General features: G+C 55.7%; 5 protein-coding genes and 1 long non-coding RNA gene across 13 annotated transcripts; 4 read left to right on the forward strand and 2 right to left on the reverse strand.

Annotated features, from left to right (window-relative positions):
• The first annotated feature begins 1,301 nt into the window (after window positions 1-1,301).
• On the forward strand, window positions 1,302-6,269 carry SP6 (Sp6 transcription factor). The gene is made up of 2 exons (XM_036119806.2): window positions 1,302-1,623; window positions 3,717-6,269. The coding sequence occupies exon 2, from the start codon at window positions 3,775-3,777 to the stop codon at window positions 4,903-4,905; it is 1,131 nt and encodes a 376-aa protein (XP_035975699.1). The 5' UTR covers window positions 1,302-1,623; window positions 3,717-3,774; the 3' UTR covers window positions 4,906-6,269.
• A 4,677-nt stretch (window positions 6,270-10,946) lies between these two features.
• On the forward strand, window positions 10,947-14,535 carry SCRN2 (secernin 2). Of its 3 annotated transcripts, XM_036119763.1 has the most exons (8): window positions 10,947-11,054; window positions 11,420-11,593; window positions 11,822-12,003; window positions 12,588-12,787; window positions 13,169-13,384; window positions 13,523-13,688; window positions 13,788-13,968; window positions 14,231-14,535. In XM_036119763.1, exons 2-8 carry the CDS (start codon window positions 11,420-11,422, stop codon window positions 14,387-14,389), a joined length of 1,278 nt encoding a protein of 425 aa, XP_035975656.1. In that variant the 5' UTR covers window positions 10,947-11,054; the 3' UTR covers window positions 14,390-14,535. The 3 variants fall into 3 exon arrangements, with proteins under 3 accessions (XP_035975656.1, XP_035975676.1, XP_035975684.1); XM_036119783.1 differs by lacking the exon at window positions 13,169-13,384; XM_036119791.2 differs by lacking the exon at window positions 10,947-11,054 and having other exon boundaries at window positions 11,551-11,692.
• Window positions 14,536-15,272: 737 nt separating this feature from the next.
• LRRC46 (leucine rich repeat containing 46) lies at window positions 15,273-20,286 on the reverse strand. 2 transcript variants are annotated; one of them, XM_036119728.1, is made up of 8 exons: window positions 19,913-20,286; window positions 19,709-19,814; window positions 18,320-18,428; window positions 17,228-17,274; window positions 16,843-16,952; window positions 16,586-16,649; window positions 16,097-16,248; window positions 15,273-15,772 (listed from the first exon to the last, which is right to left on the reverse strand). In XM_036119728.1, exons 1-8 carry the CDS (start codon window positions 19,920-19,922, stop codon window positions 15,414-15,416), a joined length of 957 nt encoding a protein of 318 aa, XP_035975621.1. In that variant the 5' UTR covers window positions 19,923-20,286; the 3' UTR covers window positions 15,273-15,413. The 2 variants fall into 2 exon arrangements, with proteins under 2 accessions (XP_035975621.1, XP_035975611.1); XM_036119718.1 differs by having other exon boundaries at window positions 16,580-16,649; window positions 19,913-20,285.
• Window positions 20,287-20,317: 31 nt separating this feature from the next.
• On the forward strand, window positions 20,318-26,809 carry MRPL10 (mitochondrial ribosomal protein L10). Of its 2 annotated transcripts, none has more exons than XM_036119741.2 (5): window positions 20,318-20,456; window positions 22,968-23,137; window positions 23,554-23,718; window positions 23,970-24,114; window positions 25,838-26,809. In XM_036119741.2, the coding sequence occupies exons 1-5, from the start codon at window positions 20,405-20,407 to the stop codon at window positions 26,092-26,094; spliced, it is 789 nt and encodes a 262-aa protein (XP_035975634.1). In that variant the 5' UTR covers window positions 20,318-20,404; the 3' UTR covers window positions 26,095-26,809. The 2 variants fall into 2 exon arrangements, with proteins under 2 accessions (XP_035975634.1, XP_035975643.1); XM_036119750.2 differs by having other exon boundaries at window positions 25,791-26,139.
• Window positions 26,810-28,626: 1,817 nt separating this feature from the next.
• On the forward strand, window positions 28,627-43,198 carry OSBPL7 (oxysterol binding protein like 7). Of its 4 annotated transcripts, none has more exons than XM_036119688.2 (23): window positions 28,627-28,781; window positions 30,139-30,292; window positions 30,403-30,528; window positions 30,713-30,766; window positions 31,371-31,484; window positions 31,830-31,940; window positions 32,059-32,176; window positions 32,517-32,620; window positions 32,976-33,068; window positions 33,153-33,285; window positions 33,370-33,458; window positions 33,653-33,748; window positions 34,387-34,524; window positions 35,084-35,177; window positions 35,857-36,104; window positions 36,249-36,386; window positions 39,879-39,942; window positions 40,046-40,124; window positions 41,089-41,233; window positions 41,335-41,479; window positions 41,567-41,693; window positions 41,892-42,014; window positions 42,161-43,198. In XM_036119688.2, exons 2-23 carry the CDS (start codon window positions 30,218-30,220, stop codon window positions 42,267-42,269), a joined length of 2,523 nt encoding a protein of 840 aa, XP_035975581.1. In that variant the 5' UTR covers window positions 28,627-28,781; window positions 30,139-30,217; the 3' UTR covers window positions 42,270-43,198. The 4 variants fall into 4 exon arrangements, with proteins under 4 accessions (XP_035975581.1, XP_077921760.1, XP_077921762.1 ...); XM_078065634.1 differs by having other exon boundaries at window positions 28,642-28,781; window positions 30,197-30,292; XM_078065635.1 differs by lacking the exon at window positions 28,627-28,781 and adding an exon at window positions 29,854-29,872.
• A 16,617-nt stretch (window positions 43,199-59,815) lies between these two features.
• On the reverse strand, window positions 59,816-61,613 carry LOC144381018 (uncharacterized). Its single transcript, XR_013445419.1, has 3 exons — window positions 61,478-61,613; window positions 61,155-61,260; window positions 59,816-60,220 (listed from the first exon to the last, which is right to left on the reverse strand). It is a non-coding gene; the product is annotated as an uncharacterized LOC144381018 (long non-coding RNA).
• Between the last annotated feature and the right edge of the window lie 4,828 nt (window positions 61,614-66,441).

Here is a 66,441-nt window from a genome sequence, read left to right on the forward strand (position 1 = left end):
TCCTGCTGTGCGTGATAGACTGTCAAGACAAAAAACGAAATTTCAAAAGCCGATGGCAGAGCGCGTAGGGAAAGCCAAACAGCGCAAAGAAAAAAAAAAATACGGAAATCGATCAGAATTCCCCTGCAAGAAAGGAGTCACTTCGGGAGGTCAGCGCGGTGGGGAGGAGGCACCGATCGGGAAGGGAGCATCGGACTCCCCAGGTGCACAGGCCAGGCGGGCGAGGAGGAGGAGGAGCTCCTCTCGCCACCCGCGCTTGCTATCTCCACCAACTGGGACCTGGAGAGAGGTTTTTCGGTGGGCGCCGCGAGCGCCCTGAAATTTTGCCAGAATGGTGCATTGTGTATGTGCATTTGTTTTCCTTAAAGGAATCCCAGATTCTTCCCCAAGCTTAAGAACCTTGGGTTTAGACATTCAGGTGAAAATCGTGGCCAATGGGTCAATCAATTCTTTCCAGAAGTGTCCCTTCCCAGGGCCATTCTGGCGCCTGCCCCAACTTTCAGAGCCGGGTGCGCAGGAGGGGGCAAAGGTGGAGGGCGTACGGAGGCTGAGCAGCTCCCGGACCGAGGGGGTCGCGTATTTGAGAGATGGACTTAGGACGCGCTGGGGTTGCTGCCCAAGGGGAGATGGGGAGTGAGACCTGAAGGGGGCCTGGGAGACGAACAGGGGCAGGCAGGGGGAAACAGGGCAAGTGGAGGAGCAGGGGAGTGGGCAGAGGAGAAGAGGAGGCCACCCGAAAAAGGCGAGTGACCGGAGAGGAAGAGGCAGAAAGCCGGGGCGAAAAGGCCGGGGGAGGATGGTGGTGGCGGAGAGAAGCGGCGCGGGGGGAATGGTGAAAGAGGGCCGCAGCCCAAAGTTCTCACGGCCTAGGCCTGGGGTAGACCGGACACATCCTTGGCGCTCAGTCCTGTTTCCCTTTCCTCTCGGTACCCGGGGCAGCGCCGCGCGGCCGGGCGGGTGGGTCGAGCGCGGAGGAAGCAATCGGCGCCTAAAGGACACTCCTAATCGCCCCGAGGACCCGCCCCCTTCTCCAGGCCCCCAGGGTCTGAGTCCCGCGTCCCCCGGCAGACTCAGCCCGCTCCGGGGCAGTTTTGCACCCGAGGGGCGGGTCTCGGAGCCTGGGAAACGCTCCGCCCAGGACCCCCGCCCGAGGAGCGGAGGAGCCGGGGAGGAGCGAGGGAGGGGCGGGAGGCGACCTAGTTAGCGAGCCCGCCCCCTCTCCGCCGGCCGGGCCGCGCGGGCCTCCCGTCCGGCCGAGCCCGCAAGGGTTAAAGGCGGCGGCAGGTGAGGTGGGCGGGGCCGCGGACTCGGGGAAAAAGGAGCGCAGGGCAGAGGATGAAGGCAGAGAGCGCGGGTGAGTCACGGGCGGAGCTGGCCTCGCTCGCTCGCTCCCTCGCTCGCTCCCTGGCTCCCGCCCGCCCTCCGCCCTCCCGCCGGCCCTCCGCCCCTCCTCCGCCGCCCGCTGCCCGCCGCCCGCCGCCCGCAGCCGGGTCTGGTCGCGGCCCGCGCTCGTCTTCGGCTCCTGCCCCTCGCCGCTGGAGAGCCCGCCGGCGCGCAGGGCCCATGAGCGCCCGTCGGTAGCGCGCCAGCCTGCGGTGCCCGGAGCCCGAGCGCAGCCTCGAGGTAGGAGCCAGGGTCGGGGCGGCGAGGGGTGCGCGCTCCGGGGATCCTCTCGGAAAGATCCTCTCGGCGCCCCGAACTCGCCGCAGCCTCCGGTGGCCTTGGGGGAGGTGGTCCTAAAGAATCCGAGGGGCTTAGAGTCCCGGCCCAGCGACAACTGGGCGGAAGGGCGAGACGAGGGACCGAGGAGGCTGAAAACCGGGGGAACTGGAGCGACTGGGACAACCGGAGGACTGGAACCTTGAGGACTGGGAGTACGGAAGTCCTGACCACCTGAGCGCCGGTGATCGGGAGAGGGAGACGGCGGAAGGGGGTTAGAAGGGTGTCTCTACCCGGCTTCCTGCGTTGGGGAGCGGGAAGCCGAGAGTGTGCGTCCGGCTGTCCCGAAACCTTGCAGGCAGGCCATTGCATCCCAGGGCTGGACTCCCTGGCTCTTCGTCGGGAGAGGCCACTCTGGAGCCTGGGTCGTTAGCGTCCCCACCCCCTAGTCCCTGGGGCAGTTCCCAGACACTAAAAGCTATTAGGGTCCCAGGCCTCACTGCTCCCGCCCAGCCCCTTCTGGGCCGCCCCGCCTGGGCCTGAGGCTCCATTCCTGCTGCTTCACCCTGTTCCTTTCTTGTGGTAAGGCAGCCGGAGCCTGAGTAGGCGCCCCAGTTCCCCTCCCCCCCCCCCAAACTACCAGGGCCAAAGGTGGTAGGGTCAGCCCTGCTGTGGGAAGAAGCCCCTGACCTAACCCACTGCACCTCCTCCCCCACCATCAGAGAAGGCCAGACACACAAACTCTGCACTTGAAGCACCGGGGCAGGGAAAGATAATGTGGTTAAGAACGGGGTGGATGTCTTTAGGTTGCTGACAGTTTAGGGAAAGGGTAACAGACGGGGAGTCCAGAGACCTGGTTCACAGAGGTACATACAGTCCATATCGGTTGATTGAACAAGTAAATGAATGTCTGTTCAAGTCACTTCTCCGAATACTGCCTCTGTTTCCTCTTTTTTAAAATAAGAGGGTTGGCCTGAAGCAGTGGTTCTCAACACTTGGCTGCATATGGGAACCATCTGCAGAACTCCTAAAAATGATCCATGCCTAGAATGCACCCCTTTCTATAATCTCTTGGGGTAATTCATAGTTTCTGTGATTCTGGTTTTTCTTGTTGCCCTTCGCTGTCCCCACTTTGACTCTGTATCCTTTAACGGGGTGACAATTTTACCTTCCTGAGCTGGTTAGTAAGCTCTTCTCTGGCTGGCCCCCTTCTCGGGGGAAGCTGACCCCCTCTCAGCTTCACATCTGAGTCTCCCCTAGATTGGAGGAGGGCATGGGTAGCCTCCAGACAGCCAGCTGGCGCCTGTGTGGGTCAGGACAGGAGAGGAGGCTTAACTTGCTCTGGGAACTGGCACTGTGGCTGCCCCCCAGGGAGGTGAAGTCCCTGCCTGTGGGGAAGGGGTGGGGGCCAGGCATGGGTTTGGTGGGGCCCTGGCAAGCCGGGCAGGCAGAGAGCTGAGGCGAATGGTACAGAACAGTGAAATGCTCTTCCTCACTGAACATGCCTCAGGGACGGAATGAGGTCTCTTTCTCCAATATCTCAGAACTTGCTTTGGGCTTTGGAAAGTCAAGTCACCTCAAGCTTTGAGTTCCAGAAACAGACTACCACCCTCTCCTCATCTGTGTCCTCAGTTAAACTAGGGAAGCAGAGATGGGTCTAGGCCCTCCATTGGGGGTGGCGGCCGGTCTGCGGGGGGTAAATGCCACCGCTCTTTGTGCTGGCCTGGGCACCCGGGGTGGGGATGGTTCTAGCAGTGTACTGTAGGTGCATCTGACCCACCAGCCTGGGACCAGCCCAACTCTCAGGATGAGCTGGGTCCCGTAGGAGGGATCAGCTAGCAGAAGGTCGACTTCCCCCCCTTGGCTGAGACCCTCACACTCTCAACCCTTCCTAGCACTTCCAAATTCTGTTTACTGGTCTTTAGTCTCCACTCAGAGGTGTGTTCCTCTTTTTCACCTGCTGTCCAGCCGCAGAGGAGCACTTCGAGGGGATCTGGGTCAGGATTAAAAGTGAGTTGGTTACTTTACTCACTTCACCTCTTCTTTGCCTCCTTTAGGTCCCACCTGAGGTGCCCCTGACCATCCCTGTTCCCCACCCCACCCCGGATCCCGGCAATGCTAACCGCTGTCTGCGGCTCTCTGGGCAGCCAGCACACGGACGCGCCCCACGCCTCCCCGCCGCGCCTCGACCTGCAGCCTCTGCAAACATACCAGGGCCACACGAGCCCGGAGGCCGGGGACTACCCCTCCCCGCTGCAGCCTGGAGAGCTGCAGAGCCTCCCGCTGGGCCCTGAGGTGGACTTCTCACAGGGCTATGAGCTGCCGGGGGCCTCCTCTCGGGTAACCTGCGAGGACCTGGAAAGCGACAGTCCCTTGGCCCCGGGACCCTTTTCCAAGCTCCTGCAGCCGGACATGTCACACCATTACGAATCGTGGTTCCGGCCAACTCACCCAGGCACTGAGGATGGCTCGTGGTGGGACCTTCATCCGGGCGCCAGCTGGATGGACCTCCCCCACACTCAGGGCGCGCTGACCTCACCCGGCCACCCCGGGGCGCTTCAGGCTGGCTTGGGGGGCTACGTCGGAGACCACCAGCTTTGTGCCCCGCCGCCCCACCCACACCCGCACCACCTCCTCCCGGCCGCGGGAGGGCAGCACCTCCTGGGGCCTCCCGACGGGGCTAAGGCCTTGGAAGCGGCCGCCCCGGAGTCCCAGGGGCTGGATTCCAGTCTGGACGGGGCAGCCCGGCCCAAAGGCTCCCGGCGCTCAGTGCCCCGCAGCTCCGGCCAGACCGTCTGCCGCTGCCCCAATTGCCTGGAGGCGGAGCGACTGGGGGCTCCGTGCGGGCCCGACGGGGGCAAGAAGAAGCATTTGCACAACTGCCACATCCCGGGCTGCGGGAAAGCCTACGCCAAGACGTCGCACCTGAAGGCGCACCTGCGCTGGCACAGCGGCGACCGCCCCTTCGTGTGCAACTGGCTCTTCTGCGGCAAGCGCTTCACGCGCTCCGACGAGCTGCAGCGCCACCTCCAGACCCACACGGGCACCAAGAAGTTCCCCTGTGCGGTCTGCAGCCGCGTCTTCATGCGCAGCGACCACCTGGCCAAACACATGAAAACCCACGAGGGCGCCAAAGAGGAGGCTGCAGGGGCGGCCCCGGGCGAGGGCAAGGCCGGCGGAGCGGTGGAGCCCCCCGGGGGCAAAGGCAAGCGGGAGGCCGAGGGCGGCGCGGCTCCCTCCAACTGAGCTGCTCCCGTCCTGCCCCCCACGCTGGTCTCCCCTGGGGGCATCAGAAGCGATTTCCCCGCCCCCCCACCCCCCCGCCGGCATGACGCCCTTGGGGGGCGACTTGAGTCAGAGGAGAAGGTGGTTATTTATTGAGGGGGAGGAAAAGTGGTGCGGGGTCAGGGGGACCGGGCGCTAGGGTTTTCTTTAGTCTCTGGGGCCGGACGAGACGTGTTTGGCTGGGCTGGGAGGAGCTGCGCATGCCCCTCCGTCCTCCCCTTCCTCACTACTTCGCTCCTGTGTCCGGGCTGGGGGGTTGGGGTGGGGTACCCCTACCGCGGCTGGAGGGCGGAGGGGACCTGCTGGAAGAGACGGCGCGTCCCCGGAGCAGAGAGGAGTGGGGCCGCCGCGGGCGCTGGGGGTAGCTGTCCGGACACGTCCTTAGCGCCTGGGAACCGGGACATAAAAGTGCCTCCGGACCCGCCCTGCGGCCCAGGTCCCTTTCATCCCCCTTATAGTGCTTCTATCCTTATGGTTTCCCGAGGGAGAGCTGAGGTGGGGTAGGGGAGACAGGGGTCCCCCTTAGGGAGGGGTCTCTATCTGGTTGGGAGGGTTGTTGCTGTAGAAATAACTCCTTTGATGTGCCTCCTGATTAACCCTTCCAAACCCACTCTGATGGAGCCATGAAGGAAGAGGGGAAGAGGCCAGAATCGAGAGCAGTGGGGTGGAGGAGGGAGCTAGACTGGGACGGGGAGGGCAGAAAGTCCCCTTCTAAAATGAGAGAAAGGGATTTGGTGGGGCAATGGAAGGAATTAACCCCTTACCTCTCTAACTCGGATTCAGTCCTTAACTCATGGTTTTTATGGAAAAAAAAAGTTCAGTATAGTTCACATTCCCCCTCTGTTACCTGATCTAGGTTTTCAAGGCAACATGAAGCCCCAGCCCTCACCCTAGAATTGATGTAGCTCCTCATCCTGGGTCCCCGCCCCCATCATTTGCCTTCCCCTTAGGGATGGAAGGAAAAGGGTTACCTGGGTTGCCTGGGGAGTAGGTGGGGTGTCCCAACAGAGGGACCTCCAGTGGTCCCCACTCAGAAGAGGACTCTGCCCCTGCCCAGCCATCTTCTATTCACTGAGAAGCTCAGGCCCACTCTTTCTTTTCTCTCCCCTCCCCTTTCTCTGCTGCCTGCAAGCCTTGGCCCTCCTGTAGAGTATGTGTTAGGAGGATCCTTTCTCCTCATCTCAATTCTGGGCAGGGGAACTCCCCTTCCATATGAAGGAGGTGTTCTCCCACTGGAAGGGGTCTGCCTTCTGAGGTGATGTCCAGGAAGCTGTCCTTGTCCCCTTCTTTAGATGCTAGAGATACATTCCTGATTTTGATCTTGGGGTGGGGACTGGGGAGGGGAGAGCCTCACAGGGGTGGAGCCAGGCAAAGGGAAGGAAGCTGATAGGGGTAAGGATCTGGAACTAGTACCCTTTCCAAAGCTAGAGGTAGAGGCCCTAAGATTCCCTCTGACCTCCCTTGACCTTGCCCCTCTTTCTCCACCCAGAGCCCTATGCAAGGATTAGTTGTGTATTGATTTTTAAGTTATAAGCAAAAGGTATTTTATTTAATATTAGGGCATGTGTGTGTGCATGTTGTTTGTACCTGTGTGTGCATGTGTGTGTGTTTCTCTACTGAGCCTGGGGCCTCCAGCTGGAGAGACCCCACCTTATTCACCCCGTCCAAAGTCCTAGGGCTTAGGCCCACAGCATCTCTCCCTCCCTTGGGGATGCTGGAGCCCAGTCCCAGGACTGGGAGCTAAATGGGAAGTGGGTCTGGGGTCTGGTTAGGAATATGCGTTTGCAAAGAAGGGAGCCCTTCTTAGAAGGGACAGGGTGACTCTCCCTGAGAGACTCATGGGCCTGGGGTAGTTTAAGAAGTAATGTTCTTTCTTTTTGCTCCCTCTTTTCCCTACCTCTTGCTACGCCAACCAGAGGTCCCTTTCCTTGTCGAGAGGGTTGGGAGCAGGAGAGAGTCGGCAGTACCGCAGGTTGCCTGGCCAGGTGGAGACAGGGGGAGAGAGGGAGGGCCCTGTGGGTGTGGGATGCCTTTCTCCTCCACCCATCGAAACCAGCCACCCCCTCCCTGTGCCACCAGGACAGCCTTCCCCAGTGACCATTGTAAGGGGAACTCCCGAATGGGTGTTGGGGCGGCAGGGGGGACACTGATGTTCCCCCTATGGAGGCCTTGAGCTCTAAGGGTGCGGGTGAGGGCTTTGGATGGGTTTTCTTCTGCTCCCCTCCTTTATAGATCTAGGTTGCTTGGCTGTCTACCGCCTTGTAGGCAGCCCCCTAGAGGAGAAATGTAGGATTTTTTTTCCCTTTAACTGCTGTGAACCCCCTTTGGGGGGGGAGGAGGAGGAAGAAACAGCCTGTGTTTTTTATGCCATAATAAAGTCATCAACCACATCATTGCTTCATTTGTCTTCCAGCTCTTGTTTCATTTTTGACTCAGTGTCCCTCAGCAGTGAGGACCAGGCCGGCTGCAGGGTGGGGTGAACACTTCCTGTGATCCCGCAGCCCTGCTGCAGCCTCTCCTCCCTTTGTTTGGGGCAGAGCCAAGCTGATGGAAGGGTCAGACCCTTCCCCAGGAGGTGGCTGGTGCCGGAGGAGGGAGGAGCTCCCTCAGGGTTGATAGCTGGGCTAACTGTCCCTCCCTGGGGATGAGAAGGTTCTAGATATTTCCTGCCTCCCGCACATATAAGCCCCCTCTTTGCCCTCCCCTTCCAAGAACTCCGGTTCCCTGCCTTGCCCCAGAGAACCAGCCTCCCGGCTCGGTCACCCCGCCCCCGTGGGGGTGTGATCGATCCCTCTGGCTGTGAGCGAGGCGGGGGTGACTGACAGCGATTTCTTCACCCAGGATGATCCTATCAGGGACAAGGCGATGAAAGGCAGCCAAGATATCTGATGGGCTCCCGCCCAGCTGGAAAGTATGAGGGAAGGATCCTACTGCAACTCCCAGCTAGAGGGCCCGCCACAGTTACACAAACCCAGTGCGCACCAACGCACCCTCACCGGACCCACCGGGCGGCCTGGGATGTGCAGAAACGCCCATCTGTGCATACTCTCCCGGGCTGCCCAATGCCTGCCACGCAGGTGCCTGATGCAGGTGAAATGAGTAGAAAAATCTCATGAGTCCAGAGGCCAAAGCTAGGCAGGTTGACAGCAGAGCAGTTTCGGGCTCCAAAGGGGTGTTCTTGCACCTTCCCAGCCTACATTTTGGCCACAATTATCTTCCCTAGTGGGATTCCTGTTTCCCCCACTCCACCCCTAACCCAGTTGCCTGGAGCCAAATCTGGTACCACATTGGCTCATCGCATCACCTGTTTGGGAGAATCTGGGGTCACAAAGTTTAAGGCCACTTTGGGATGGGAGGGTATCAGCCTGATTTAGGGGTTACAGATGGAAGCAGACTGGTTTTGGGGGAGTAGCTCTTTGCTTTCTCTTGCTCCTGGATTTAGAAGCCCGAGAGGAGGAGGGGCAGGCCTATGTTCCCGTGACCTCTTGCCGGCCCCACTCCATGGGGCGCTTCTTTTGTCTTCTTGGTTCTGCGGAACTTAGACCCCAGGAACCTGGGGAGCCCTTTCCTCCTGTAGCCCATCGCTGCCCCCGGGGACAGGAGGGCAGCTGTGGGGCTGGCTGGGCCTGTCTGGGCAGGGCTGGGGCCACCCCTCCTCCCCTTGCAGCTCCTCCTGCTGACCTGCATTCTTAGCGGGGGCCTTTGGTGGGGCTCTGATGTTTGCTCACTGGCCCGCATTGGCAGCAATGCTGCTCGGCTGGCCTGACACTCCCCCCCCCGCCCCCAGGGAGCCCAAGGCCACCACTGACCCCTCAGATTTGGCGCCCCCAGGCTGGGACGACCCTGGAGGGGCCAGGGAGGAATTAGGGAAATCAGGCCACGTGGGCTCACCCTTTGGACAACCTCTCTGAGCGGCCACCTCCTCTCCCGGGTTGGTGAGTGAAATCAGGAACGGGAAAGTGACGGAGGAGCAGGCCGCCCGGGAACTGCAGCCTGGGGCGGCGCTGTGGCCCGCAGACACACGCTGCTCCTCCGGCCGGTCCCGGCCCTACCTCGGGCGGCGGGGTAAGCGCAGGAGGGGGGCCGGCTGGGCTGCCCGCCGCTCTGGGTGCTCACATTCATCAGCACACAGCCTTGACGTTTGCTTCTGGAATGACCTCCGACGGCAACCTCACGACACCTCCCTGTCGACAGCACATCTGAAGCAGCCTTCACTTTCCATTAACTCTGGAGAGCTCGACAGCTCCGCGTCCTAGCAGCGCGGGTTTGAAAAGCATCTCAGGAATCGAACAGTCTGGCTGTCTTCGCCCGGTAGAGGGCGTATTCGAGTCACCCATGAAGTTTCTCAAGACACCCGATTAACTCTCCAGCACCCCACCAAGTGATGTCCTTGAGGGCGTATTAGAACAGCGCTTCTCAAACTTTACACGGGGGGGGGGGTGTTGTTAACATGCAGCTTCTGATTCAGTAGGTCTGAGGTGGGGCCCAAGATTCTGCATCTTTTTTAAAAAGATTTATTTATTTATTTGCGGGGGGCAGAGGGAGAGAGAGAGAGAGAAGCAGACTCCCCACTGAGCTCGGAGCTCAACGCGGGGCTCAATCTTAGGACCTGCGCGGAAATCCAGAGTCGACCTCTTAACCAACTGAGCCACCCAGGTGCCCCAGATTCTGCATTTTTAACAAGCTTCCAGGTGATGCTGACGCTGGCAGTCCACGGACAGAGTATGAAAGTATTCTGTTGTGCGTGGGAGTTGTGTGGTTGAAAACGAATCCCTCCCCTCCACTCCCCACCTGTGCTTGAGAATCACAGAACTAGTTCAGTGTGGTCATTTTGCCACTGGGGAAACTGAGGCCCTCAAAGGAAAAGTGACCTGCCCAAAGAGACACTCCAGATCCATTGCAGAAGATGAGATGCCAGTGTTCTGAGTTTCAGGTGATGCTCTTCCCTGCCTCCAGCCCAACTTCTAGATAATTCTTCTCCGCAAGTGGCAGTGCCCCTTCTGAAAGTAAAGACCATCTTCTTGGGGGAGAGCTTCCTCTTCAGAATCAGCCTTGGATACCTATAGGCAATTAGGAAATATATCAGATTTCAGATCCCCCAACAGCCTTATCTGGTGCACCTGCCCATAGCCTGCCTCCTGGGGAAACCTTGGCCTCAGTCCCATCCCAGGAGTGACCCCAGGCTGGGATGCTGTGGCCAGAGCTCTGAGAAGCAGCCCTGACTGATTGGCAGGATGGATGTGGGAGAAGTAGATAATCTACAATATCTCTCCTGTCCCCACTCCTGGAGGGCTCCACAGAGCAAAAGGAGTGAGATGCATTTGCTTAAATGCTGGTTACGGAGAGGGTTAATAGAGGAAAATGACCCGGAAAGCAGAACATTTGGGATCAGAGTCCACCCACACATCAATATGTGCCCCCTTGGCCAAGACTTCTTTGCTGTTTCAGTTTCACTATATGTAAAGGCACCAAATCTTTGGACTAGAAACTTTCAAATTTCCTTTCAAAGCTATCTTGGTAGGAGTTTGAGCACTGTGGGGCGGAATCCATCTTTTGGGGGTCAAGTGGCTTTTGAGCATATGTGCGTTTAAAAAAAATGCATTAACTTAAGTTATCCCTACACCTCCTGCCCTGTGACAATCTGACAGATCTTACGCCCCGGTGGGGGCTGGGGGTAGGTCGCACCTTTGTAATTCAAACCAGGACACAAGTGGCTGAGTTTTTTCCTCCAGATGCCCCAGCAATCCGCGCTCTCTAACAGATCTGCCCGGTTTTCCTTTCCTCTCTTTTCACGTGGGCTTCTTTCCACCCGCAGCTCCCTCTCCCCACAATGACCTCATTCGAAGTGCCCCTGGCTTCGTCTCAGCCTTTATCCGGACTGAAAGCGGCGCCGGCCAGAACAGGCAGCCTAGCACGGTTTCCGAGGCCGCTCCGCTCCAATAAGCAGTCCTGGCGCGCGCCCTGGTGGAAAACGGAAGAACTGCAAGCGCTTGGTTCCGGCTCCGCCCCCCGGCCAAAGCCTTCCAGGTCACCTGGGAGCCTCCGCCCAATGACCCGAAGCGGAGGCGGTGGCGCTCGGGACCAAGCCGGGGATCTCGGAGGGAGAGAGGGTGAGGGGCACACCGTATCGAGGGGAGGGGGGAAGAGAGGAAGGGGGGTGTGAGACTCTTGGAGGGGCTGGGTGGCGAGGGAGGGGGTCCCGCCACTGCACCCGAGGGCCGGGCTCCCGGTAGGGCCCTGGGAGCGTGCGCTCTGCGCCCGCCTGCTGAGCCCCGAGCCTGGAGCCGGGGGCCGAGAGCCGGTGCCTCTGCCGCGCATGGAGTGTGTGTGCGGTGCTGAGCACCCGGATCCAACGGCAGTGTCCTCCGAGTGTCTGTTGACACGTGTTGGGAGAGGGGCTCCCAGGGGCTGAGCCCTGGCCAGGATGGTGGAGAGGTGGCCCGAGGGGGACGCACTCATCTCCACCTCTCCCCAGATGGCTTCGTGGAACCCCGATGCCCCGTGTTCCTGCGATTGCTTTGTCTCGGTACCCCCGGCCTCGGCCATCCCCGCGGTGATCTTTGCCAAGAACTCTGACCGGCCCCGGGACGAAGTGCAGGAGGTGGTGTTTGTACCGGCAAGCACTCACGCCCCTGGGAGCCGGCTCCAGGTGGGTTAGGCCTTATGGAAGTGTCAGGAGCTCTGGCAGATTTAGGCATCCGTCTAAGACCGTCCTCCTCTGCTCCTCACGCCCGGAAAGCCGCCACAGGTGCTGGAAAGAGCATGACCTTCTTGTCTACCAACATGGCCCTAGCCTCTTTTTAGCTCCTCGTCTGCAAAATGGGAATACCAAAACCCTTTCTGAGTGGACTCTCCCTTTCTCCCCCCTTACCTGCAGTGCACCTACATTGAGGTGGAACAGGTGTCAAAGACTCACGCTGTGATCCTGAGCCGCCCTTCTTGGCTGTGGGGGGCTGAGATGGGCGCCAATGAGCATGGCGTCTGTATTGGCAATGAGGCAGTGTGGACCAAGGAGCCAGTTGGCGAGGGGGAAGCCCTGCTGGGCATGGATCTGCTCAGGTGGGGACCCTGGCCTCCCTCATCGCTATGCACTGGAAGTCTGGCTGCTGAGTACTGACCCAGGCCATCCCCCTCCCCCCCCAAGCGGGGTCACAGGGGCCTCCATCTTTGTGTCCCCCTCGCCATCCCCAGAGAGGCTGCCCCTGCTCCTCTTCTCTCCCGGGGCCCCATCTCTCCAGTCTGGTAAGGAGCTCCCAAGTGTGACCACTTCTGGGCCTCTCCTGGCTCAGAAATAGGGCAGTGGTTTCACATTTCTTTTTTCAATAGAAGTGCTTTTTGTTCTTTCCCAAATGGAATCTCATACGGAGCCCCAATGTGTAAAGCCAGTAAAATCAGAGCAGCTCTGGTTGAAGGGAGCCTGGGGGACTCGGTGCGCTTCTCTCTCTGAGACCATGTTTCGGGCCTCTTCATGGGAGCCTCAGAGCTGAACTTGAAAACCGCTGGCCTAACTGCGCTCCATACAACCGCTGTCGGCAGATTGTGTGACGGGGGCTTCTCTGGGCTGTGTCTCTCCGCCGCGGCTTCCGTCACCCGCCGCCGGTACGTCACTGCCCTTCTGGTCCCTGCCCCTCTCTTCGTGCCAGGCTGGCTTTAGAACGGAGCCGCTCTGCCCTGGAGGCCTTGCACGTGATCACGGGCTTGCTGGAGCGCTACGGGCAAGGGGGCAGCTGCCGGGAGGACCCCGCACCATTCTGCTACCACAACACTTTCCTGCTGGCTGACCGGACTGAGGCATGGGTACTGGAGACGGCGGGGAGGCTGTGGGCCGCACAGAGGATCCAGGGTGAGGGCCTGGCATCGGGGCTTGCCTCCCGGGGGTGTCCCCTTTTGCCAGCCTTGGGAGGGGGTGGGATGGGGGCAGGGCAGGGCAGGACCCTTGCTTCCCCCTTCACTTGCTTAGGTCCTCTTGTGCTCTAGCCTGCCACTTCCTCTGGGGAGCCTTCCTGGACTCCCTGGCAGTCAGGTTCCCCCCTTATATGCAAGCAGGTGCTTCTTCATTGCACTCACCACAGCTGCAAGTTCACATTTATTTCTGTGATCCTTTTGCTGTCTCCCTCCCCACGAGGGCAGGACTGTGCTCTTCACCATCATGTTCTTGGCACCTGGTACAGAGCAGGTGCTTCATGAGAAATGAGCCATCCCGTCCCCCCCGCCTCCTCCACAGAGGGGGCCCGCAACATCTCCAACCAGTTGAGCATTGGCACGGACATCTCGGCCGAACACTCGGAGCTGCGGACCCACGCCCTGGCCCAGGGCTGGTGGGGTGGGCAGGGCGCTTTTGACTTCGCTCAGGTCTTCTCCCTGACCCAGCAGCCTGTGCGCATGGAGGCTGCCAAAGCCCGCTTCCAGGCTGGGCGGGAGCTGCTGCACCAGCAAAGAGGTCAGTGAGCGGATGGTGGCGGGCTGGGGGCCGGAGGGCCTCTGCAGTGCCAGCCCCTCTCCTCTCCCACGGCTTTGACCCAAGGCCAGAGGTCCCCCTTCTGCCCTGGGGGCCCCCTCAGCCTGTCCTCCTTCGCAGGGGGCATCACGGCAGAGGTGATGATGGGCATCCTCAGGAACAAGGAGAGTAGCATCTGCATGGACTCAGGAGGCTTTCGCACCACGGCCAGCATGGTGTCCATCCTGCCCCGGGACCCCACACAGCCCTGTGTCCACTTCCTCACTGCCACACCAGACCCATCCAGGTGAGGGGAATGAGGGTGGGGAAGGCAGGGGAGAGCGAGCCAGGTGGGGGGGGATGGGGGATGTAATAACCTTTGCTCCTTTCATCTCTGTCCCATTAGGTCAGTGTTCAAACCTTTCATCTTCGGGGCAGGGGCAGCCCAGGCCCCCCAGGTGCTGTCCCCCACTTTTGGAGCACAGGACCCTGTTCGGACCCAGCCCCGATTCCAGACTCAGGTGGATCGCCGGCACACCCTCTACTGCGGACACCAGGTGGCTCTGGGGCTGATGGAGAGTGAGCAGGTACCCCCAGGGACGAGGGGCTACTCTGGGGGCATGACTCACTTCACCCACCCCCAGTCGGGATCCTGGAAATATGAGGGGGCCTGGGAGTGGAGGAGAGACTCTATAGAGTTGGGGAGAGGAGTCTCTGCCTTCAAAGCTAGCTGCCCAGGAAAATGTCGGGGACCCTGTCCTTTCTCCTGCTTGTGGGAGATGGCAGGGATCTCCCCCAGATCCAGAGGGAAGCCTGTCCTGGGGACTCATCTCCACCTTTCCTGGGCAGGATCGGGGGCAGCAGCTCCGGCAGAAGCAGCGGGATCTGGAGCAGGAAGGCCTGGAGGCTGCACGGGGACTGCTGGCCGGGGAGTGGGCCCCCCCGCCCCAGGAGCTGGGCACCCTCTTCCAGGCCTTTGTGGAGAGGGAGAGCCAGGTGTACGCCTGAGCGCCACGGCGCCTCCTGGCCTGGGGTGGCCACAGGACCCCTGGCGCGGCAGGATCAGCACAAGCCCTTCACTCCCCTCAGCCTTGTTCTGGGCGGCCAGCTCGGCCTTTGCCTTAATAAAGTATGTTATTTCGCTGTTCAGTGAACATGATCCCAGGTCTAGTGGGGATGGGAGAGCCAAGTGAGGGCGAAGGGCAGCCCTGAGCTGACTACAGGGCCTCTGGTCGTCTTGCTGGGCAGCAGTCTTCTCACTTGGGTGATGGGAACTAGATGGAGAACTTTGTGGCAGGGGCGTGTGAGGAGAGATGGTCTCCCCAGGTGTGTGAGCGGGTGTGAACAAGAGAACACGCCTGGCACAATATGGGGCTACTGTTGAGGGAGAATTAGAACCACGGGTTTTTGGTCCTTGGCTCGAACCTTGGGAGGGCACTCCCTAAGGGTGGCAGTGAGATGTGCCCCGGAGGACGGCATCTTCCCCAAGGCGAGGCCCGCTCAGGGCCCAGGCAGCCAGGTGGGGACCTGAGGTGGGCCAGTCCTTTGGGTAGTTCCCGAGAGGTCCAGAAACATGTTCTTTAGAGTCGGGATCTGTATTTCTGTGACTCCTTCCCACTGCCTTGACTGCTTGCTTCCCCTCAGATGCCCCCCAACGACATGAAAGACATATTCAGGGGTGCCTGGGTGGCTCAGTCGTTAAGCGTCTGCCTTCGGCTCAGGTCATGGTCCCAGGGTCCTGGGATCGAGTCCCACATCGGGCTCCCTGCTCCGCGGGAAGCCGGCTTCTCCCTCTCCCACTCCCCCTGCTTGTGTTCCCTCTCTCGCTGTGTCTCTTTCTGTCAAATAAATAAATTAAAAAATCTTAAAAAAAAAAAAATGAAAGACATAGTCAGGGCTGGGAGACATTTTACTGGGGTAGGCTCCTGCCACAGGGGCGGGGTCTGAGGAGAAGGAGGGGAGGCCCCACCCCATGCCCTGTTCGTCCCCAGTCCTTGTGCCTGGGGTCCTGCTGGTAGGGACGGGCTGCACTTCACTTCTGGATTCTTTTGGTCCCAGTTTTGGTTGTGCTGGAGGCCCCAGCCACAGAGGCCGCGGGGGCTGGGGTCCCCTTCTTTGCCGGGACAGCGCTTTGCTGGCCGGAAGCCAGAGGGCAGGGTTTCTTGTTGGCAGAGGTGGCCTGTGGCAAGGAGGCAGGCTTGGGGGATGTCTCCGTCCCTTGCTCGGGAGTGACAGAGGGACTCCTGTCCCTAGCCCTGGGCCCCCCAGGCAGCAGGGGGAGGCCGGTGAGGGCGGGCTTTGTCTCCATCCTCAGAACATGCTCAGCCAGGGCTGCCTGCTGTCTGCGCTCCTTGTGTCTGCCCATCTCCTGCTCCAGCTCCTGGAGGAAGCCTGGCAGGGACAAGACGGGAGGTGGTAGATGGAGGCCCAGGCCTGGCAGGAAGGCCCTTGGCGGGAGGTCTCTGGCTGACCCCCTGAGCAAACTAACCCGCTGCCATCCCTAGTGGGGAGGGGCCCGGGGCTGGGGTCGGGAGGACGCGTCACCTGCGTGCCGGGCTGACACCTGGCCCCAGCGGCACTGTCCGTCTCTGACCCAGATGCTGCTCTGGGCTTGGGGCTGCCTCCCTAGCCACCACTGCCATCTGAGCTTCCCCCGTGCCCCACGGGGCAGAGGGGAGTTCTAGGAAGGGTGCGAGCCTTGGAAAGCAGGGCCACCTCGCTCTGTGCAGAACGGGCCACTCAGCTCCGGGAACTCCTCCTCCTCCTCATCGCCCGAGGCTTTCTCCTCCTCATCCGAGGTCCAGCGCTCTAACACGGGCTGCTTGTCCAGGTCCAGGAGCAGCGGCAGGGCTTCTGTCACCAGCTCCCTGCAGGGCGGGAAGAGCAGAGGCCCCCCAGGAGAGCACCCATGGGTGGGGAGCCTGGGGGAGCCGGACACAAGCTGCAGCAACCACACCGAGAGGGGTGGGTGTTCGCAGGCAGGGAGATGGGCCTGCGGTCAGCCCCAAAGAGCTAAGGGCTGGCTCCGTGTGGACCTCGGGGTGGGAGAGAAAAGGCGTCCCACTTGAGCTGGGGTGACAGAGGAGAAGGTGCCATGGATGGTGACCCCGGGTCTGCAGGCTGAGAGGGAGCCCACATGGAGGGAGGAGGAGGAGCTCGGCCATCCCCCATTTCTTCCCGCCCTCAGGTCCTTCTCACCTGTACCTGTCCTGGTTGGTGCAGCTATTTCCAGTCAGGTTGAGGATGAGGATGCTCTGGGGGAACTCATCTGCATGCCCCAGGGAGAGGGGAAGGAGAGTGTCAGAGCCTTCTTCTGGCCCAAAGCCTCTGCCTCTTTGTACAGCCTCCCCAGACCCCCAGAGGCTGTGCTGCTAATGCAAGCATAGGCAGATGGTGGCAGAGAGGAGGGGGGCCCCCCAACACGAGGCTTATCCCATGAGCTGGGGCCAGGCCCTTCCTACCCAGCTTCAGGGTTTCTATCAGGTTCTCAGAAAGGTCCAGAAACTGGAGATGTGGGAGGTCACGGAGGTTTTCCACCTGCTTGATTTGGTTTCCTGCCAGAGACAGGAAGCTGCGGGGGGAAGGGAGGGGTGCAGAGACAGAGCTGAATCACAGAACCACTGGAGGAAGGGAGGAGGGCACCAGGTGCCCGGCGCCCCTGGCTAAGCAGCCTGATGATGAGTGGGGACCCATGGCCCCCTGGGATGGGGGAAGCAGAGCAGGGCTTGCTGGGTCCTCAGCGGACAAGACATTAGGCTTGGAGAGGTCTGCACCAGTTCTCTGGGGCGTGACCGGGTCTCCCTCTCTCTCCCCCCTCCCGCGGGCCTGAACCCTGACACCACGTACCGCAAGGAGGGGACGCAGGCCAGGTTCTCAATCCGCTGGATCTTATTCTGCAGAAAGCAAATGAGTTGGGGAAACTGGGTAGACCACGTCTCCTGGCCCAGCCAGAGAGCTGGCACTTCGGGAATGACAGCCCCCCCCCCCCCCCCCCCGCTCCCTGAACTGATTCTCAGTACCTGGGGATGATTTGCTTTCTCTGGGTGGATGGTGAAGGGTGTCAACTTGGGGGCTGACTATGCTTCATTAAAGTATACCCTGCTTACCCCACAACCAAAGAGGGGCCTGGAAATAAGAAGGAAACCAAGGGGCCATGGGGAAATAGCAAAAGCCTTGGTGGTGGCTTAGGTACACACAGGGAGTAATGAATATACATTACTTTGATTTGTAAAGTTTCTATGGGGAAAGATTAAAGGAGCTGGGTATATTCAAACTGGAGGAGACTGAATATCAAGCCAGTCAACCACCACCACCACCAACAACAACAACAAACAGCCTTCAAGATTCTGAAGGATGCAGAGGAATCTTCTGGTTCCCTCTTCTACTTCTTCAAAACAGGAAATGGGCTTGAGGTATATATAACATGAGAGATTTAAGGTAGACACCAAGAAGAACTTCGAGGCCAAGAGAAGTGTCTGACAAAAAACAGTGATTCAAGAGCATGCTCAGGATCTCTTTTGGGAGGATTGGTCTTTCAAGTGAACAGAATTTCTGATTCATCTAGTGAACAGAATTCCTGATTCATCTAGGAACAGTTCCTTCCTCCCTCCCTCCCTCCCTCCCTTTCCTTCCTTCCTTCCTCCCTCCCTTCCTTCCTTCCTCCCTCCCTTCTTTTTCTCTCTCTTTCCTTCCTTTCTGATTTTACTTTTAAATAATCTCTACACCTAATGTGGGGATTGAACTTAGAACCCTGAGATCTAGAGTTGCACGCTCCACAGATAAGCCAGCCAGGAACCCCATCTGGGAACAATTTCAATGAAGGTCTGCCTACCTGAACGCCAGGGAATGGGCAAGATGACCTGATTGGTTGCTTTTGGATTAAACAGACTCTGTCCACAGAGGGTGAAGGGGGAGGAAGGGCAGGAGGCAAGAAGTTACCGCTTGCAGATAAAGGCTGTGAAGGTTCTGGAGGCCCTCAAGGTTCCCGATAGTGGTAATCCCCTCCCGGTCCAGGCGGACAGTCTGCAGTTCAGCCAGAGTGTGAAACCTGGAAGAACGGTCAGCAGGTGTTATAAGGGAGCGCCACTTCTGCGGTGTCTCAGCAGGGAAGATGGGAGGGGGGAGGAAAGGTGTTTCAAGCAAAGTGCCTTTGATGAGATGTCAAACAACTTCTTGACTCATGAGGCGGTGTCCAGATCATGAAACCTGGTTGGTTGGGAGCCCTGGATCTTGGTCAGTAGACTGGGAAATGGGTGATAGCAGCTTATGGTTCCTAGAGAGACTCTGAGGCAAGGGAAGACTTCCTTGGGCCAGCGTGGATGGTGGAAGCAGGGGCCGGGGCAGAGATGAGACAATCTCTGCAGGAGGATCCTTCCTCACTTCCCTTTTGGGTGGTCCATGGAAGGAAAAGCACTTGTTCCGTTCACTCATTCATACCACAGCATTTACTGCCCACTAGAGACAAATGAGAGTCCCTGCTCATCACTATTAGGGAAGCAGGCCAAACATCTATGACAAGTGGATGACAGACACGAGTACAAGGGACTAAAGGAGTGCGTGAACTGTGCACTCAGTCGTGAATCGGGGGACAGGGAATGCTTCTTGAAGGAGGTGACATATAAGTAGAAGTTGGCTGGGAAGGTGAGAAGGGGATGAGGAGAAGGCATGTCAAAAAGAAGGAACAGTATGTGCTAATCCAGGCTTTCTCCAACTTTAATATGCCCAGGAGTCCCTTGGGGGGTTCTTGTTAAAATGCAGATTCCCGTTAAGTAGGTCTGGGGTGGGCCTGAGTGTCTTCATTACTAACAACCTCCCAGGTGATGCTGCTCGGCACCAATCTGAGAGGCAAGGTGCTAAGGTGTGAAAACGTGGGGTCTTAGAGGAATTGTGAACAGCAAGAAATAAGGCTGAAAAGGTATCAGAGGTCAACTCACACTAAGGCATTTGGATTTTATTCTGGAAGTACGAGAGAGCCAAGGAAGGTTCTATCAGGGTGTGCCTGATCAGATTTATCATTTAAAAGGATCACTTTGGCAACGGTACGGGGATCCAGGACTGGGGGCATGGAGACTAATTAGGAGTTTGTTGAGAGGTGATGGCCTAAGAGCCTTATTTAAGGCAGTTGAGTGGGCGTGGTAAAAAAGAAATAGAATAATGTTTAAGGAGGCAAAATCAACTGGACATGACCACTGATCGAATGCATGGAGTAAGTAAAAAGAGGGACAAAGATGAGTTGACAAACCAGTACAGCTCAGGGGACCGGTCATCCTGTGTGTTTCAATCGTCCAGCACCCCTTTTCTCCCCCCCCACCCCTCCCCCGCACTCACATCTTCTCTGACAGATCCTCATCCTCAGGGAAGGCCAAGTTCCGCTTAGTGATAAGGGCTTCAGTAATGCACACTCCCCCTTCCTCTGGACTCTGGGCAAGCTTAGCTGTGAAAAGATGAGTCCGGTTGTTACATTTCTTATTCTTGGAAGCCTGACCCTACTGTTATCCAACTGTTCTACTCACCACCCCATCCCCTACTCACCTCCGGGCATGATTTAAACGTTACTGGCCTGGCATGGGATTAGAACGAAGGGAAGCAGACCAACTTGGACAGTCCCGGGTATGGCGGAACCCAGGATGGTATGAGGAGAGAGACGCTCGGAGACTCGAAGGACAAGGGAAAGTGGTTGATTCAGAGCCAATTAATGAGGTGGGGTAGAAGACAAAAGTAAATCGAGGCGAGGGCTCTGGAGTTTGAGGGGTGCAAAAGGGCTAGTAAAACTGGGGGATTGTGGGTAGAGAGTGGCGGGTACGGATCGAAAGAAAAGAGCTGTGCCCAAGAGTCTAAGCGTCGTTGCTAGGAGACTGGACGCCAGGTTGGGCGTCGGGGAGGGCGGGCTCACAGGCCCCGGGCTCAGCGCATGCGGATTAGTGCTCCAGCCGGCGGACCTGCCGGCTGCTTCCGGCCCCAGGACTTCCCACAATCCTTAGCTCCTTCTGTCTCTCCCGGCTCCCGTCTGTTCTTCCGGTGGCGATGGCTGCGGCCGTGGCTGGGATGCTGCGAGGGGGTCTCCTGCCCCAGGCGGGTAAGGAGCGGCCCAGGTCCTCACGGCGCGTTCCGGCCGGTGCTCTCTAGTTCTGTCTCCCCTCCTCCACTACTGATCCTCTCCCGCAATCTCTTACTCCAGACAGCTCCCGATGACCCCTGGCCCCAGCTAGATCGCTGGCCGCCTTCCTCCGTCTAAAATTCCCTGTGACTGCAGACACTAGTAGTAGGCGCAGTGCAGCAACAGCGTCGGCGACAACCACAGTCTTTCTTCCCTCCGCCCGAGTCCCCCTCCTTCTCTGGGTTTCTGTAATGCACCACCCAGCTCTTGGTCGCCTCCAGTTTCCTTTGCTTGAACCACTGCCCGCCCCGACCTTGGCGCTGTGCCACCTTTCCACGGTCTCAGGCTAAATGTCACCTGCTCAGGTCTGCCCTGGCCACCTTCTGCAAAGCAGGTTTCCCCTGTTAAATCTGTATTTTGCAGGTTGTTTATGGACCCCTTTCACTCTTACAGTCTGTAATTTTGCATTGGTTTATGTGGTGTCTCCTGTATTAGACTTCAAACTCCATAAGGGCAGAGCCGTGTTCATTCAGTATAGCCAGCAGGTGGCGTGGTGCCTGGCATTAGTAGGCATGCAATAGACATTTGTTTAATGAATGATTTTGCGCACATAATATAGGCCAGGCACAGTGGTAAATGATTGACATGTATTAGCTCATTTAAATCTTAGAGCAGGGCGCCTGGGTGGCTCAGTCATTAAGCGTCTGCCTTCGGCTCACGTCATGATCCCAGGGTCCTGGCATCGAGTCCCACATCGGGCTCCCTGTTCGGCGGGAAGCCTGCTTCTCCCTCTCCCACTCCCCCTGCTTGTGTTCCTGCTCTCGCTATCTCTCTCTCTGTCAAATAAATAAATAAAATCTTTAAAAAAAAAAAAATCTTAGAGCAGTCATGAAGAAGTCATTATCATCTCCTCTTTATAGGTGAAGAAATTCAAGTTTAGACCAGTTGAGTGACTGGTCAAGGTCACAGGTAGTAAGTGGCAGAAGAGATTAAAATCTGGTTCCATCTGTGGGGTGCCTGGGTGGCTCAGTCGATATAAGCATCCGGCTCTTGGTTTTAGCTCCGGTCCTGATCTCAGGGTCGTGAGATTGAGCCCTGCGTCCGGCTCAGTGCTGCTGAGCGTGGAGCCTGCTTGTCATTCTCGCTTTCCCTCTGCCCCCCCCCCCCGCCGCCGCCGCTTTTTCTCAGGAAAAAAAATCCGGTTCCATCTGATCCCAAACCTGTGTTCTTAACTTAGGTTTTGTGGCTGCTGGCAAGAAAACCTCTCACCCCAGCAAACCTCCGTGCTCTTTGTTAGAGCCACCTTCTAGCTGAACTTTTCCCTGAGACCCCATCCCAATCTTGGGAAGGGCTGAAAGTGGGAAGTGCTAGCTGGGTCCTTTCGTTGAAGATGAAGGGGTCACTTAGGCTTACAGCTTTCAAGTGGCTCCCTTGTCTTCTGAGGGTGCTCTGCACCGATGCCTGTAAACAAGAACGCAGGGAAGGGAGGCTTGTTTGGGGGAGCTGTGAGGAGCTGTGAGGGCCGTGGGTCTTCTCTTCTCTCTTCAAATCATGGGCGAAGGCTTCAGAGCAGTGCTTAGAGCAGTGGTTTTCAGACTTCAGCGTGTACCTGCAACACCCAGAGGGCTTCTTAGAACTGCTGTTTGCTGGGCTCCCCTCCAGTGCTTCTGACTCAGTAGGTCCAGGACAGGCCCTGAGAACTTGGGTTTCTAACAAGTTCCCAGGTGATGCCGATGTTGCTGCCTGGGTGGGGGGAGCACACCCTGAGAACCACTGGCTTAGACCAGGGCTTGGCATAGTGTGGCTGGACTGGCCACTATGTTTTATAAATAAAGTTTTATTGGAATACAGCCGTATGTGCTTGTTTCATATTGTCTAGGATTGCTTTCATGATACAATGGCACAGTTGAGTAGTAGAGACAGACTGTGCGGTTCTCAAACTTAAAATATTTACTGTTTGGCCATTTAAGAAAAAAATTTGCGGGGCGCCTGGGTGGCTCAGTGGGTTAAGCATCTGCCTTCAGCTCAGGTCATGATCCTGGGGTCCTGGGATTGAGCCCCGTGTCAGGCTTCCTGCTCAGCGGGGAGTCTGCTTCTCTCCCTCTGCCCCTCCACCCCCACTCGCGTTCTCCATTACTCTCTCTCAAATAAATAAATAAAATCTTTTAAAAAATTTTGCTCAACCCTCTCCCCCTTTTTTAATGTGTTCAAATATACTTTCTTCCTTGTTCTCATCTTTTTCTCCCATCTCTGTGCATATAGAAGAGCTGGAGAAATGGGAGCCTCAAAGGACTTAAGGTCACCCATTAAAGAGAAGGGGAGTTTGGGGGATTTAGGATTCCTAGCAGACAATTCCTTGTCCCACTCTTGTGCTGAGTCTAGCTCTCTGAGCCGTGGTTGTCTCGCCCAGAGGTGGGCTTTTTTGCCATCTGAGGCCAACTAAGGACTCCTAGAGGCTGCACATCACAGTGTTGCCATTTCCCCTGCCAGGCCGGCTGCCCACCCTCCAGACCGTCCGTTGTGGCTCCAAGGCTGTTACCCGCCATCGTCGTGTGATGCACTTCCAGCGGCAGAAGCTGATGGCTCTGACTGAGTATATCCCCCCAAAACCCGTGGTCAACCCGAGATGCCTACCGTGTCCTCCCAGTCCCCCACAGGAGGTAAGGAGGACACTGCCTGTCCTTGACGCTGGGATGGTGGATTGAAGTGATCTTGTCTCTGAAGCCATAATGAAGTAGCTCCCCAGGACCCAGCCCTCCACATCATTACTTCCCCTCTTTGACCCTGTGGGCCAGATGCTTTAAAATGAAATGTGCACTTGATTCTGCTTGGCATTTTGGGCTCTGGATCAGACGGGCTTCCTGGATTTCCTTCTTTCTTTACTTGTCTCCCCAAAATTATGTGAAGGTTATCCAAGCAGGTGGAGGTAGGGGAGGGTATCTCTCTTGTCTTGAAAGGACTTGAAGTTTCCCATGTTTGGGCATCACTGGGAGCCCCAGCACCAGTCCCCCAGGGAGAAAGGGGGACAAGGAGAAGGGCAGCTGATGTCCCCTTGGTCATCCCTTCCTGACTACAGGAGACAGGCCTTATCCGCCTCCTCCGTCGGGAGATAGATGCAGTTTTCCGAGAGAACCGAATGATAGCCGTCTGTCAGAATGTGGCTCTGAGTGCGGAGGACAAGCTTCTCATACGGCACCGGCTGCGGAAGCACAAGATCTTGATGAAGATCTTCCCCAACCAGGTAGGGAGCAGCCCTCTGGTACCGGCACCCTGATCCCCCGCCCCCGCCAACTCAGACCACAGGGGGCCCCTCCCCAGATCGGGTGTGTTCGACCCTCCCACCGCAAGCAACCCTCCAGTCTGGTGCCTACGCTGTGGTTGGGGGCCGAGGAGACTGTCGGCTTGCACCCTCAGCCTGACTTGGCCTGTGATCAGGGTGGGCAGCCCTTCCTCCCACTTGTCCCCAGGAAGCCCTCTTTCCTGCTGTTCCAGGTTCTGAAGCCCTTCCTAGAGGATTCCAAGTACCAAAACCTGCTGCCCCTCTTTGTGGGGCACAACTTCCTGCTGGTCAGCGAGGAGCCCAAGGTCAAGGAGATGGTGCGAGTCTTAAAGGGTGTGCCTTTCCTGCCACTGCTCGGTGAGCAAGCACCCTGCGGGTTGAGGATGGGGGTGAAGGGGAGCGGGTGCTACTGCAGCCTGGTGCCATCTGCTAAGTACATGGGGGTAAAACTGTGGACCTCCTTGGGGGGACATCCTCTCATGGGTGGGGCCTGAGTCAGTAACACCATTTGTTTTTTGGTGTTTTTTTAAAGATTGTATTTATTTATTTGACAGAGAGACACAGCGAGAGAGGGAACTCAAGCAGGGGGAGAGGGAGAGGGAGAAGCAGGCTTCCCGCTGAGCAGGGAGCCCGATGCGGGGCTCGATCCCAGGACCCCGGGATCATGACCTGAGCGGGAGGCAGACGCTTAACGACTGAGCCACCCAGGCGCCCCAGTAGCACCATTTGTTGAGGGCTGCCTGTGTCCCTCCAGAACCTGTGTTGGCTCACTGCCCTGCGTCCGTCCTCCCTCTCTCCCTCCCTCTCTCCCTCCCTCCCTCCCTCCCTCTCTCCCTCCCTCCCTCCCTCTCTCCCTCCCTCCCTCCCTCTCTCCCTTCCTCCCTCCCTCTTTCCCTTCCTCCCTCCCTCCCTCTCTCCCTCTCTCCCTCCCTCCCTTCCTCCCTCCCTCCCTCCCTCTCTCCCTTCCTCCCTCCCTCCCTCTCTCCCTCCCACCCTCTCTCCCTCCCTCCCTCCCTTCCTCCCTCCCTCTCTCCCTCCCTCCCTCCCTCTCTCCCTCCCTCCCTACCTTCCTCCCTTCCTCCCTCCCTCCCTCTCTCCCTCGCTCCCTTCCTTCTTTTTTAGATTTATTTATTTTAGGGAGAGAGAGAGCTCAGGCAGGGGGGCGGGGTGAGGGGCAGGGGCAGAGGGAGAGGGGGAAGGAGAGAAGCAGACTCTGCGCTGAGCGGGGAGCCCCATGCGGGGCTGGATCTCACAGCCCTGAGATCATGACCTGAGCCAACACCAAGAGTCGGATGCTTAACCACCTGAGCCACCCAGGCGCCCCAGTCCTGTGTCATTTCTGCACGGGCAGGGGGGAGGGGAGAGGAGGGAAAGCAGAGAGAGGGCTCTGCAGGGAGAGGAGGTTCAGACAGCTTGAGTCTAGCAGTGGGGTGCAGAAAGCCACACAGACGGAGATGCTTAAACAGCCCAGGGGAAGGGCACTGAGGGGCAGTGAGCAATGTTTCCCAGACTCCCCTAATGCTGGGGATCCCAGGAGATGATTCTTCTAGAGAAGACTGGTTTCATAGCTACCCCACTACACACACACACGCTCTGTGGTTCTTTCTTTCTTTCTTTTTTTTTTTTTTTTTAAGATTTTATTTATTTATTCGAGAGAGAGAGACAAGTGGGAGCGAGAGGGAGAGGGAGAGGCAGGCTCCCCGCTGAGCAGGGAGCCCGATGCGGGGCTTGATCCCAGGACCCTGGGATCATGACCTGAGCCGAAGGCAGATGCTCAAACTAACTGAGCCACCCAGGTACCCCTCTGCGGTTACAAAGGTTTAGGAAACCATGACTTAGTTGGGGGTGGGCCGGGTGGTTGTCTTATGTGAGTGTTTTTTAGGGAAGAGTTAGGAAGGAAGGGAGGGGATCAGTCCCAAACTGAGGGGGAGCTGGGTGGGACAGGTGTGGGAGCCAGATTCGGGGGAAGGCTGGGAGGTGGAGGAGGGTGGCAGAGCGTGCGTTGGAACCTTGAGTTGGACCGTTGGTTTCAGTGGAGAGAGGCATTTGTGGGGGCCCCGCTGAGCCTGTGTTCCTCCAGGTGGCTGCATCGACGGCACCATCCTCAGCAGGCAGGGCTTCATCAGCTACTCCCAGCTTCCCAGCCTGGCCATGGTGCACGGGGAGCTGGTAGGAGGACTCACCTTCCACGTGGCCCAGACCCACCTCTTGCTTCAGCACCAGCCCTTCCAGCTGACGGCCCTGCTGGACCAGTACATCAGACAGCAACAGGAGGGGGACTCCATCGCGCCAGCCAGCGGGCAGCCTGCTTCTCCTGACTCTGTCCCGAACTCCTAGCCAGCCTCTTGTACCCGGCCTGCCCGTAAACACACTCTACCCCTGTTGGCTGCGCCCTCATCCATCAATCAGAAATGTGGAAGCACTTGGGGTGGGGAGTGGCGTTCGTGACCTGACTTCACTGACCCCGACTTCCTCAGATACAGGGCCACCCAGGGATGCAGAGACATCCCATTTCCGAATGGAGGCTCTGAATTGCTGTCTTTGTCCCTAGTGTTCCCACCCTGGGACCTAACAGGAGCAGGCTTTTGGCTCTCCGGGTCCAGGGCAGAGAAGCTGACCAGATGAGGAGGTTGCCCTCTGCCTCCATGTCCACTGTCCCTTGCCGCACGTGTCTCCCGGCCTACCCCCTCGTGGGCCCGCCGTGCTGCAGTAGTCCCCCTCGGTACTTGTGCTGAGAATGGCATCTGTTGAGGGCCAGGCTCTGTGCTCACCACTTGACACACCTCCATTCTTCTCACCATGTCACCCTAACATTCGTCATTTCACAGAGAAGTTCAGGAGTCTGCCCAAGGTCATGTAGCTAATAAGAGACCGAACAGGTGCTTGAACCAGGCTCTCTGCTCTGAAGACCATGCCCTGGATTTCTGCCCTCAAGCTTCCTCATTAGGGTCTGGGGTGTGCCTGAATGTTAATTCTCCACCCTCAGGGTGTGTCACGTTATGGAAAGGTTGGGAGCACTGCTTGTTGATAAAATGAAATGCATTTTACTACCTCGGTTTTGCTGTTTGCAAGTTTATCCTCCGTGTAGACTTATTCTCAGGGCTGCCTCTGATTCTCACTTCTCCTCCTAGAAAATCCTTCCTCTTTCCGTGTCCAGGTCTCTTACCTCCCTGGACCAGTCCCACAAATGGCATCTCTTCCATGTTTGTCCTTTTGAAGGCAGCTGCCAACTTTGCCCGGTAGCTAACATGTCCCAGGTGATTCTGAGCAAGAGCTGGGCCAAACCAGAATTCTGTACTAATGAGGGGGTCTGGAGGCTCTTGAGTGGGAGGCCTCATTCCAATCTTGGAGAACCAGAAGTTCCTAATGAAGGAGAGAGAATGTTTAACTGGAAGCCTGCCCTTGTCCTTGATTGGAGTAGGGACGGTGGCTGTCGAACTTTCCTCCCAGACCTGGGGCAGTGCAACAGCTTCCTTAGTCCTGGACAGGCACCACTCTAGCAGTGACGATCTGCAGCTTTTCTGTGGCCTGGTCCAGGACCAATTTCCCACAGTGCCCAGGTCGGTGCCATATGCCCCAGGGATGCTTGATCGATAGGAAGTGAATTAAAAGGCCCCTAAGGCTCATGGATGTCAGAGCTGGTCTCGCCAGTGCTGCTCAGTGCCCTCCCTGACTCCCAGAACCCTGCCAGGTGCCAACAACACCCTCCTGGGGCAGCGGGAGCCGTGCTGAGGTTCTGAAGGGACAAGAGAACAGGCATCTCCCAAAGGATGTGTAAGATCCTGTAGGGTAAACCAAGGCCTGGGTGGGGGAGGTGGCCCACATCCTTTCTGGATCAAAGAATCCTGCACTGCATCCTTCACCTGCTGGCGATGCCTGAGGCCCCACCATTAAAACTCACTTTCCAGAAAGCAGCTTCACTGTCCTTAAAGCTGTCTGTCCATCTTGCATTCATTTTAATGAGGTTTAGACTTTTTTTTTTTAAGCTTTTATTTATTAAGAGAGCACATGCGCCCGAATGGGGGAGGGAACAGGGGGAGAGAGAGAATCTCAAGCAGATTCTGTGCTGAGCGCAGAGCCCTACACAGGGCTCGATTTCAAGACCCTGAGCCAAAAATCAAGAGTTGGATGCTTAACCGACTGGGCCACCCAGGTGTCCCATGTTTAGACCTTAAGAGCTGATTTTTAATTAGAATCAAGTACTGCGCTGAACACAGTACTCTGGCAGAAGAGGTGCTCAGAAAGGGAGGCCGGGGATACCCGAGTTGGTTCCAGCTAGCCCTAACGGCCACCTGGTCACTGCTGCAGACCTGCTCCTGATCCAGAGACTCTGCAAGCTGGGGATTTTATGCTACACACGGGTGCCTCCGGCCCCTTGGGTCCCGCCCTGGTGGGGCATCACCCGCAATGAGAGCCTCGGTGGGGGCCGCTGCCTGTCCCTCTCCAGCGGTGGCCGCCCTGCTCACTGTGCTGTTGGCACTGTCTGTTGTGGTCCCCCGGGGGCATCCGTCCCTTCCCGTCAACCTGATTCCTTTGCTGGCTCCAAATTTTGCAATCTATTTTCAGATGTAAAACGAGAGGGGGGCGGTTAATAAGGAAATGGCCTTGGGTACTCACTGGGGTCAAGGCCATGCTAGTCCGAGTAAACCCTTCACCACCACTGGCTTGAGGCCGGCGGCTCCCCAGTCCTCCGTGATCTGTCTGGAACTGCGCCCAGTGGGGACTCTGCCCCCACTCCCAAGCTACCTCGGTGCTGGGGAGTCCGCTCAGCCCTGAGTCCTCCCGGGAGCAGGGGGGCAGAGCTGAGCGGCTGCCCGGAGCTTGGCGGGAGGAGGGGCCGGGGAGGGGGGGAGGTGGGGAGATCCGGCTGGAGGGGAGGCTCCAACGTCTCCTTCCTTCCTGGTTCCTGCAGCAGCTGCTGCTACTGCTCAGCTCCGTGAGGAGGGAGCGGGCCACTCGGAGACGGTGACTCAGAGGCAGAGCGGTGCGCGGGCCAAGGAGCACGGGCGTCCATGGACCCTGGGGTAAGGGGACCACGCTGGCATCAGCTGACACCCCCTGGGCAGGCTTCCTCCCACCTGAAGCTGGCGGGTCTGCCCCTCCGGAGACGGGGGTGGGAATGGAAGTGGAGATGGGGCACCAACCTGGCTCACCTCGACCCCGCACCCCCTCCTGGCAGAGCCTCCCCCTCCGGGCGCCAGCAGCGAGGGGCCAGGAGCATCCGGGGCCAGGAAAAGGGCACAGAGGTACCCAAACACCGGAAGAGTTTGGGAACTTTCAATGGCCAAATGCAGGAGTTTTTACCCGCCCCCCCCACCCTGGGTCAGCCTCTTGCACTCCGGGCCCCTCCGTCCCGACCTCTTGGCCACCACGACCCCACCGCGTCCCTGTCCCTTCCTGGCCTCAGCTCCTCAGGTGCTTGCTGGCTCCATTGGAAGATCTGAGCTGTTTGCCCAGCCTCGGGCCAGCCTCGCCCCTCCAGTCCCCTCCCTGTCTCACACACTCAGAGCCTCATGCATTATTGATCTCCCCGTGGAGCCAGGGCAGCCAGGGCTGGTGCCAAGGGCGCCTGTGGGCACTGCTGCGGGACCTGTGTGGACCGTGGCATGTTCTTGGCCACCTCTTCTCCTGCACACGGTGCCTTCATGGGCCCAGTCCCCTGCTCTCTCCGGGTGGGTACTTATCAGGAGCCCCAAGGACTGGGATGATAGAAGGGAGGCTTCGGCGGGGGTCTGAGGGTCTCAGGTGGGCATCCTAGGGTAGAGGCACAGGGAACAATGGGGAGAGGGCTGTCTCAGGCCTCAGTTTCCCCATGCAGAAGATAGAGGATCTGGAGACCGATTGGTGGGGAGTTGGGATGAAGGGGTTAGGAGCACTCTGCAGAGGCATCGTGGCAGAGGCGTCTACAGCCCATGATGGCGGCAGGGTTGAGGGATGTCCAGGGGTCCTGAAGGAAGAGAAGCTGGACTGAGATCTTGCTTGTCCATTTTCTGAATTCCTCTGTCCTTTTTTAGAGCCTCTTTTTTCACTCCCATGCCTCATCTCTGATCATCCCCAGGGAATCCTCCAGAGAAAGCACTGAGTGTTTCCTAGAGCCTGAGAGTGTGGGCCCAAGGTGGGGCTGGGCGGACTTTTGTGGTTTTCTCTTGGCACCGGCCTGCGGGCTGCGTGCTAGTTCAGCTAGTTCACCTCTCTGAGCAGTGGCCGCAGCTGGCGGGTGTGGGCAGGGAAACCGGCCCAGGGTGGGGAAGGGACAGACTCGGAGAGGCCTGGCAGGTGAGCAGATGCGGGTGAGCTCTTATCTCAGACGATGCAGGAGGGGTGGGAGGTGGGGAGGTGAGAGCAGGGTCTGTGCTCATGGGGTCTCTCTCTTGCTTCAAGGGTCCCCTCAGGACAAGGTGACATCCTTCTCCTTCCACCCCGTTCTACTTCTCGGCAGGGAGTGGCCGCTCCCTTCTCCATGGACTTCCAAGAGAGGGTCCCTAACTTCTTGGCCGAGAGCACTCAGTCTGCAAAGCCAAGCAGTGCCCAGCAGGTCTGAGGGTGGGGAAGCAGGCAGTGGGGGGATAGAACTTGGCCCAAAAGTGGGGGCCAGATTTGGTCACCTTCCCAGCTGCTTTCCTACATCTCTGTCCTGGACGGCAGGCCTCTGAGCTGTGGGAGGTGGTGGAGGAGCCACGGAGCAGGCTGGGAGCAGAGGGCATCATGCCGGAGAGGCAGGAAGGCCACCTGCTCAAGAAAAGGAAGTGGCCTCTGAAGGGCTGGCACAAGGTAGGGTGGGCGGGGCCAAGGGAGGGGCCAGATGCAGGGGTGGGACGGGCACGTGGGAGAGTGTGTGGGCAGTACAGGGGCTGTGTGCATGGAGAAGAAGAAAAGTCCATGTGTGTGGTTGCTCTCTCCCCATACCCTTTCCTCTCGCCTCCTGGGTTCTCGTTCCTTCTGGGCCACGTCACAGAGATACTTTGTGCTCGAGGACGGGATCCTTCATTATGCAACCACTCGGCAAGACGTGAGTCAGGGCCTCTGCTGGGGGTCGTGGGAATGCGTGTGGCCCCAGAATGCTCCGAATAGGCAGGGGACTTCTGGAATCCACCAGAGCAGGGTCTGATCCCAGCTCCACCATTTCTGGGTGTGGGGTCTTGGGCAAGTTCCTTCCCATCTCTAAGATGGAGAGAGTACGACCCCCCATTTGTAGGGTAGTCTTCTTGGTGAGGGCCCTCGGGACAGTGCCTGGCACAAAAATTAGTGTCCAGGAAGCAGGAGCTTTCTCATCCGTGCCCTCCTCCTGTTCCTGGGCTGGGAACAGGAACCGAAGGCCTACGCGCTCAGGCTCACCATCCGTGAGGGTGTTTGCCTTCTCGGTCTTGCGGGTTCCTGAGAGCAGTTTTCCTGGCTCCGTGACTCCCTTGAGTTCAGAATGTGACTTGACATAGTGGGGTGTTCTGTGCACAGGCGGACAGCGGACAAGTCCCTGCTGATGCTGTGACTCAGGGATGAGAGTGAACCCACTGCCTGGCCCTGGAGCCTAGAGTCACCTCAGGAAGATGGTGGCTCTATGGTCCCCGGGGGCCTAAAAACAGTCCCATTTTCCCCCTGCTAACCCTCCACTCCAGATCACCAAGGGGAAGCTTCATGGCTCCATTGACGTCCGACTGTCTGTCATGTCCATCAACAAAAAGGCCCAGCGCATTGACCTTGACACCGAAGATAACATCTACCACCTCAAGGTGACATTCCTGGGAGCCAAGTGTGGCTTGGGTCCCAGCCTGGCGGAGACACAAGGGCACACCGGAGAGAGGGGCGGGGGCTGAGGGTCTGTCCCTGAGGTCGACAGCAAGGGCTTTCCCATCGTATACGATGGCCAACGGCAAACCGCCTTCTTGGTTGTTCTGTAAACGGGCACAGAGCTAAGGGCTCAGACTCCTGGGCTCTGCCTCCCCGCAAGGAGCCTTAGCACAAGCTGGGGACCACAGGGGGAGCCCACTTGCCTGGGGATCAGAGCCCCGACTTCCTGCCCCAGTGAAGCAGTCCTTCCTTTCATGCTTCCCTCCCCATCTCCATCGCCTCTGCAGATCAAATCCCAGGACCTGTTCCAGAGCTGGGTGGCCCAGCTTCGTGCCCACCGCCTGGCCCAGCGCCTGGACATGCCCCGAGGCTCGCTGCCCGGCACCACTCACCGGAAGGTAAGAAGGGCCCTGTGTGGGGGCAGGTGACAGGGGCACCCAGGGGTGGTGGCTTCAGGGAATCATGAGACCCAGGGATGTGGGCACTGTCCCGCCTCACCCTTGACGCACCCCGCAGGTTCCTGGTGCCCAGCTTCCAGCGGATACCAGCGCCTCGGCTCTACCTGGGGCTGGACCTCGGGAGAAGGTGTCTTCCTGGCCAAGGGACAGTGATGGGCTAGACCGCTGCTCTCATGGTGAGGGGCCCGTGGCACTGCGCCTATGATGTTGGCCCAGGAGAGGGAAGTGCCAGCAAGTGGGGACAGAGTCAGTCCGTGCGGGGGCAGCAGAGTTGAGGTGTGTTGTGGAGACAGTGGGGGTTGGGGTGCCAGCCCTCTCAGGAGACCCGTGTGAGGCCAGACCCGGGCTGAGACGTGGGAACTGCTTTGGGCTCCTGAGCCGAAGAGGGCGATCCAGGGTCAGGGTTTCTATGGCTGCCGGGTGAAGTGTTTGGAGGAGGAAGGGAAGCTGAGGGACAGACTTTGGGGTACCCGGTCAGTGTTGGGAGAGGGACTTCCTCATTCATTCTTCCCGCAGAGCTGTCTGAGTGTCAGGGGAAGCTCCAGGAACTACACAGACTCCTCCAGAGCCTGGAGTCCCTGCACCGAATCCCCTCAGCCCCAGTTATCCCCACGCACCAGGTGAGGGCCGGGGGGAGGAGGCAGGGGCCTGCCCAGGGGCCTCTCCCGCTTTATGCCTGCATGCCCACCGCTTCCCTGGGACAGATCCCCAGGCCCCCTTACATGCTGCAGCTCCCTGGAGAGCCATGCATCGGCCTAGCTGACTCACCTCCCATGTCCAGACTGTCTCAGGGTCGCGTCTCTGCCCCTTGGGGCCGACCCCTGCCTGCTGTGCCCACGCATCTACTAGGGCGTCTGTCTTCTTCCTCTGCGGTGTCAGATGTCTCTGTGCCCCCCTCCGGGGCCATCTGCCTCTCTCCTGGCTTTCATGGTTGCTGCCCTTCTCCCTGAGTGAACCCCCCCCCCCATGTGCCAGGCCTCAGTGACAACTGAGAGACCCAGGAAGGGGAAGCGGACCAGCCGCATGTGGTGCACACAGAGCTTTGCCAAGGACGACACTATTGGACGGGTGAGCTGGGGCGTGGACCCCAAGTCGCCGGGTGGGATGACCTGAAGGAGGCTGTCACCTTTGACCCCTGCCCTTCACCTACAGGTTGGTCGTCTCCACGGCTCTGTTCCCAACCTGTCTCGCTACCTGGAGTCCCGGGACCCCTCAGGCCCCCGCGGGCTGCCGCCGCCAGACTATGCCCACCTGCAGCGTACTTTCTGGGCCCTGGCGCAGAAGGGTGAGTGCATGCGGGAGGGGTGGCAGGGAGCAGGCAGGGGGAGGGAGAGGAAGAGGAGTCTGACGCCTGCCCCTGCCCCTACAGTGCACAACTCCCTCAGCAGCGTCCTGGCTGCCCTGACCGCCGAGTGGGACCAACTGAGGGACCTGCACCAGGGTTCAGAGCTGTCACAGGTGGGGTGAGGCTCAGGGACCGGGGAGCTGTGGGAGGAGAGGGCTTGAGGCCGAGGCCCGCAGGCCTGGGGGTGAGAGCAGAGCTGGGTCCAGGGCGAGAGTGGCTGGCAGAGGCAGTCTGTGCAGAGATCAGCGTGGTGGGGTGGGGAGGGCTTTGTCCTCCTGGCCCCTGGCCCCTCACCCTCTCCCTGCAGGTCTCCGAGGCCTCTGCTGGCCCGAGGCGCCTCCATTCGCTCTCCGTCTCCTCGGACACCACTGCAGACTCCTTCAGCTCCCTCAACCCCGAGGAGGTAGGAGCCAGGCTGGACTGTGGGGACCCTTTCTCCTGCACCTTCTTGCTCGGGGAAGTGAAGGCACCGTTGGTCTTCAGACCCAAAACAGGGCCAGAAGTCCTAGCTCCAACCCTTTCATGTAACACTGTCAGCAACCTCATCGTGGTCATTCCTGCCTGGCCAGTGTGTGCAGAGTGCTTTTACCTTTAGTTTTGGGTCCTATGAGGTCATGATCCTTACCCTCAAGTTCATGGTGGAGGATACAGAGACTCAAAGAATCTGACCGATGGGGGCCCAGGCTCCCACAATTGCGGATCGTGGGTTGGCTGAGCTGGGACTTAGGTGTTCTGAGCACAGACTCTGGGGCCGGGCTCCATGGGTTTCAATTTAGCTCCATTCCACGCCCGCTTTGTGACCCTGAGGCTCAGTGTCCTGATCTGCAAAGTGGGGGGTCATAATTGCGCCTGCTGCATAGGGTGAGCTTCAGGATGGATTGTGTTAATACACACGGAAGCCTTGGAGCCCGGCTCAGAGTCAGCGCCCAGGCAGGGTGAGCGGCTGTGGGGAACCTGTGTCTCCTTGCTCCCAGTTCCTTCCGTCACACCTTCCTATTCCACTGTGTTCTCTCCCCTGCCTGACACCCGTCCTTCCCACAGCAAGAAGCTCTGTACATGAAGGGGCGGGAGCTGACCCCCCAGCTGTCCCAGAGCAGCATCCTGTCTCTCGCTGAGTCCCACACAGAGTTCTTTGATGCCTGTGAGGTTCTCCTCTCTGCCAGCTCTTCTGAAAATGAGGTGAGGTGGTGGTGGGGGGCCTGGGAAAATTGGGATGGGGTCCAGAGAGACTAGAATTTGTAGATTCCCAAATCCTTTCTAACGCCTCGGCTCCTGTCTCTGGCAACACGTCCGGACCTGCTGGGTTGGTGTCCCTGCTCAGAAATCTCCACTGGGGACCCTTCTTCCAGTTCGATGTGCTTTATCCCCGTTGGTTCTCCAGCAAGACGGCTGCCTCAGTCCCACCCGCCATCTTCCTGAGAGCCCGTCAGCCCCAGCATTCCCCTGACCCCTGACCCGGACCCGGGGTCTCAGCAATGCCCTGCTGCCCTGTCCTTGTGTACCACCAAGTCCCTGAGCTTTCTCCCCAAAGTGAGAGGGCCAGGCGTCCCCCTCCCAAAGTGGCAGGGCACACTCCCTGATGCCGGTCTTAGGGCTCAGAGCCCCCCCCCCCACCCAAATACATGTCTTCCCCCTTCCCATCAAAGGACTGGCTGGGCAGAGTCTTGCCGGGCCCTGGGCACTGCCCAGCTGCCCGGGGAGGCCCAGTCTGCCCAGCCTCTCATCTGTCCCGGCCCAGGGCTCAGAGGAGGAGGAGTCGTGCACCAGTGAAATCACCACCAGCCTGTCCGAGGAGGTGCTGGACCTCAGGGGAGCTGAGCACTATCAGAAAGGTGCCCGCTGGGTGCGCAGCCATGGGGGCGCTGGGGAACAGGTAGAAATGGTGTTTGCCCACAGCCCAGGCCCCTTGGGAGGCAGTCTCTTGGGGTGACTGGTGGGCTGACAGCTTTGGGTGCTGACTCCAGAAGTGACCCCAGGAGATGAGGAAGGCTAAGCTGTGAGCTACAGAATGTTCCAGAAGTGGCTCCGGGGGTGGGTCAGGCTCATGCCTGAGAAGGTTCGAATAGGGCCTGATACAGAGGCAGAAACTCCCACCTTGCCACTCTTTACCAGTGTGGCTTTGGACATGTCATTTTACTTCTTGGAGCTTGCTTCCTCAGCTACAAAATGGGCCGAATAATCTATATCCTGACATCGGTTTCTGTGTTTATGGTAGGGAGCTGAAGATAAGGGTGGGGGGCTCAGGAGGGGCTTCTGGGGTGCAGGGTTTCCCCAGTGGGGACCGCCCTCTCGGAGTGGTTCTCGGCCCCGCTGCCCCCCTGAAATCCCCCAGGAGCTTATCTGCAATTGGCTCCCCAGCTGCCCCACCCTGCCCCGAGTCCAGAGGGGGCTTGGGAGTGAGTCTATCTAGGAGCCCCTCTGTTGGGGGGGGCACCTCGGGGCTGGCCTGTGCACCTGCTGGGTCTGGGTGCCGCACCCAGAGGGAGAGTGACGTGGCCGGGTGGGCCCCAGGGGCATGTGTTCCAGGGAGAGCTGCAGGGCCCCCGCGTCGCCGCTGCCTGCCAGCAGCCAGTGGGCCAGGAGCCGACGTGAGCCTGTGGAACATACTGCGGAACAACATCGGCAAGGACCTGTCCAAGGTGTCCATGCCCGTGCAGCTCAACGAGCCGCTCAACACCCTGCAGCGGCTGTGCGAGGAGCTGGAGTACAGCCGCCTCCTGGACCAGGCCAGCCGCACGGCTGACCCCTGCGAGCGCATGGTACCCCGCCAACTCCCGGCCGGCCCCCTCCTCGCTGCCGGACTTCCACCTCGGGCCCCCCAGTCCTTGCCTGCCGTGGGGTGGCACCTCCCCTTCTCTGACCCCCTCCCCCCCAGCGGCATCTCCCTGCCCTCCCCCCTGCAGGTGTACATCGCGGCCTTTGCTGTGTCTGCCTACTCGTCCACGTACCACCGAGCAGGCTGTAAGCCCTTCAACCCCGTCCTGGGGGAGACCTATGAGTGTGAGCGGCCTGACCGGGGCTTCCGCTTCATCAGTGAGCAGGTGTGGGCCTCATGGGGGCCTGGGGCCGGGAAGCGCCGGGGCTTTGGGGGGGTCGGGGCCTGGGGGAGAGCGCGGGGCGGCCGGCTCTGCGCCAGGCGCTGGGCCGCATGGTGGTGGCGCAAGGGGCTCTCTGCTCCGGGGAGCCCCCTGCCGAGTGTGCGGGCTGACTTGACCCAGGGAGTTTTACGGGGCATGTTCTAGAGCCGGGAGCCCGGAAGCTCATAGGCCGCTCCTCAGCCCTACCCGGGAAGGCAGGCTCTGGGGGCTGATCCTGAGCTAAGTCTTGAGGGAGGAATTGACGGGCACCAGGAGTACGGGCTGGGAGGGCGTGGGGAATGGGATGCTCCAGACAGTGTAAAGGAACAGATGGAGCATGTTTAGGAAGAGTAAGAGACGCAGCTGGAAGAACAGACAGGGCCAAACCCTGAGGAACCCTGTGAGCCAAGCGGTTGTTCTCAAATCCCGAAGGCGATGGGGAGTCGTCGGAGGGTTTTCGGCCGTAGAGGGACAGGCTCCGAATTGCACTCTATCAAGAGCACTCAGGCGGTCGCATGCGGATGGGTCAGAGAAGGTCACTCCTGTAAGAGCTGCTGAGGGCCTGCACTTGGCCGCTGGCAGCCGGATTGCGTGGACAGTGGATTCGGCAGCTGTGCATGTGTCGCTCTCGACAGGACTCGGTGGTCAACAGAATGTTGTTACGCGTAAGGGATAGGGGAGGTGGTCGACAGGAGGGAGAAGTCGGAGGTGGCCTTGAATTTCTGGCTGTGTGGCCGTGCCAGTGAGCAAGATGGAAAGGACGAGAGGAGAGTGACTGAATTAGGGCGACTCCTTATCCACGTGGGCTTGACTTCCATGGGCAGATGTCCAGTAGGCCCTGGACCACGTGGGCATGGAGCTCCTTGGGGGGCACAGGGTGGGGCTAACGGACCTGGGAGTCACCAGCTTAGAGGACGGATGATGTCACAGGCTGCTCCGGGGGGAGGGTCCGGACAGGAGGGTGGGCAGGGAAGGTGGAGGAGCTCTGAGGTGAGGGGGTGGGCAGATGGTCCACAGGACTTCAAAAAGTGTCGTTGGTTTACTGAGTGAGGGATGTTTCAGAGGAAGGCTGGGGGCCGAGCCTGGATTACAGTGGGTGTGTAGTAAAATGAAGTAAAATAGAGAAAAGTGCTACTTAAAATTAAATGGGGCGCCTGGCTGGCTCAGTCAGTAGAGCATGTGACTCTTGATCTCAGGGTTGTGAGTTCAAGTCCCACACTGGGCATAGAGCTTACTTAAAAAAATAAAATTAGGGGCACGTGGGTGGCTCAGTCAAACAACTGATTCTTGGTTTCAGCTCAGGTCATAATCTCAGGGTCATGAGATCAAGCCCTGTGTGGGGCTTCTCTGCCCCCACCCCTTGTATGTGAGCTCTCTCTCAAAAAAAAAATTTAAAAAAATAAATTTTAAAAAATTAGATTAAATTAAAATAGAGACAAATGCAAATTGTTTCCAAAAAATTTTAGCTGGAGGGAAAGAAGAGGGAGAGAGGGTTTCAGCCAGAGGTGGGGATAAAGAGTTGAAGCAGGTTTTTTGTTTGTTTAGATTTTAAGTGTTTCTGGTTTTTTAAAAGATTTTATTTATTCATTTGAGAGAGAGAGAGAGAGAAGATGAGCAGGAGGAGGGGCAGAGGGTGAGGGGAAGCAGACTCCCTGCTGACTGAGCCACCCAGGCACCTTAGATTTTAAGTGTTTTTGAAAACATAGTGAAAAGTTAACATAGTCCAATAGTACAGTAGAAAATGACCCCCAGGGCGCCTGGGTGGCTCAGTCATTAAGTGTCTGCCTTCAGCTCAGGTCATGATCCCAGGGTCCGGGGATCGAGCCCCGCATCGGGCTCCCTGTTCGGCGGGAAGCTTGCTTCTCCCTCTCCCACTCCCCCTGCTTGTGTTCCCTCTCTCACTGTCTCTCTCTCTCTCTCTCTGTCAAATAAGTAAAAATCTTTTTTTTTTTTTTTAAAGATTTTATTTATTTATTTGAGAGAGAATGAGAGAGAGCACATGAGAGGGGGGAGGGTCAGAGGGAGAAGCAGACTCCCAGCTGAGCAGGGAGCCCGATGCGGGACTCGATCCAGGGACTCCAGGATCATGACCTGAGCCGAAGGCAGTCGCTTAACCAACTGAGCCACCCAGGCGCCCCAAATAAGTAAAAATCTTAAAAAAAAAAAAAAAAAAAAAAAAGACGTGACGGATTCCTCCCTCAGAAAGGTGGAATCTTTTTTTTTTTTAAGATTTTATTTATTTATTTTAGAGACAGAGAGAAGGGCAGAAGGGCAGGGGGGAGGAGCAGAGGGACAAGCAGACTCTGCGCTGAGTGCGGAGCCAGACGCGGGTCTCGATTTCAGGACCCTGAGATCATGACCTGAGCCGAAACTAACAGTCGGACGCTCTTAGTCGACTGAGCCACCCAGGTGCTCCAAGGTTTACTCTTGCTTAAGACGGAAGAAACAGGAGATATTTCTATTCAGAGAGAAAGAGAAATGGAGAGGGAAAGGCTGCAGGGCAGGGGGGATGGGGAGGGAGGAAGCCCGCAGGAAGGGGAGCGAGGCGGCAGGAGGAGGAGGAGGGGGGCTGGGCCTGGCAGTGGGTTTCGGGGGACTGGCGTCAGGGTGGGAGCCGTAAGTCGGTGGAAGGAGTCGCCATCTCTGCTCTCGCTCTGATTGTGGGGGGTTAATGTGTGAAGGGGATGGTTTGGGTGTCGGTCCCCGGAGGAGGACTGGGCCCAGGGCTGGACACAGTGTAGAATGAGAAGTTCCCAGTGTGTGCTGTGTGTTCTGCGGCCCAGTGGCTGTGTCTAAAGAGCAGGGAGCCAGGGGTGGGCACAGAGGAGGCCGATCGACGCTGAGCGTTGTGGCGGGTGGTGGCAGCAGGTTGTCAAGAGTGCCGGGTGAGAGGGTGCAGGTGACAGAGCAATCTCAACCAGGGGGGACGGAGGTGAAGCCGGGGCTGTCGGGCCACCACAAAGCAGAGCAGCTGGATGTCTTGGGAGGAGCCAGGGGCCACAGGGAATGGGGAGAGAGGCCAGGCTGTGGGCTGTGGGATACCCGAGTTCAAGTTCCAGATATGGAGCCGTTCCAAGGAGGACAAGGCCAGGTTTTTCCAGGGCCGTGGTGTGGAGGCTGTGACAATGGTGAGGGAGAAGACGATGAGGGGAGAGAGGGTCCTCGGCAGGGCTGGCTTCCAGGCAGGGCGCAGGAGGGGGCCCCAGCCGTCACTGCTAGAGGACTTCATAGGCTGGAACGGGGGTTCTGGGGCTCTCGGGGGTGTGAATGAGAAGGGGGAATGTGAGGCCTCATGGGAAAAGAAAGGACAACAGAGACAAGAGACCTGGAACTAACTGGTCTTCTGGGTTGAAGAGGAACTGGGAATGGGGGTCAGGGGCTTCAGGAAGCCGTGGGGTCAGGAGCAGACCCCACGGCCCTCAGGGGCAGCATCAAGAGCCCTTCTTTGCTCACAAGGTCTCCCACCACCCCCCCATCTCGGCGTGCCATGCGGAGTCTGAGAACTTCGTCTTCTGGCAAGGTGAGGAGTGGGGGGCATGGTGGGGTGGACATGGCGGTGAAGGGCATGTGGAGTGCTAGAACACTCTCTGGTCTCATTTCTCCCTCTCCCTCTCCCTCTCCAGACATGAAGTGGAAGAACAAGTTCTGGGGCAAATCCTTAGAGATTGTGCCTGTGGGGACAGTCAACGTCAGCCTGCCCAGGTGAGTATTCCTAAGTGCTCAGCGGCCAGGCCGGGCCCACAGGCCGTCCTCCAGGCTGGTGTGGGAGGTAGTAGGGACAGGATAGAAAGGTCTGGCCTGAGGCTGCTTGAGCCGGGGCAGTGTCTGTACATTTTACACCTGTATTTACAGTGTTGTGTATAAAGAAAGGTGAAAAATCTTAGAATAGTAGAGCGGGAAGGGCTCATCAGGGTCATGTGATGCAGTGGCTTTCACACTTTTTTGACCATGACTCACAGTAAGAAATGCATTTGAGACTTCAAGCCAATGCACGGATACACCCAGACAGACAGACAGACAGACACACACACACACACACACACACACACACACAGAAACCTAAACTGACCTCAGGATCCATCACAAGCCACGTTTGAAACACCCTCATTAGCTCCTGTCGTTTTAGAAGTGCGGACTGCAGCCAGAGGGGGCGGGGGCTTAGCCGGCCCGGGCCAGGCATCAGCTAGAGGCCGCTGCACAAGCGGGAAGCTCCTGGACTTCAGAGTCAGAAGTCCCGGCTGGGAGTCTTGATCCTGCCACTTAATAATTATGCAAGCGGCGAAGGGACTTGACGCCCCAGGGCCTTGAGTCTGCTCTCCTATAAAATAAGAGTAGTGAGTAGTACCCAGGAGAAGTGGGAAGTGAACCGGGTAATATGTGTGAACAGAGCTACCCTGGTCCCTGGCACCTGAGGGCCGGGACCCTGTCTATGTATTTATTCCCATGACTTAGGCCCTCAGGAGATTTATCAAATGAGTGGAGACGTGTTGGCTCAAAATTTTCTGCGAAGGCTGCCCTGCTTGATAAATACGTCCTCCTTCACGGCAGAGGCAAAACCAGGACCCCCGTGCTCCTTCCACAGACCCCCACGACCTGCTCCCTGGCTCAGGGTGGCACTTGCACCCCAGGGCCGGCCAGCTGCCCTCCCCCGCTCTGTCTCTCTCAGGTTCGGGGACCACTTTGAGTGGAACAAGGTGACGTCCTGCATTCACAACATCCTGAGTGGCCAGCGCTGGATCGAGCACTATGGGGAGGTGCTCATCCGGAACACGCAGGACAGCTCCTGCCACTGCAAGATCACCTTCTGCAAGGTGGGCACGCCACCCCGACCCTGCCTGTCCGCCCCCAGCGGCGCACCTGGGGGAAGGGGAGGGGCACACCCCTAAGTGCCCTGCCCCCACCCCCACCCCAGGCCAAGTACTGGAGCTCCAACATCCACGAGGTGCAGGGTGCCGTGTTCAGCCGGAGTGGCCGCGTCCTCCACCGACTCTCTGGGAAGTGGCACGAGGGGCTCTACCGGGGGACCCTGCCGGGCGGTCAGTGCATCTGGAAACCCAGTAAGTGGGGCGGTCGGGGAGGGCTGGGCAGGGGTGAGGGTGGCTCTGGCACGGTCCACCTGCCCCAGCCCCTTGCCTTCCCCCCAGACTCAATGCCCCCAGACCATGAGCGAAACTTCGGCTTCACTCAGTTTGCCTTGGAGCTGAATGAGCTGACGGCAGAGCTGAAACGGTCACTGCCTTCCACGGACACGCGGCTCCGGCCAGACCAGAGGTCAGTGTCCGGCAGGCCTCACCCTGGAACCGTGGGCTCCTCCCTCCCCAACATGGGTTTCCACACAGAGCTGGGCCTGCCCTTCCTTCTTGGAGTTGCCTCAGGGAGATGGGTCCTGTGTGTGGAGGGAGCTGGGCAGGGGATAGAGGCCTTGGGTCTGGAGGGGGCAGTTCCGCTGACTGCCGTCTGGAAGCTCAGGTACCTGGAGGAGGGGAACATACAGGCTGCTGAGGCCCAGAAGAGAAGGATCGAGCAGCTTCAGCGGGACAGGCGCAGAGTGATGGAGGAGAACAACATCGTCCACCAGGCTCGCTTCTTCAGGTACCTCTGCCCTCTCCCGGGGTCTCTGCCATCCAGGCTCCCCTCCAGCTCCCTGAGCGGGGGCATGGGGGGGGGCGCAGCTGTGGGAGGCAGCATCCGGGAACCCTGGCCTTAATTCTGCCTGTTCACCCCTCTCCTTCCCCCAGGCGGCAGACAGACAGCAGTGGGAAGGAGTGGTGGGTGACTAACAACACGTACTGGAGGCTTCGGGCCGAGCCAGGCTACGGGAACCTGGACGGGGCCGTGCTCTGGTAGCCCCGGCCCTCAGGGGCAGGAGGCTCGGATTCCTCCCTCCTGCCTCTGCCCCCCACGGACACACGGGTGAGGCCAGGCTCCCCCGCTCACTGCCCTGGAGACCAAAGGGGCAGCTCTGGCTCCGTCCCCTCTGCCGGCCAGAGGGGCTGCCTCTCAGCCCATTGCCCACCCCCTGTTTGGGGTGGGAAGCAGGATCTGTGCTTCCCCAGTCTTGTTTCCCTGGACAACCAGCATGTAAGCCCCTTCTCGCTCCGTCATTTCCCCTTCTGTCCCCCTTGGGGTACTTGGGGGAGACTCAAGGCTCTCCAGGATCTGTTCCCCATTTAGTGCCTTCCTAGGACACAGGGGACCCCTTGATGCTCCCCAGGCTTCCTATGCCCAGGGCTCTGGCCCCAGCTGTGCAGTTGGAGTGAGTGAAGGAGAAGAGATGGCGTTTTCTTCCACCCCCTGTCCCTCCCATGCCCCTCTCCAGCATCTTCTGCCCCATGCCCTGGCCCAGCGGGGCTCCCTTTGCTTGGTCCTTGGCAATCTCTCCCATCTTCCTGGATCCCCTTCTCCCAAACTGCTAAATGCCTGCGGCTTCCAGCTCTTTCGGCCTTGTCCTCGAGCGGTTTCCTTCCGTCGCAGCTCAGCAGGTCCCCCCAGAGTGGAAGAGGCCTGTCCCGGAGGCAGGGAGCCAACGGAGCAGGCAGGGCGCCCGGCCTCAGACCCCCTGGGAGTGAGTGAGCACGCGTGAGTGTGAGTTTGTGTAGGAGTATGTGCGTGTGTGCGTGTGCCCGTGTACTGCTTGCAGGCGAGCAGGGTCCTCCACATAGCCCAGACGGCCCGTGCCGCGTGTCCGCCGCCGTTGCGGCTCATTTCCACACGGTCTGCCTCTGGGGAAGGTGAATCGCAGTGACATTCCAAGCTCCAATAAAGACTGTCCCAAATTTTGGCCTGAGACCATTCATTTAAAAACACATAACCTCGGGGCACCTGGGTGGCTCAGTGGGTTAAGCGTCTGAGTCTTGATTTCGGCTCAGGTCATGATCTCGGGCTCGTGAGCTTGAGCCCCACTCAAGGGATTCTCTCTCCCTCTGCCTCTGCCCCTCCCCATCCCATATTATAAATAATAAATAAAAATAAAAACACATCTGCTCGAGTTCAGTGAAGGCCCACAGCTACCCACTCACCCGGACTAAACATCCCATGTCTTCTCTCTGCCTTAATCCTCACACCCTGTCCATTCTGTCTCAGATGCCTCAGCTCTGGCTCCTTCTCTGGATTGCCCCTGGTTTAGGCTGGGCCTTTAGCAACCCTTACCTGGATTATCGCCTTGAAGCCGTTCTAATGCTGACTTTTAGGGTGATATTTTAGAAGAAGAGATAGGCTGCCTCGTGCCTGTTCCAAATACATCCATTGCTTCCGAGTACCGAAAGGAAAAACCTACACTCTCAACCAGGCTGAAAACTGTGTGGTCCCCGCCCCCCTCTGGCATAGAGTGCTGACCCCCGCACCCAGAATCCGTGGTCAGGTCTCCTCCCCACCCCAGACTGATGAGTGTCCAAGGAGAGGTGGAAGTTGGGGGCCGGGGTTAGAAGGGACCAGAGAACAAGTTCTGCTCCCCCACCCGAACCAAAACTGAGTCCAAATCCCAGCTCTGTTACCACAGCTGTGTGGTCTCAGTCAAGTGCCTTCCCCTTTCAGTTTAGAGACTTTGTTCCTTCATTCGGCTTCTCTTCTGTCAGAGGAGAATGTATGGGAAGTGGCCCACGCTCCGGATTTCATTAGCTGTCCCTTAGCCCCTCACCCTGTCTCACTGCGACAACAGGCCCCCAAGCCCGGCTCTGGTTTGATGGATGTGCCCAGAGCAAGTCACACGTTCTCTGGGTGGGGGGGGGGGGTGTGTATGGCAAGAACAGAGGGGACCCCTGAACTATGGCAGCCCTTCCAACCTTACTCCTTTTCTTCTCCCCTCCCCCTCCACATTTCCACAGTTTATGTCGAGAGTGTGAAAGTTAAAACAAATACACTCATCCTGACACCGTGTACCAGAGAGAACCTCAACCCATTCCAAAAAAAGCCAAAGCAGGCACACATTGAGGATTTTTAAATCCAAGGTCCACTGCCCTCCCCCCTCACCCTTTCCACCCGGAGCAACACAGCACCTGACTGACCAGCACATGTTCTACTTGCACATATTTTGAGAAACAGAGTTTCGAACAGACCAAATTCCAAAGTTATTTTTCAACTTCTTTGCCCACAGGAACCAGGCCCTCGGTGGCCTGACCAGCATCCTCTCCCAGACCCGGGTGCCAACTCCCTGGCAGGAAGATGGTTCAGATTGGTTTTGCTCCTGTTGGGGCATTCTCTGCTGGAGGACTGTTGTCTCCTTAGAAACCCCCTCCTCCGGCCCAGGTTTGGTGGGTCCTTACTGCCAGGGCGCTCAGGCTAGGCCTAGGGGAGTCCGGAGTTCTAGCCCTGGGCTGTGCTCTGGGGACGGTATGTGCAGGGCCCAAAGCAGCTGTGGGTCCAGAGGACCGTGGCCACCTTTCAGAAGCAGGGAAGATGGGTGTGTGGGTGCTCAAGTCTGGTCTGATGAAGGAATAATGGGCCCCATTCTCAAGCCTATCTCAGTCTAGTCCGGGACACACAGGAGCACTGCTCACCACTGGGCTTGGGGCAGCCCCCCACAGACCTGGACCCCCAGTCTGGGTTGGAGGATATGGCGGGCATAGGGCAAAGGGGAGGAGTATGGGCCTAGTGGCCCCACATCTCGTCTTGGGAAAGGTGCGAGGCATGTACCTGGTTTGTAAATCCAGAGACCTGCTTCCCTGGATGAGTAAAAGTCAGAGCTTGAGAAGCAGGGAAACACGGGCCCAACAATGGTGGCAGAGGGAGAGGGAGGTGGACGGGAGGTGTCAGTCCTCACCTCACCAACTTTGGGCCCTCCGACCCCAACCTCTCCATCCAGAGAGAGGTAAAAATGGTCTTTTTCAATTTAGCCATTGAATAGCTGATGGGGACACCTGGGTTGCCAGGGCCAAAAAGGCCAAGAATACTTATAACCTCCAAATTTCCGGAATCTTCTGAATAAAGGGTGGTTTAGGGGATGTATGCATATGTGTTTATAATAAACCAGAGAAGGGAAAGACTGCTGAGCCAGCCAGGGAGCTAGGTGTCAAAGATAAACACAGCCAGACATTAAAGGGGTGAAAACAGATTTTATTCAGTAACCACTGCCAGTGGGGGGAAGAGCTGAGCTTGGTTCGATTCCCGCAGAGGTGACGGGGCATCTCAAGGAAGGAGGGAGGGGCAAGCGGGGGCTCCCGTAGTCAGAGAAGTGATAAATGACAAAGGATTGGCCAGTGTAAATGCAATTAGGCCAGGGGTGCCTTCTAGCTGGTGATGATCAAAGTCTGGATTCTATCCTCCCACAGAGACCGGGAGACAGGCCCTATCCTTCCTGATGATCACATTTCAAAGGAATGGCTTTCAGGTCCTTGAGAAAGACACTCCTGAGTTGTAGGAGATACGTGTATACCTCAAAGGGACAGAGGAAGGAGTCATCATCATAAACCCTTTTAGGGAAATGTTCTCAGAAAGGTAAATCAGGGGCCTATCAGGAGGTGTTTGGCAGAACGAACACTAAATTCTCTCCAACAAGCCCTATGCTTCTAGAAGCTGTGCTAGAGTCTGGTGCAGGGGGTTAAATGGATTTGTTATACGCTGGGTTCTGCAATTCTCACGGGCACTTCACATCCCCTCCTTGAGATCAGGGTGAGGGCCTGATCCCCCTGAAGCTGGAGTGGGTGTTCACGGCGGAAGGAGGCCAACCTGCCTCCCTGCTTCCGATGGTGTGTGTCTGAGACGGATGGTGTGGGGCCCCCCCACTCTGCAGCAGAAGAAAGACAAGTCGTGGGAGCAATGGTGGGTGCCCACAGCTCCTGACTGACACCATGGTACAAAATCCTCAGTTTGCAGAAAGGACTCCCTCCATATACACTAGGGTTCTGGAAGCACCTTCAGCAACCCCAGGTAAGCCCAAACCGCCGTCACTTAGCCCCATGATGCCAGGACCCTAAGGATGCTGGGTCCTCCTGGTTCCTAATATGAGGGGCCTCTCGAAATGATGGGGGAGTGGATTATGGGAAAGGTGGGGGTGGAAGAAGAAATCAGAAGGTCGGGCGGGAGCAGGAAGGAGAGGGAATGGGGATGAGAGTTGGCTTCAGAGCCTGTGTGACCAGAACCAAGGTGGTGAAATTCTTCCAGCATCCTCCAGAGGGCGCCTGGGTCTCTCGAAAGGACCAATTCAGGCACATCCTGAACCCACCGCGCAGATGGCTGCACCCACCGTCCACTCCGAGTAGAGGCCCCCAAGAATCTGGCCGTGGCGGGGGCACGGCCCCGCAGTGATAAGTGACGATGTAGACACTGTCCTGCCCACATTCCAGCAGACCACCAGTGCACTCAACCACTGGCCCCCTACACTTTTCAGAGAACACTAGGTCAGGAAACCCCTTCTCGGGGAGACCCAGGTGTCCTCCACCACTCCTAGCAGCTGCCCAGGTGGGCTGGGGGAGAGTGGTCAGGCCCCCTCTGCCTCATCCCCGCCAAGTAACTGCCTGCCAAGGACAGCTGGTCCAGGACCCCCCTCCCCCCAACAGAGCCATCAGAAGAGAACCTTCCCCGTCTCCACTAACACCCCTCCCGCTTCCTCCCGCTTCTGCAGCCCCTAGAACTATGACACACTGGAGCGGGGCCCATGACAGTGCCTCATGGGGCTAGGATCCGAGGGGCTGAGGGAATGTGCTATCGACCCCTCACAGATAACATTCTGGATACCTGGACCCTGAACTTCTAGATCTTTCCCAGTACACCCTGTCAAGGATTGACTGTGCCCGCCACTGTGTTTCCCCCCTCCCGATGCATGACAGATGTGGGGGTCAGCCATTAGCCTAGGGCCAGGTCTCCCTACACTGGCGAGGAGCTCAGGGGAGTGTGAGAATCCTAAATTCCAACCAGCCTTCTCCGGTCATAATGAAGTTATATTTTGTGAAGGCTGGAAGACAGAACATAGTTTAAGCTGTTAGCTCGGTTTGTCATCTTTCAGTATTTAGCATAGGATATATGGGCCCATGTTTTACTCCTGTCCTGGGCCCTCCCAATGTTAAGGGCAGGCCTCAGAAGATCCCTTGCGTAGTGCTCCTGAAGGGTATGGCGGGGAGGGTCCCCCTGTGGCCTCCTGGGAGGGATGAGACTGGGGACGAGAAGGAAGCTGGGCCAGGGCCAGCTTGGCTGGTGCGGGAAGCCAACTCAGCAAGGACCCCTGGAGAGAGCCAGCGAAGGCGGGAGGCAGGGAAGGCAGGTCCCGTTGGCCCTCTCTTGCTTCTCTGTCATTAGCAAGGCATTCAGGCACAGGGTAGCCTCCCCCCTCCTAGCTGGGCCACCAGAGGCCACCACACTTCCCTTCTGCTGCCTGCCAGGCAGGGTGGGCAGGGGAGAGCACCGGACTAAGAGCCAGGGGGTCTGAGTTCAGGGCCTGGCTCTGCAGTTTCTCCCCGTTTTTCCCTTTGCAGAGTGGCCATAATCCTAAGAGTTCAGCTCCTCCTTGGGTTTTCCTCTCCTTTGTCAAAGGAGAACTTGGGTCGCAGCGTTGTGCCAGCAGGGGAGCACCAGGCAACGGTGGCCAGTGTCGCCCCTGGCTCCGCTGCCCCCGCACTGGAGCCCCCCACCCCACCCCCTGGCAGCGGCAGGTCCTCCCTGAGACGGGGAAGCAGAGTTCCAAGTGTGGCTGTGCGGACGCCAGTTGCTGCCCTAAGCTTCCCAATACTTTTGCCAAGAAAAGATACAAAGCATCTCCCCCAAATGGTGAGGGGGCTCACACATGGGTCAAGGGAGAGGGGGCAGCACCCCTCAACTCTGTGGCGCCCTCACCACCCGTCTCTGAGACAGAACACAGCATCCTTCTGCCCGTGAGCTGTCGGATCCCCTCCCTAGTTAGGGGGCCCCGGGCCGCGGAGCTCCTGCCGCCCCCCGACACACACACACACGCCCCGGGACACCTGGCTAAAACCCGCCAGACAGTCCTCAAGGCCAGCAAGTCCCGGCGGACCAAGGTGAAGGTCGACGGGGCAGAAATGGGCAGATGCTCCCGGGCATCACCTTCAGCGCGCGCGCGGGCACCCCCACCGGGTGGCCGGGGCCGGCGCGGGACCGGGGCGCGTGCGGACGGCCGGCGTCGCGGGAGCCCGGGGCCCAGAGCCGCGCCGCCCAGCCCGGCGATCGGCTGCAGCCGGCCCGGTGGCCGCGGGGCGGAGCCCGAGGACCGGAGACGCCCGAGCGCGGAGGGAGCGGGCGCGCCGCGTCCTCGGTCGCCTCTGCCCGTTGCCCCGGTTGCCCCGGAGCCGGGCTGCAGGGCTGCGGGGCTGCCGCGCTCGGGCCGCGCGGGGTGGCGGGGCGGCAGTCCTCGGACCCGGTGGCCCGCGGCGGGGAAGCCCGGCTGCGACGCGGGACCGAGGGCGCGGGGAGCCCCGGCTCCGGGGCGGGACCGAGGGGGCCGGAGTCTCTGCGCACACGAAGGCGGCTCCCCTCCCCATCACCGGCACCCGGGGACCGCGCCCCCGGCCGGCACCCCCTGCAGAGAGAGCAGGCCCACGGCACCGCAATCCTCTAACGGCCTCCCCCAACACAACACCCTCTACCCCTCGCCCCCTCCTCCATCTCAATGGCTTCTGGGTGTGTCCGGGGATGACTATCTGAAAAAGAGTGTCCTGGCTGAGGGGAGGATGGAAAAGGGGAAGCATGCGGCCGAAGAGCCACAGGGGGTGAGAACAAGAGGTGTGGGTGCGGGGATGTCTGAAGGCAGAATAATTTAGGGCCCCGTGTCTGGAGAGGAGGTGGTGACCAAGTTCTCTTTCTAGGTTGTGAGTGTCTCCTTGTATTTCTTTTCTTTCCTTTCCTTTTCTTTCTTTCTTCTTCTTTTTTTTCTTTACTATTACAAATGTTTATTTGACAAAAAAGTTCAACAGAAAATGCACGTAACCTGATTTTTATATTGTATTAAAACAGGTGTTATGGAGAGGGGACATGTGGAAGCAGTTGATTTTTCTGCTGAACACACTCATTGTTTACATTCGGTCCAAGGCTTCTAAAATGATGAGACTATTTCCTCGTATTATCACCCCATTATTCTGTTGCCCACTAGCTGCCATCTCCACACGTTCATCTAGCACAAGATTCATAAGGGTATGGAATCCCTGCCACCATTTAATTTCAATGATAATTTCTTGTCCATAAATTTTTTCAACTCGGGGTGGGGGAGCTTTGCTCATGGTGTCTACTTTGCTCATGGTGTCAAAGATGCCGCCAAATGGAATTCGTGGCATCCTTCATGCTCTCCTTGTATTTCTTTAAAAGGACGACATAGGGACGCCTGGGTGGCTCAGTGGGTTGAGCATCTGACTCTTGATTTCGGCTCAGGGCATGATCTCAGGTTTGTGGGATCAAGTCCGGATGGGGGCCGGGGTTGGGCTCCATGTGGGGCTCCACCCTGAGCAGGGAGTCTGTTTGAGATTCTCTCCCTCCCTCTGCCCCTCCCCCTGCTCCCACTCCCACACTCTAAATAAATAAATGCATACATACATTAAAAAATCTTTTTAAAAAGACAACATAGCACAAGATTTTTGTTTTACCCCTCCTCACCCCTGTTAAAAATAATGCATGTTCATTGTTGGACAATTAGAAAATAACAAAAAGAGAAAAGCAAAAATACAAATAGCTCACAATCTCATATCCCAGGGAGGGTCTTTCTCTTTTTCTTTCTTTCTTTCAAGATTTTATTTAATTATTTGACAGAGAGAGAGAGTACAGCCAGGGGGAGGGGCAGAGGGAGAAGCAGATTTCCCCACTGAGCAGGGAGCCCTACATGGGGCTCCATGCCAGGAGCCTGGTATCATGACCCCAGCCAAAGGCAGACGCTTAACCTACTGAGACACCCAGGTGCCCCATCTTTTTTTTCTTTTAAAAGATTTTATTTTTAAGTAATCTCTGTACCCAACGGGGGCTCGAACTCACAACCCCGACATCAAGAGTCATAGGCTCCACAGACTGAGCCAGGCAGGCATCCCCAGGGACTTTCAGTCATTAACATTTTCTTCTATAAATGTTACATGATCACACCATACATGGTTTTGCATCCTAGTCTTCAAAAACATGATTTTTAAAGTATATGGAATATTCCATTGGAGAATAAGAGGCTTAGATTGATAAACTTTAAAATATATCATAATAATATAGTAATGAAAATCCTTGAATCTTTATCCTCATCTGACTTCTTAGGCTAAATTACTAAAAATGGAATTATTAGATCTAATGCAGTGGTTTCAAGCCTGGCTGCACATTCCACTGCTCTGAGAAGTTTTACAAAAGGCCTTGGGTGGGGTCTGGCCCTGGTTTTGTTTGTTTGTTTGTTTTGTTTTGTTTCGTTTTGTTTTTTAAGTAAGCTCACCACAGAAGGTGGGGCTTGAACTCACCACCCAGAGATCAAGAGTCACACCGGGGCGCCTGGGTGGATCAGTCATTAAGCGTCTGCCTTCGGCACAGGTCATGGTCCCAGGGTCCTGGGATCGAGCCCCGCATCAGGCTCCCTGCTCCACGGGAAGCCTGCTTCTCCCTCTCCCACTCCCCCTGCTTGTGTTCCCCCTCTCGCTGTGTCTCTCTCTGTCAAATAAATAAAATCTTAAAAAAAAAAAAAAAAAGAGTCACATGGTCTACTGACAGCCAGCCAGGCACGCCTGGGTCTTGTTATTTTTGAAAATGTTCCTCAGGTGATTCTCACGCGCAGTCCTGGTTTGCAACCCCTGGTTTAAGGGTAGGAACATTTTATCTCCATTTATTTTTATTCTGAAAGTAACATAACCTCCTAGAAAAATATTCAAACAAAAAGGAAGGTATAAAAGACCTCAGACATGATAAACATCCTGCCCCCACATTCTCTCCTACTCCTGGGGGTCCCCATTAGTTGTTTGGTGTTGGTGGCCCTGCCTTTTTCTGTGTGTGTATGTGTATAAATACATGTATATGTTCAAAACCAAATACGTATGTGATGGAGACATGGCATATCAGGCAAACAACAGCGCCCCCCATACAAATAAACAAATAAAATAATACATACTCATTATAAAAACAAATCAAATAATATCATAGTACAATAGTGTACCCCAAAAGAAATAGATTCTGGCAGATGGCAACCTGAGCCTAATACCATTGAAACTAAACCACAATTCCAACCATTATCAGAATTGCATTTTGGGTTTTGTGAGAAGACAGAACGAAGGGGCACCACAAATTTTTTGGGGAGAGCAGCAAAGAGCAAACTGCACTACTTCCGGCAAAAGCACTCGCTCAGCTAGTGCTATAAACAATGTTTTTGTCCCCTCTCACCAAAATTCATATGTTGAGACCCAATCCCCACTGTGATGGGATTAGGAAGTGGGGGGACGCCTGGCTGGCTCAGTTGATAGAGCATGCAACTCTTGAGTTTGAGCCTCATGTTGGGTGGAGAGATTACTTAAAAAAAAAAAAAAAAAAAGAAGTGAAGCCTTTGAGAGGTAATTAGGTGATGAGGGTGGAGTCCTCATAAATGGGATTAGTGCCCTTATACAAGCAATCCCAGAGAGTTGGCTTGCCCCATCCCCCAATGTGAGAACACAGCAAGAAGATGGCCGTCTATGAACGCAGAAGTGGGCTCTCACCAGACACCGAGTCTGCTGCTGCATTGATCCTGCACTTCCCAGCCTCCAGAACTTTCTGTGGTTGATAAGCCAGCCACCCAGTCTATGGTACTCTGTTACGGCACCTGAAGGACTGAGCTGGGGTGGTGGCACTGATGTCCCTATCCACCAACCCCATCCACACCTTGCTTCCGTCTCAGCCCCTAGACTCCGCCTTCACTGATTGGACCAGCCTCCCTCTGGAACCCTCTGCTTGCTAGTCCCTCTCTTTCCTACTGGCCTCCAACCTTGGATCTTCCCACAGTCTGCTCCTGCATGTGGAGCACTACTGTATGATAATTATACCTCAATTAATATTGTTGAAATAAATTCATTTGAGAGAGAAAAAGTATGTGCGTATATTCAATCTGTGGTCTTTACCTGAAAACCACTCCATACACATTTTTAAAGTAACTTTATAATTTCTATTGTTATTTATTCATTCATTTGTTCCTGGGTGGGACACTAAGTTGTTGCTATTAAAACCAATACTGCAGTAAATATCCGTTCCTCTTTTGTGCTTTTATATGGGATAGTTTCAAGACTGGGGTGCCAGAGTCAAAGGGCATTTCTCTCCATGAGTGAGTGAAAGCAGGGGGTGAAGCTCCAAAGCCTGAGGGACCTGGTAGGAGTGAATGCTGCTCAGGACAAGAGCAAAACTCTCCATTGTCACCCCTCACCCTCCAACCCTCCAACCCCCAGCCTTGGAGAAATCAAGCCTCTTCCTTCCCTATTGCCTGCCAGCCTTACCCTACTCAGGCTCAGAGGTTTTAGTAACGCCAACAATTAGTACATTGCTGCAATTAAAGTAACATTCATAAAGTTTTAGTAATGCCTGAAAGTGCTCCTGTGGAATATAAAATTTTACATCAGTATGACCACAGCAAGGAAAAATGAATGCACTAAATGGAAAGAAATTATCTAAAAGGCAACATTTATCATGGTCTTCGGTGGCAGGAACGTGAATGAGTATTTTCTCCTTTTTGCATTTCCACATTTTTCTATGCATTAAGAGGATCAGGTTATTTTTTAAATCATGGCATCAATGAAAAGTTGATGAGCAACTTTATTGTTCAGAGGCTTCAAGTGATTACCAACCAAAGCCACAGATCAACACTGGCATCACTAAGAATGGGACAACCTGACATTATGTGCCTTCTGGGGACATGCAATGTGAAGTATTTAGCACCACCACTTTGCACCACTGAAATGTCCTTATCCAGTAGAAGAGTCAAAGTTGAATCTAATCAAGCCTTTAGACCTAACTTCGTGTTCACAGGAAATACAGAGGCTAAAGGAACAAGTTCAATACCATCACAAAGGCACAAAACAGCCAAACCGGGAATATGGGACATTGTATAGGATAACTGGCCTGGTTTCTTCAACAAGATAATAGCATGAAGAAGGGTGAGAGCAAGTAATACTCTAGATTAAAAGTGTGTGGACTTGAACAAAATGTAAAAAAAAAAAAAGAACTTAAAAAAATTTTGAAAAACTAAAGGAAGCTTAGAGGCTGAGGGGGAAAAAAAGTGTGTGGACTTGGGGTGCCTGGCTGACTCCCTAGTGCAACACAAGACTCTTGATCTCGGGGTTGTGAATTTGAGCCCCATGTTGGTGTAGATGTTACTTAAATAAATAAATATATACATAAATAAACAAACTTAAAAAAAAAGGATATCCCTCACCTCCAAATAAATTCTTAAATAAAATAAAAGCGTGCGGACTTGGTGCATCTGGGTGGCTCAGTCGGTTAAGTGTCTGTCTTCGGCTCAGGTCATGATCCCAGGGTCCTGGGATCAGGCCCTGGGTCAGGATCCCTGCTCAGCGGGGATTCTTCTCCCTCTCCCTCTGCTCGCCCCGCCTCAATTGCGCTCTCTCTCTCACTCACTGGTCAAGTGTGTGGACTTGACCAGATCCAGATTCAAATGAGCCAACTGTAAAAAGAGATTCTTGGAACACTTGGAAAATCTGGAAAGAAATGGACTAGGTGTTAGATGACACAGATAATTACTATTATTTTTTTTTAGGCATCATAATGGCACTGTGGTTTTGAAAAAAAAAATCCGTATGTTAGAAATGTAGAGTTAGGCGTGCCTGGGTGGCTCTGTTGGTTGGGCGACTGCCTTCTGCTCAGGTCGTGATCCTGGAGTCCCAGGATCGAGTCCCGCCTCGGGCTCCCTGCTCAGCAGGGAGTCTGCTTCTCCCTCTGACCCTCCCCCCTCTCATGCGCTCTCTCTCTCTCATTCTCTCTCTCAAATAAATAAATAAAATCTTAAAAAAAAAATGTAGAGTTGAAGAGATGTGAATTCTGGACTTCAAAACAATAATAACAGAAAGAATAGATTAGGCAAGTATGCCAAAAGCTTGATAATTGCTAATTTTGAGGGACGAGAATATGGGGTTTCATTATACGCCCTCTCTACATTTTCCGTTTTATATTTTCATAGTAAAAATTAATAATTTACAAAACAGGTGAAGATCACAAATAGTTGGTGGGTATCTTGGGATAAAATTTCCAGGGACAGCATCCCGCATGATGCAAAAATGGCTTATTTTCAAGTAGCTCAGATGAAAGTGCTCAAACAGTCCCAGCAGTGAAAACAAGAATAATGATACCAAAGGAGCAATTTGGATCAAATAGTTTCATAAAATGGGAGAGTGACAAAGCAGTATTTCTAAATGTCTATGATATATTGTATTATCCCATATAATGCTTTTCAATATAAAAGTGTAGTAAAACTAACAATAGAAATTATGAAGCTACGTTTAAAATGCGTATGGAATGGTTTTCAGGTAAAGACTACGGATTGAGCACAGGTACGTAATTTTTCTCCCTGCGAAAGCACCTCTAAATGAAGTGAAATGCATTTAATTGGAGTATAATTATCATATCTAAAATTTACTCTTTTTAGAGTGCAGTTCTATTATTTTTGACAAATGCATACAACCGTGAAACCGCCACCACGATCACCTCCCAGAATTCTCTGTGTCTTTGTGTTGTCAACTCATCCCCCCACCCCCAGCCCCCAACAATCACTGATAGTTTTGCCTGGTCCCGAATGGCATATACGTGGAATAATACAACACATAGCCCTTTGAGCCTGGCTTCTTTCACTTAACCATAATGCATTTGAAATCCACGTGGTTGTATGTATCCACAATTCATTTCTTTGTGTAACTGGGGTGTTTTCCCTTGTGTGGATGTATCATCATTTATCTATTCACTAGTTGAAGGGCATTTGGGTTATTTCCAGTTCTTGGTAATTATGAATGAAGCCACAATAGACATCCTTGTATAGATTTTTGTGTGAACTTGAGTTTTCCCTTCACTTGGATTAATATTGAAGAGTGGAGGGGCGCCTGGGTGGCTCAGTTGGTTAAGCATCTGACTCTTGATTTTGGCTGGGGTCATAATCTTGGGGTCATAAGATTGAGCCTTGTGTCTCCTTCGTGCTGGGCATGGAGTCTGAGATTCTCTCTTTTCCTCTTCCTCTGCCCCTCCCCACACCTCTCTCTCTCTATAAATATATATATATATATAGAGAGAGAGAGAGAGAGAGAGAGAGGAGTGAAATTGCTGAACCTTATGCTAGGTGTATGCTTAACTTTACAAAAAATTGTTGAGTGTATGTTTAACTTTATTAGAAACTGCCAAACCATTTCCCAGAGTGGCTGCACCATTTTGCATTCCCACTAAGAATATGTGAGATCTCTAACTGTTCCACATCTTCATCAACAGTTGTTATTGTCAAGAATTTGGTTTTTATGTTTTTAGCTATTTTTTAAAAATATTATTTATTTATTTGTCAGAGAGCACAAGCAGGGAAAGCGGCAGGCAGAGGGAGAAACAGTCCCTCTGCCCTTCCCCCCTGCTTGTGTACTTGCTCTCTATCTCTCTCTCTCACAAAAATAAATAAAATATTTTTAAATTTATTTTTTATTTTTTTAAAAGATTTTATTTATTTATTTGAGAGAGAGAGAGAGCATGAGAGGGGGGAGGGTCAGAGGGAGAAGCAGATTCCCCGCAGAGCAGGGAGCCTGATGTGGGGCTCGATCCCAGGACCCTGGGATCATGACCCGAGCTGAAGGCAGGCGCTTAACTGACTGAGCCACCCAGGCATCCCCAGTGTAAGTTTTTAAGTTTGATGAGATCCAGTTTTTTCTCTGACAAATCACGCTTTTGGTGTGGTATTTAGTAGATTTCTGCCTATCCTAAAATAAAAAATATTGTCTCCTGTGTTTTCTTCTAGATGTTTTTATAGTTTTACACTTATGTCTGTGATCTGTTCTGAACTAATCTTTATAGTAAATGCTCTTTAGAGGGATTAAAAATAAGGAAAAAATTAATCTTACTGTCATTTGAATTTTTACCATTTCCACCACACTCCATTTCTTTAGCTGGAGCCAAATTTCTGTCTATCACATCCAAAGGGTTGTTTTTATTTTTTTTATTTTTTTTTAAAGATTTTGTTTATTTATCAGAGAGAGAAAGAGAGAGCACACACAAGCAGGGGGAGCAGCCGGCAGAGGGAGAAGCAGGCTCCCGCTGAGCAAGGAGCCCGATGTGGGACTCGATCCCAGGACCCCGGGATCATGACCTGAGCCGAAGGCAGACGCTTAACGGGCTGAACCACCCAGGTGTCCCTAAAGGGTTGTTTTTAAAAGACATTTACAGACAGTAAAAGACGAGCATAGTGATCAAGACGGGAGACAGGATCCATGACATTTTGGAAGCTGAAAACCAACAGTGAGTGATATCTGACCCAAGAAGGCTGCCTGAGGACCTGGCAGTGGAAAAAGCCTAGGGTGACCCTGATTTTTACATGGGTCCCCAAAAGCTCTGGCATGGAAGTTGCCAGGTACTTCTGGAAATGGGGGAGAAGGTGAGGTTGGAAAAAATAGGGAGGGAGGATGATTTAAGAGACTGTTTAAGAAATAGGTGCATCCTCCGGGCCCCTGGGTGGCTCGGTGCATTAAGCATCTGCCTTTGGCTCCTTTCGTGGTCCCGGACCAAGATCAAGCCCCCCATCGGGCTCCCTGCTCAGCGGGGAGTCTGCTTCTCTCTCTGCCTCTTCCCCCCTGCTTGTGTACTTGCTCTCTTTCGCCCTCTCTCACAAAAATAAATAAAATACTTTTTAATTTATTTTTTATTTTTTTAAAAGATTTTATATATTTATTTGAGAGAGAGAGCATGAGAGCGGGGAGGGTCAGAGAGAGAAGCAGATTCCCCGCCGAGCAGGGAGCCTGAGGCGGGACTTGATCCCGGGACTCCAGGATCACGACCTGAGCCGAAGGCGGTTGCCCAACCGAGTCACCCAGGCGCCCCCAAAATAAATAAAATCTTAAAAAAAAAAAAAAAAGGGAAAGAAACAGGTACATCCTCAGGTTCTCTTCACACTCTACACAGCTGAAGAAACTTTCCCTTCCAATTCCCCAAAGAAAACTGGGGGCTTACTGTGTGGAGAGATCAGAATAAATGGTCTCTGAGCTGCAAGATGCAAGATGTAGCTGAGGGCAGGACCACCCTTCAAGAACCAGGAGGATAAGCGACGTCTACGTGTTAAGTTTTAAAACTGCCTTCCCAAACCTCTTCTTCCACTTAGTGCCCAGGCTCTGGCCATGAGGCTTAAGCCCTATGGGCGAAGGGTCAAACGGTCCTTCTTAGAGAGTCCAACTAGCTCATGAGGAAAGACCCAAAAGGGTTCCCCACAAAAGGTCCAGCCTGACCTCTACACGAGTCCGCTGTGATAAGCCCACTCATGAACTCAGCTCTTCCAGTACATTTTTAGTGCCCTGTTCTCAAACAGAAGCAGACAAAAGGGTCACTCAGTCTGCAAACCTGGTAGCAAGTCTTTCCCAGGCTTTAGCCCATCCCCAAATGTGGACTTTTGACCCTCTCATGTTGGAGCAGGCCAAAAACTTTCAGAAGAGATTTCTTCAGCGAAGATAAAATAGATTCGTCTCAAAGTACATCATCACAAAACACACAGGCTAGTGATCCAGAAAAGACCCTACAAGCTTCCTGAGAGAGAGGGAAAAAAGAGTTCACAGATGAAAGATCAAAAGTCAGAAAGTCTTCGGACCCCTCAAGAGTAACACTGGAAGTTAGAAGGCAATGAACCATAATTTCTCCGAGGGAAAGTTATTTCTTAGAATTTTGTACCCAGGAAAACGCGTAGTTTCCTGTGAACTGAATGAAAAAAATTTGAAATGTGCAAATTCTGAAAATACTTACCTGCCACATAAGCTTTCTCAGGAAGCTACCGGAGCATATACTCTACCGAAACAAGGGCAGAAGCCAAGAAAGAAAAGACACGGGACAGAGGAATCAGGACTCCAACTCAAGAGAAAAGCTACAGGACTCGCTAGGGTGACGATGGGCTGCAGTGTGGACAGCAGTAGGCCCAGATCAGAGCAGGAGGGAAGATTTGGTTCAGGAAAGATACTTCTAGCAGATGAAATGGACAAAAATATCTGATGTGTCCAAAAGTATTAAGAAGCAATTTAGATAATTGGCAAAGAGTTTGGGATTGGAGTAGTGATATATATATTAATAGAACAGGCAAACAAAAACAACTACTAACTTCAAAGGAAAAAAAAATTGGGATGCCTGGGTAGCTCAGTCGTTGAGCGTCTGCCTTCAGCTCAGGTCATGATACCAGGGTCCTGGGATCGAGCCACCGCATCGGGCTCCTTGCTCCACGGGAAGCCTGCTTCTCTCTCTCCCTCTTGCTGTGTCTCTCTCTGTCAAATAAATAAATAAAATCTTTAAAAAAAAAAAGGGAAAAAATTGTTTTGGGGCGCCTGGCTGGCTCAGTTGGTTAAGCATCTGCCTTTGGCTCAGGTCATGGTCTCGGGGTCCTGGGATCGAGCCCACATCGGGCTCCTGCTCAGTGGGGAGTCTGCTTCTCCCTTTCCCTCTGCCTCTCTCCACTGTTGTTGCTCTTTCTCACTCTCTCTCAAATGAATAAATAAAATCTTTATATTAAATAAATAAATAAATAGATACTGTCTCCAAATTGGAAAATGAATAAATAGCTATATAAACATGTTATTTTGGGGCGCCTGGGTGGCTCAGTCGGTTAAGCGGCTGCCTTCGGCTCAGGTCATGATCCCGGGGTCCTGGGATCGAGTTCCGCATCGGGCTCCCTGCTCAGCAGAGAGCCTGCTTCTCCCTTTCCCTCTGCCTGCCACTCTGCCTACTTGTGCTATCTCTCTGTCAAATAATGAAATTAAAAAAAAAATCTTTAAACATGTTATTTTGAGCTAAAGGAATTGAGGAAGGTTGCCTCGAGAACAACAAAGCTTTTCACAAGCTTTCCAGAATAGTTGAGCTCTTTAAACTACTGTATGATGAGTTAGAAAGGAAAGCTAAATTTAAAAAAAATAAATGATGAAAAAGATTTATATTTATTGACCAGGAAGCATTTTTATGATTTACTCTTGAATAAGAAAAGCAAATTTCATAGTAATGTCAACTATATGATCCAATATTCATTATTTTAAAGTGAAAAGAAAAAAATCATGACCACATGTATATATTTTCATGTTTCTAGAAGCATAAAGAATGGTATACAAGGATATACACTAAACTCTAAACAGTGGTTGTGTCGGGGGGGATGGAATAGGGTGGGAAGAGAGAGAGATCATTATAATCATCTTTATGCCTTTTGCATTGTTTGGCTTGTTATTATGAACATATACATATATTACCTTTGTAATAAATTTTAATGGCATCGTCTTTGCAACTTGACAATGTGATTCTAAATGTTATTGGTATTCTAGAAGAATAAACACATGAGACCACTTAAGAAAAAAAAAATGGAAACATAGTTTCTCCCCTACCCCCAACAATCAAATGTTTAATTTCCAGGACTTCTGGGTGTGTGTGTGTGTGTGTGTGTGATGTTATCTTGTACCCTGTTTCAGACACTCGCTGCTGTTTAACAAACTACCCGAAACTAAATGGCTTCAAACAACTATTTGCTCGTGGTTCTGTACTCTTGCAGGCTCAGTGGTAGTTCTCTTGGTCTTGCTGGTAGCCCATATAGCTGCATTCAGCTGGCAGGTCAGTCGAGGGGGGGTCAGCCGGGACAGCCAGGCTTCTCTCTGTCCATGCAGCCTAGGGGCCTTTCTGTTCCCTCCATACTTCATCTCGCCAGCGGGGGGTATCTGGACTTCTTAAATGGTGACTCAGGGCTGCCAAGAGCACAAACACAGAACACAAGATTGAAACCCAGAGCTGGCACACTTCTGCCAGAGTGGACTGATTCAAGCAGGTCATAGGCTAGCCCAGGGCCAATGCGAGAGGGGGACTACCAAGGACGCAGACATCAGGAGGTATGGTTCACTGGGGACTGCCCACGTGTCTCACTGCCAGTCAGCCTTCTGGAGGCACTAACTGCACTTCTTGATGCATCTCTTGTTTGCTCAGTTAACTCTTAGGATGTTAGACCTTCCACTGGCAGCAAATGTGCTGCCCGGAGGGATGAGCTGAGAGTTGGTCTTTGGCACGCGAGGACACCTAGATCCTGCCTTTCCCATCATGGGGCCCACACTCTGCTTCCACAGTTCTGCAAGTGTCACTCACGCCCGCTGCTCAGTTGCAGTGACTAAGGGGGAGCACGGTGCTGCTCACTGCTCCAGATGCAGCGCCTACCAGCTACCCTGACTCGTGTTCCAGAGCAGTCTTCTCCATAAATGTGTGTTGTGAGTTTCTTCCTCAGGGAGGCTGATCTTGACTGATTTCCATATTATAGAAATTCTTCAGCATTTCTAGTTTGCACACACTATCCCTGCACCCCTGCATCTTTCCTGTCCTTCCCTGGGATTTGGTGTGAAAAGGGGTGCAGAAGTGTGCTTAATCTACCATGCCAGTGCACCTCCAACGCAGATTTGCCCTAACCTATGCGATCAGTTTCCTGCACAAAGCCCTGGCCATGGGTACTCCGAGGACAGTCAGTTTCTCAGCTCTGTCTGACCCAGCCTTAAATCCTGATCCCTCCTCCCACCCCCCCCCCAAAGCTGACAGACGTGTCTAAGAGGGCGGTGACACTGAGCAGAATATAAACTATTGGGGGTCAAACAAGCAGTAAATGAACTTCTAGTCTAGACACTAGACTAGAGATCTTACCAGCCTGGACAGTCCTCCCTTCCGCTGCCCACAGTGCCTCCCGGCCAGGTTCCCATTCCCTCTGGTGGTCAGGCGGGGACACCAAACCCCGACTTCAACACAGTGCCTCGACGAAGAAAACACATCTTTACATCTAATATCCTATGTCGGATCCCCTCCCTAGTTAGGGGGCCCCGGGCCGCGGAGCTCCTGCCGCCCCCCCCCCCCACACGCCCCGGGACACCTGGCTAAAACCCGCCAGACAGTCCTCAAGGCCAGCAAGTCCCAGCGGACCAAGGTGAAGGTCGACGGGACAGAAATGGGCAGGTGCTCCCGGGCATCACCTTCAGCGCGCGCGGGCACCCCCACCGGGTGGCCGGGGCCGGCGCGGGACCGGGGCGCGTGCGGACGGCCGGCGTCGCGGGAGCCCGGGGCCCAGAGCCGCGCCGCCCAGCCCGGCGATCGGCTGCAGCCGGCCCGGTGGCCGCGGGGCGGAGCCCGAGGACCGGAGACGCCCGAGCGCGGAGGGAGCGGACGCGCCGCGTCCTCGGTCGCCTCTGCCCGTTGCCCCGGTTGCCCCGGTTGCCCCGGAGCCGGGCTGCAGGGCTGCGGGGCTGCCGCGCTCGGGCCGCGCGGGGTGGCGGGGCGGCCGTCCTCGGACCCGGTGGCCCGCGGCGGGGAAGCCCGGCTGCGACGCGGGACCGAGGGCGCGGGGAGCCCCGGCTCCGGGGCGGGACCGAGGGGGCCGGAGTCTCCGCGCACACGAAGGCGGCTCCCCTCCCCATCACCGGCACCCGGGACCGCGCCCCCGGCCGGCACCCCCTGCAGAGAGAGCAGGCCCACGGCACCCCTCCCACTGAGAGTTACTGACGCGAGGGGGGAGGCTATGGGACCAGACGGAAAGGCACCTCAGCTCCCACAGATTAAAGGACTGAGGGTCAAGGGGTGGTTGGATTAGGGGCGGGGCACTTTGGAAAAAAAGGGGGGTGTGTGGGCGGGAGGGGGTGGAGGGAGGTGTGGGGGACACGAGCCACTGCGAACATCATTTTATACAGGCTGAAATTCTCTTTGCACGTATTTAATTAAGTCGCTGCTGGTTTTTTTCTTGCAGATAAAAGCGATGCAAACCGATTGCCGAAAATCTGAAAATTTGCGACAAAATTCAGAAAAGTATAAGCTGCTCCTGATCTTATCACCCAGAGACAGTCCCTTGTCACCAAACTGTATTTCAATCCATATCCTGCTTTCAAGCTGGAACAGGATATCAAGATCACTTCCCCATATCATCAAATAATTTGTGAAAGCATGATTTTTGAAGTTGTATCATATTTAAGTGGAAGAGTACATGACCACTTGTTTAGCCAAGTCTTTATTTGCTGGAAGGTGAGGCTGTCAATCTCTAAATAGTCTCCCGCTGCTGCAGCCAACATCCTCCCACGTGAATCTGTGCCAATGTGTAAGCTTAGTCTTTTAGCATAAGAGCTAAGAGTAGGATCATTGAGTGAATATACAAATTCTCTTTCTCAAACTTATTTGAATTCTAAAAGAAGTACCAGCTCCTTGTGAAATATAAAAGCAGTCCTAAGGGTACAAAAGAGAACACGAAGTCTCACCCCCCCCCTTTGTGTAACTGCCCCCCCGCCCCGGGTGACACTCACTGTTCAAGCTTTTGTAGTGAAGATTCAAGAGTTTCCCACAGGCACTGTGAGAGAGACATACCCTAAGGTGTAGGTGTGTGTATGATAGGGCAACCGCAGATCACACAACCAAAGTCAGATTTATTTGAAATTAAATCAATCATTGTAAGAAAAATACAAATTCCCTGTAGACAGAAAAAACTAATCAAATAACATTAGGAAAGAAAGAACATAATTGTTATGATAATGATGAACACCTGAGAACTTACTTAGGCACAAGCTAAGTTGAGGCTTGTAGTCACTTCCCCTTTCTCCTGCCTTGTTGGGGGGGTGACCCCACCCTAGGGGTTCACTGGGGGGATGTCTACTCTGCCTACAGAGCTAAGGAGCAAGAGGGAGCCCACCTCATCAGACCTACCACTGTCAACAGGCAGTGTGAAAAACTCACATCTCTGCAAGCACGGTCATAGGCATTATCCAAAAGTCCCTTAAGTAGGAGGTGGAAAGACATTCCAGAAAGGGAAGGAACACACTGGGGAGGAGCTGAAGCACCTCATATGCCTTTTTGTTTCTAATCCTTGTACCAGTCTACTTGGTGAACACTATTGCCCCATTTTACAAAGAAAAAGTACAAAATCAAGGCCAAGTTCTCCCACACCCAGGACCTCTTCATCTATCTTGGCACCTCCCTAGAATACCAGCCCTGAGTGGCAGGGCGCAGCCAGACACAGGCAGGGGCACCTGGAACATGGTGGATAAGGGGACACAATGTAGACTTCTAAGGGGATTTCTGGCCTGAAGGACAGGTTAGGGTGTGCTCAGAGCCGGGGTGAGAGGGCATCAGAGGACACTGGCCTCAGTCCTGGCACAGTGAGTGAGGCCCGGGGCGCTGTCCTAGGCTCAGCTCTGAACCGGTCCAGAGCCAGGCCCTGGGAACGGCCTGCGGGAGGGTGCTGTCCTGTATGCAGTGAGGGTTGGGACAGGATGGGCGTCCCTTGCACAAACACAGACACAGACAGACACCCCCGAGCACGTCAGAAGCCCAGACTTGCCTGTTGAAAGGGGAGGCCCCCCACTGACAACTCAGAGCACAGGGTGCTGGTGGCCCCGGCTGACCTGCTGGGCATCTGCTGCCATCCCGGGTCCCTGATGCAGATGCTGAGGGTAGTTTAGGGTTCAAGAGCATGGGGGTCCCCTTCATTGGTGACCCACTGCTGCAGCCTTCCCCAGGACCCTGCTGCATGATCTCTCAAACTACTGGGTCATCTTAAATGACCCGTAACCTTTCTTTGCCCACATACACCAAACGCTGTGGGTCCTCCCAGCTTGCTGGTCCAGTTGCTGGGTTGACATACAGACAGTTGTCTTTCTGCCTGAGGAAAGTGGGCTTTCATACTACTATGGCAGTTACTTCCCAGCCACATGGAGGAGAGAAGTTCGGTCCAGCAGGGCTGGGTGGGTCAGGGGCAGCCATATCTGGGCAGGGAAGATGCCTCTTGGCTTGGAAGGCCAGGCTCCCAGGAGGGCCAAGAACTTGCAAGTCTTTGCTCCGGGTCCCACAAAAAGGCCAGTCCTTCCCCAGGCCCTTCAGGCCCCTGTCCTCTAGAACCATGAACCATAATGGCTCTGGCATCAAAGCTTCCATCCAACCTGCAGTCGCCCACTCTGGGGTCTCCCCTCCAGCACCCCAGCTTCGAGGGTCTGATGGCCTTTCCGCTAGACCTTCACGGAGAGTGGGCCAGGGTTTATCGCCATGACCACCAAAGCAGACGTGGGGACAGTGGGAGTCAGGAACAGGCCCTCAGTCCTGACTCTGCTTGTTTCCTAATGTATTTGATTAGTTGTTTCTGTCTACAGGGAATTTGTATTTTTCTTACAATGATTGATTAATTTCAAATAAATCTGACTTTGGTTGTGTGATCTGCGGTTGCCCTATCATACACACACCTACACCTCAGGGTATGTCTCTCTCACAGTGCCTGTGGGAAACTCTTGAATCTTCACTACAAAAGCTTGAACAGTGAGTGTCACCCGGGGCGGGGGGGCAGTTACACAAAGGGGGGGTGGGTGGGACTTCGTGTTCTCTTTTGTACCCTTAGGACTGCTTTTATATTTCACAAGGAGCTGGTACTTCTTTTAGAATTCAAATAAGTTTGAGAAAGAGAATTTGTATATTCACTCAATGATCCTACTCTTAGCTCTTATGCTAAAAGACTAAGCTTACACATTGGCACAGATTCACGTGGGAGGATGTTGGCTGCAGCAGCGGGAGACTATTTAGAGATTGACAGCCTCACCTTCCAGCAAATAAAGACTTGGCTAAACAAGTGGTCATGTACTCTTCCACTTAAATATGATACAACTTCAAAAATCATGCTTTCACAAATTATTTGATGATATGGGGAAGTGATCTTGATATCCTGTTCCAGCTTGAAAGCAGGATATGGATTGAAATACAGTTTGGTGACAAGGGACTGTCTCTGGGTGATAAGATCAGGAGCAGCTTATACTTTTCTGAATTTTGTCGCAAATTTTCAGATTTTCGGCAATCGGTTTGCATCGCTTTTATCTGCAAGAAAAAAACCAGCAGCGACTTAATTAAATACGTGCAAAGAGAATTTCAGCCTGTATAAAATGATGTTCGCAGTGGCTCGTGTCTCCCACACCTCCCCCCACCCCCTCCCGCCCACACACCCCCTTTTTTTCCAAAGTGCCCCCGCCCCTAATCCAACCACCCCTTGACCCTCAGTCCTTTAATCTGTGGGAGCTGAGGTGCCTTTCCGTCTGGTCCCATAGCCTCCCCACTCGCGTCAGTAACTCTCAGTGGGAGGGGTGCCGTGGGCCTGCTCTCTCTGCAGGGGGTGCCGGCCGGGGGCGCGGTCCCGGGTGCCGGTGATGGGGAGGGGAGCCGCCTTCGTGTGCGCGGAGACTCCGGCCCCCTCGGTCCCGCCCCGGAGCCGGGGCTCCCCGCGCCCTCGGTCCCGCGTCGCAGCCGGGCTTCCCCGCCGCGGGCCACCGGGTCCGAGGACGGCCGCCCCGCCACCCCGCGCGGCCCGAGCGCGGCAGCCCCGCAGCCCTGCAGCCCGGCTCCGGGGCAACCGGGGCAACCGGGGCAACGGGCAGAGGCGACCGAGGACGCGGCGCGTCCGCTCCCTCCGCGCTCGGGCGTCTCTGGTCCTCGGGCTCCGCCCCGCGGCCACCGGGCCGGCTGCAGCCGATCGCCGGGCTGGGCGGCGCGGCTCTGGGCCCCGGGCTCCCGCGACGCCGGCCGTCCGCCCGCGCCCCGATCCCGCGCCGGCCCCGGCCACCCGGTGGGGGTGCCCGCGCGCGCTGAAGGTGATGCCCGGGAGCACCTGCCCATTTCTGTCCCGTCGACCTTCACCTTGGTCCGCCGGGACTTGCTGGCCTTGAGGACTGTCTGGCGGGTTTTAGCCAGGTGTCCCGGGGCGTGTGTGTGTGTGTGTGTGTGTGTGTCGGGGGGGGGGGGGCGGCAGGAGCTCCGCGGCCCGGGGCCCCCTAACTAGGGAAGGGATCCGACAGCTCACGGACAGAAGGATGCTGTGTTCTGTCTCAGAGACGGGTGGTGAGGGCGCCACAGAGATGAGGGACCCGGTCTTTTGAGAGGGAACTTAGGTTTCCACTGTCTTCTCTGTTCCCGTCCCAACTATTAG

The sequence above is a fragment of the Halichoerus grypus genome, chromosome 2 (genome assembly GCF_964656455.1).
Source record: "Halichoerus grypus chromosome 2, mHalGry1.hap1.1, whole genome shotgun sequence".
Lineage (NCBI taxonomy): Eukaryota > Metazoa > Chordata > Mammalia > Carnivora > Phocidae > Halichoerus > Halichoerus grypus.

Coding starts and splice junctions, on each gene's coding strand:
- OSBPL7 (XM_078065634.1), top strand. Junction 31,941..32,058: donor CCGGCACCACTCACCGGAAG/GTAAGAAGGGCC, acceptor CGCACCCCGCAG/GTTCCTGGTGCCCAGCTTCC. Junction 42,015..42,160: donor CACCAGGCTCGCTTCTTCAG/GTACCTCTGCCC, acceptor TCCTTCCCCCAG/GCGGCAGACAGACAGCAGTG.
- MRPL10 (XM_036119741.2), top strand. CDS start 20,405: ATGGCTGCGGCCGTGGCTGGGATGCTGCGAGGGGGTCTCCTGCCCCAG. Junction 23,138..23,553: donor CTCCCAGTCCCCCACAGGAG/GTAAGGAGGACA, acceptor TCCTGACTACAG/GAGACAGGCCTTATCCGCCT. Junction 24,115..25,837: donor GCCTTTCCTGCCACTGCTCG/GTGAGCAAGCAC, acceptor GTGTTCCTCCAG/GTGGCTGCATCGACGGCACC.
- SCRN2 (XM_036119763.1), top strand. CDS start 11,420: ATGGCTTCGTGGAACCCCGATGCCCCGTGTTCCTGCGATTGCTTTGTC. Junction 12,788..13,168: donor GGCCGCACAGAGGATCCAGG/GTGAGGGCCTGG, acceptor CCTCCTCCACAG/AGGGGGCCCGCAACATCTCC. Junction 13,969..14,230: donor GGCTGATGGAGAGTGAGCAG/GTACCCCCAGGG, acceptor TTTCCTGGGCAG/GATCGGGGGCAGCAGCTCCG.
- LRRC46 (XM_036119718.1), bottom strand. Junction 17,275..18,319: donor ACAGCCTTTATCTGCAAGCG/GTAACTTCTTGC, acceptor TGCTTTCTGCAG/AATAAGATCCAGCGGATTGA. Junction 15,773..16,096: donor CCCGTTCTGCACAGAGCGAG/GTGGCCCTGCTT, acceptor TGTCCCTGCCAG/GCTTCCTCCAGGAGCTGGAG.
- SP6 (XM_036119806.2), top strand. CDS start 3,775: ATGCTAACCGCTGTCTGCGGCTCTCTGGGCAGCCAGCACACGGACGCG.